General features: G+C 37.9%; 1 protein-coding gene across 1 annotated transcript; it reads right to left on the bottom strand.

The window, feature by feature from the left end:
• Window positions 1-16,551: 16,551 nt before the first annotated feature.
• Window positions 16,552-32,641, bottom strand: LOC107776976 (AP-4 complex subunit epsilon). Its single transcript, XM_016596934.2, has 11 exons — window positions 31,765-32,641; window positions 30,850-31,035; window positions 28,887-29,102; window positions 28,681-28,791; window positions 25,100-25,297; window positions 24,885-25,016; window positions 23,893-23,949; window positions 23,656-23,772; window positions 22,155-22,232; window positions 18,896-19,039; window positions 16,552-18,190 (listed from the first exon to the last, which is right to left on the bottom strand). The coding sequence occupies exons 1-11, from the start codon at window positions 32,329-32,331 to the stop codon at window positions 17,099-17,101; spliced, it is 2,898 nt and encodes a 965-aa protein (XP_016452420.2). The 5' UTR covers window positions 32,332-32,641; the 3' UTR covers window positions 16,552-17,098.
• Window positions 32,642-72,089: the final 39,448 nt, after the last annotated feature.

Genomic DNA, 72,089 nt, shown 5'->3' on the forward strand with positions numbered 1-72,089 from the left:
AATACCTAATTCCAAATCAATTAACTCCCTGTGGAAATCGATCCCGACCTTGTTAAGTAAAAATGCATTGACCATCTTCGCTACTCAATAGTGGTGTAGGTTTGGCACCGATCATTAACAAACTTATATATGGATGAATCTAAGACCATGGGTTTGGTTGTGGATCTTATACAACATCAAATCCCGGTGAGGATAGGATTCACTTTTGCGCTAGACAATAATGTATGTTAATTAGGCTGACTTGGCAGCTGCGTGATATTATCAGAGAATCTTGGAAGATTTGTATGGCTTGAGTTTAGGCCAAGATTTAAGGAAGTACTTACAGAAACAAATTTTACTTCTATGGGAGATTAAAAAAACAAAAGTTACTTCCTTTATTTGCTAGGGTTAGGAGATTTAGTTCTACTTGGTTAATACTCTTTTATAACCTTTGTTGTCTACTATTTGTGTGTGTGTATATATCTAAAGTAGGAATTTTTTCTTGTAGAGGATGCACACCTAAACACAAAACCGAGAGATCCTTTATGTGAGCAGCAATTTTGCAATAATAAGAGAAAGACAAATTGAAGAACCAAGTTCCATCAATTGATTTAAGTCCAGCTTAGTTTGTCTTGATATTGTAATAGGTGATTGAGTTGTAATCTTACACATTTTGTTCTAATTTCTGTAAGAACTGTTGAGTGGCAATCCTTTTGTCCTAGACTAGATTTAGTCTTTTAAGTTATAAAAGAGTTTTGTAATCTAAAACTGCTCACTATTTTTAGTAAAATTTGTAAGGAAACATTCCAGAGTTAAGTCATAGTTTTTACTCCGTTTTTACTCCCTTGAGCAAGGAAGTTTTTCATGTAAATCTTGTCTTCTTTATTTTTTACATTTATTAGTTACAGGAATTTTAAGAACCAGTTTAAGAACCTGGTTTTGGGGAAAAAGTAAAACTTCTGGTAGAAAATTTTAATTGATGGATACATTGTTTACCTCCCTCTAGTGTATAATTGGTGTATTAAAACTTATAATTTGTAGCACCCTAAGAAAATATCACATTAATACAGAAGAGATGTTGGGTATACATAGAGAAGCAAACCTTTGACTATAGTGGTGCGTTTTAGATGTGCACACCTAGGCCCAAAACATAAATCACCCCTAGTATGTTGGGTTGTCACAATAATTATCTGTCACGACCCAAAATCCATCCTTGAGGATTGTGATGGCACCTAGTCCCTAAGACCAGGTAAGCCTAACACATGCCGCGTTATTAACAGATTTAAATCATTTAACTATCAAATATATATAACTAGTAAATGACATAACATCACTGAAATGAGTATTTAATCATACAATTCCAAAACTGGAAGTACGGAGTCATAAGCTCTTCTAAGAGTAACTAAGAATATCAAATACATCACTGTTTGAAATGGAAGTAAAAGGTAACAAAGTAAAGCTCCAGAAGGTGACTCTGAGGCTTGCGAACGCAATGGCAGGTATACCTTGAAGTCTACGCCGTAACTCACAATCAACTAACTAATGACCGGCATGCTCCAACATACCTAGATCGGCACAAAAATGTGCAAAAGCGTAGCATGAGTGTACCACAACGGTACCCAATAAGTATCAATACTAACCTCGGTGGAGTAGTGACATGGTTTAAGTCGAGACACCTACTAGACATAATAAACTGTGCAAATATTAATATAAATCCAACATAGGTACTAATATTAATGTAAAGCTGAACATGGAAAGAATAACAATATAACAATCGCAATGGAAAGTAGAAGCAACAAATAGCAACAGTTAGTAAACAGGTGATAACGCAGCAAGTAATCAGAATATGGTTAAAGTATCAGTGAATCCAATGAGGAAAACATATGACAACCAAATAATCAACCGTTCTATCACAAGGTTTTTACAAGAATCACCTCGAGATAGCACACCTCATAATCACAAATCACGAGTCTTGAATCATGAAATCATAATCATATGGAATCTCGTGCCAACATTATCAATTACAATCACACGGACAACTCACATGATGCATGGACAACTCACGTGACAATACCGTTAATACCTCAGATCTGCACGGACAACTCACGTGCCAATAATAATAATATTCCAAAACCGTACGGACAACTCACGCGCCAGCAGTCCATTCCACACACGAAAAGTAGGTATACTATAATACATGTACATGATCAATAACATCAAGATTCATACACCTGGACTGATACATGTGACATGTTACGATGTATGCTTGTGCAAGTGTACTTCATAGCTTAAGTCAACAGGTAATATCAGAGACACTGAGTAGCACATTGGAAACAACACAACAAAACCCGTAGTATGCATGACACACACAAAATAGTTACCCGACCACACAATATCATCAATAACAATACCCCCCAGGCCATCAAAAATCATCCCCGACATAACCTGCCTTGTCTCGCCGCGTGCGCAACAATAAAGGAAATGCCTGCCTTGTCTCGCCACACGCGTCAATAGTTATCCCACCTTGTCTCGCCACATACGCAAACCCAACATATATAACCTACCTTGTCTCGCCGCATGTGCAAATATCAATAATGATAGCACGGACAACTCACGTGCAAATACCTCCGATAATCCTCTCAACCATTCCACGTGTGCCAAAACAAAATAACATAACATAACAACTCGCACCACACATGCCCATATGCCACAACATTGCCATAACAACAATAACAATACCACAACAATACATAGCCCATGGCTCAACAATACTGAGTGCAACAACAACAATATCACGAGGGTACGGTAAGTAGATCAACACAAAAATTACAACAACGCAATAAAACAGAAGAATAAACTCAACAATGAAAGAGATAACATGTAATAACGACTTCAAATAAGAATAAATCAACAATAAAAGGGGTAACATGTAATGAAGCTTCAGATAAGAATAACTCAACAATAAAAAAGATAGCATGAAAATAAAAGAGGTAAAAACGTCATTTAAAGTATATAAGAGTAAGTTTGATAATAAAAGATAGAGCATGTACTAGCGGCTTCCAATATAGCATGTAAGAGTAAACTTATCAATGGAAGATATAACATGATATGACAAATTCAATTAAATACATGAAAGAAGCCTTAGAGTCTAAACCAGTCAATTTTCACATATAAGGACGTGTACACACTTGTCACCTCGAGTACATGTCTTTCATATAATTCAAATAGTGCAATTAAGCAAATCTCTATGGGGTAGTTTCCTCCACACAAAGTTAGGCAAGATACTTACCCCTACTAGGCCAAATCAACACTCGAAAATAGCTTTACTTTTACAATTCACCTCATCTCGGCTCAAATCTAACCAAAATCGACCTAATAACATCGAATAATGCAATAGAAACCAATTCCAATGAATAAAGTTAAGATCTTTACACAATTCCCCACGAATCCATATACGTGTTTTGTTTTCAAATTCGAGTCCAATTCGACTATCAAATCTCAAATTTTTATTTTTCAAAACATAGACAAAAATCCCTAAAATGTCTCTTATAAATTCATAAATTTGATGTTAAATCTCATAAATAATCATGTAATATAATTGAAAATTGATCAAAATCACTTGCCCAATTGTTGTATGTGAAAATCACTCCTCAAAATTACCTCCTACCGAGTCTAGGGTTTAAAATATGAAAGAATGAGCTGAAATCTCGTTTCCAACTCTTAACCCAACTGTAGATGTCGCATTTGCGATCAAAAGTTCGCAATTGCGACCACATGCTCGCAACTGCAACCACATATTCGCAATTGCAACCAAGGTTCGCAAATGCGGAGTTCGCAATTGCTACAAAAAGTTTGCTATTGCAAAGCACCAGCACCAGCAATCCCAAACTTCACCGAAATGATGTGAAACCACTTTGAAACTCATCTTGAAACTCCCGAACACAAACCATATATGCATTTCAATCATAAAATAAGTTACGGACCTGCTCGCGCACTCAAAATACCGAAAATATGTCGTCTTGATCGGATATTGACCATGATCAAACTTCAATTCATTAACTTAACTAGTCTCTCAACTAATAACCCAAAACATACCCAAACCCCTCGGGGCCCCATCTAATCACACCAACAAATATATAAAACTCATAAAAACCCGCTCACGCACTCGAATCATCAAAACAACATATAAAATCACGAATCGAACACCAAAACGCATCCAAATCATAATGAAACTTATGAACTTCCAAAATCACAACAAAGCATCTGATTCCCGTCAAACAAACCCAGAATGAGATCAAACTTTGCACACAAGTTCTAAATGACAAAACGGACCTATTCCAAATCCCGAAACCAAAATCCGATCCTGATAGCCATAAAGTTAAACCATGGTCAAACTTAGGAAATTGCTAAATCTTTAAATTGCCAACTTTCGGCAAAACAAGTCAAATCACCTAGGGACCTCCGAATTCATTTCCGGGCATAGGCCCAAGTCCAACTTCACGATACAAACCTATCACATCCATCAAAATAACGTTCTGGGGTCGTTTTCACAAAAGTCAAACCTCGGTCAACATTTCCAACTTAGGCTTCTAAAATGAAAAACATTCTTCCAAATCCATCTCGGAATACTCGAAAACCAAAACCGACCATAAACACAAGTCATAATACACAATATGAAGCCACCCAAGACCGCGAGCCTTCGAACGGAACACTAAAGCTCAAAACGATCGGTCTGGTCGTTACATACTCAACCTCTTAATCAAACATTCATCCTCGAACGTGCCAAAAGTCATTCCAAAGCCATCAAATCACTGTATAAACTCTCCATACACATACACATAGGTGATCCCACGTCACCCCAAACCATATATGCCCGGCAACATCATCTCAACCGAAAATTATTCCTTACACTTATGCCGATAAGCCTTAGAACCAAAGTTCCACACCCACCAAGGGCCATATTCTCCCATAAAGACATTGTATAATACTCAACTAGCTGCAACAGCTCATGCACACATCCACAAGGTATAACCACATGACATTACATATCGGCCCTATGCCCATAGCAATAACTCTGACCATAGTGACTGCCCATTGCCAAACCTGGTACCGGTATATAGCCTCATAACGACTAAAACCTTGTTCTAAACCTCCCCAACACTGATAATGATGTAAGAACATGTAACCAGCAAGCCACACCACATGCCACCTGAGAACATACATCTCAATCCAAACCTAACAAGCACAACTCAAGTATAACTGAACATGGAAAGAGAAACATATGAGAGAACTATCAAACAAGGCCAATAGGTACAACTCACCATCGGTACCATACTACGGATCCAAGACACGCAACCATCATAACGAATCTTATCTTAACATAACCCCACTGTGGCACCTAGCCCGATATAAACACACGTATCCATAAAGAACACAACATTCCCATCCTCAACTCGGAATCACAAGTAAGATAACCATCTCGACAACTAAAAACCTTCTAATACTCAATACCATAGAACAAAACCACGATAGGCAATCGACTTCCCAAACCTATAGAGTACCCAAATCAAAAGTCGGGACCAAACCATTCAGAAATCACATCAGAGCCTATTGTATTAACTAATAGAAAGTCCACCCAAGCCTCATGACCCTCAATAGAAACCAAACCAGCATGATAGACACGGGCTATCAAAATAGAATCCCCCAACTAACATGAACACATAAACAGAGTACAAGAGTCACAAAACACAACCATATATGAAGCAAGTTAGGATGAATCTTACCAATAAATGGAACCGGGTCGAAATGAAATTGATGTATCTTTGTGGCAAACCGAAACCATACCTGTAATAACATCATCAGGTGCAACAAACTCAGTCCAACCAGGAAACGTATAACAGCGGGCCTGGTCTCCCCCCTCTAGGATGACCTCTACCTTAATGACCTCCACCCCTAGCTGGCGGTGCAGGTGTAGCTGCAATTAGAGCGGAACCCATAGTCTGAATACTCTGCTATGGTACACCCGCCCGAAGTCTGGGACAATCTCTCACCATGTGTCTGGTATCCCCACACTCAAAGCAACCTCTCCGCTGACGTGGTTATGGAAGCTGTCTGAAAGGGGTACTCTGTGACCCATGGATATCTGAAGCACCACGTGAAATCTAAAGTGCAGACTGAACTAGCTGACCTACAAAACCTCTACCATGACGCGCCCTACCTCCAAAATAGGGATCATTAGATCCTCCCAATCCTCGAGGCCTCTTAGTCTCCTTGTCCTCCTTCTCCTGGCCCCGCATACCCTCCATCCTCCGAGCAATCTCTACAACATGATGAAATGGAGTATCCTTATCCAACTCTCGAGCCATGCTAAATCTAAAACCATAACTAAGCACCTCGATAAATCTACAAACTCGCTCTCCAACTGTAGAAACTAAGGCAGGTGCATGTCGGGATAACTGACTGAATCTGATGGCATACTCTAACATTGTCATAGTGCCCTGACGCAGCTACTCGAACTCTGTGCGCCATGCATCCCGGGGGGTTTAGGGAACAAACTCTCTTAAAAACATATATTAAACTTGAGTCCAAGTGAGTGGCGCTGCATCAGCTGGCCTACCCTCCTCATAAGCCTGCCACCTCCTATATGCGCCCCTGACAACTGAAATGTAGTAAAGGCTACTCCATTCACCTCCACAATGCCCATGGTGTGGAGAATATGATGGCACTTGTCCAGAACTCCCTGCGCATCCTTAGTAATTGCACCACTGAAAAAGGATTATACTTCTTGAACCTTTCATGCCTCTTCTGCTCCTCCTATGATGCCTCTGGCCTCACTTCAGGCTGAATCGGAATAATAGGTTGTACCGGCATAACACTTGGAACCTGACCAACATGAGCCTACTGCTCTGGAGTACGGGCGGTAGGAATCTGAGCTCTTCCCCCAGTCTGTGAAGTAGCTGGTGCAACTGCAATCAACCCCGCCTGAGCCAATGTACCAAACATGCTCAAGAATTACTCTAAAGTCTCCTGAAGTCCGGGGGTAGCAACAGGTTCCTCTGGTGCCTGTCCACAACCGGAGCTATTGGTGGCTCCTCAGCTGCTACTCTGGCAGGAGCTCTATTTGTAGCACGTGCTCCTCCTCGGCCCCTAGCAATACCGGCTCTAGGGGAAGCATCATCAATAACTACAGCTCGTGTCCTCACCATTTGTGAGAGAATAGAATGACAAAAGGATCAAACTCCGAAATCAATAAATATTTATGATAGGAATGAAAGAAGTGAAGTTTCCTAGTATTTCCGTAGCCTCTCGAAGATAAGTAAAAAAGTCTCTATACCGATCCGCAAGACTCTACTAAACTTGCTTATGACTCGTAGCACCTATGAACCTATAGCTCTGATACCAACTTGTCACAACCCAAAATCCCTCCTTGAGGATCGTGATGGCACCTAGTCCCTAGGACTAGGTAACCCTAACACATGCTGAGTTATTAACAGATTTAAACCATTTAACTATAAAATATAACTAGTAAATGACATAACATCATTGAAATGAGTAATTAATCATACAATCTCAAAACCAGTAGTACGGAGTCATAAGATCTTCTAAGAGCAACTAAGAATATCAAATACATCACAGTTTGAAATAAAAGTAAATAGTAACAAAGTAAAGCTCCAGAAGGTGACTCTGAGTCCTGCGAACGTAATGACAGGTATAGCTTGAAGTATCTGCCACAACTCACAATCAGCTAACTAATAACCGGCACTCTCCGACATACCTAGATCTACACAAAAATGTGCAGAAGCATAGCATTAGTACACCACAGCGGTACCCAGTAAGTATCAAGACTAACCTCGGTGGATTAGTGATGAGGTTCAAGTCAAGACAGCTACTAGACATAATAACCTGTGCAAATATTAATATAAAGCCAACAAAGGTACTAATATCAATGTAAAGCTGAACATGAAAAGAATAACAATATAACACTAGCAATGGAAAGTAAAAGCAACAAGTAGCAAAAGGGAGTAAACAGGTGATAATGCAGCAAGTAATCAGAACACAGTTAAAGTACCAGTGAATCCAATGAGGAAAACATATGACAACCAAATAATCAATCGTTCTATCACAAGGTTTTCACAAGAATCATCCCGAGGTATCACACCTCATAATCATAAATCACGAGTCCCGAATCACGAAATCATAATCACATGGCATCTCGTGCCCACATTATCAATCACAACCGCATGGACAACTCACGTGCCAATAGTAATAATATCCCATAATCGCAGGGACAACTCATGTGCCACCAGTCCAATCTACACACGAAAAGCATATATACAATAATACATATACATAATCAATAAACATCAAGATTCATACTCCTGGACTAATATAGGTGACATGTTACGGTGTATGCTTGTGCAATTGTACTATCATAGCTTAAGTCAACAGGTAAGATCAGAGACACCGAGTATCACATTGGAAACAACAAAACAAAACTCGTAGTATGCATGACACACACAAGATAGTTACCCGACCACTAAATATCATCAATAAAAATTCCCCCAGGCCATCACAAATCATCCCCGACATAGCCCGCCTTGTCTCGCCGCATGCGCAACAATAAATAAAATGCTCGCCTTATCTCGCCACACACTTCAATATTTATCCCATATTGTCTCGCCACATGTGCGAACCCAACATATACAGCCTGCCTTGTCTCGCCGCATGTGAAAATATCAATAATAACAATAGTATAGACAGCTCACATGCAAATACCCCGACAATCCTCTCAACCATTCCATATGTGCCAAAACAAAATAACATAACATAACAACTCGCACCACACGTGCCCATATGCCACAACATTTCCATAACAACAATAACAATACCACAACAATAAATAGCCCACGACTCAACAATACTGAGTACAACAACAACAACAATAACACGAGGGTATGATAAGTAGATCAACATAAGAATTACAACAACGCAATGAGACGGAAGAATAAACTCAACAATGAAAGAGATAATATGTAATAACGACTTCAAATAAGAATAAATCAACAATAAAAGGGGTAACATGTAATGAAGCTTCAGATAAGAATAACTCAACAATAAAAGAGGTAACATGACAATAAAAGACGTAAAAACTCCAATTAAAGCATATAAGAGTAAGTTTGACAATAAAAGATAGAATATGTACTAGAGACTTCAAATATAGCATGTAAGAGTAAACTTATCAATGAAAGATATAACATGATATGACAACTTCAATTAAATGCATGAAAGAAGCCTAAGAATCTAAACTGGTCAATTTTCACATATAAAGTTGTGTACACACATATTACCCTGAGTACACGTCTTCCACGTAATTCAAATAGTGCAATTAAGCCAATCCCTATGGGGTAGTTTTTCCCACACAAAAATAGGCAAGATACTTACATCTACTAGGCCAAATCAACACTCGAATAAAATAGCTTTTCCTTTAGAATTCACCTCCGCTCGGCTCATATCTAACCAAAATCGACTTAATAACATCAAATAATGTAATAGAAACCAATTCCAATGAATAAAGTTAAGATCTTTACACAATTCTCCAAAATTCAGATAAAGTCAACCCTGGGCTCGCCCGGTCAAAACTCGAGTCCGAAGGTAGATCTCGACTACCCTTAACCCCACGAGTCCATTTTTTTTTTCAAATCCGAGTCCAATTCGACTCTCAAATCTCAAATTTTTATTTTTCAAAATATAGACAAAAATCCCCAAAATTTCTCTTAGAAATTCATAAATTTGATGTTAAATCTCATAAATAATCATGTAATATAATTGATAATTGATCAAAATCACTTACCCAATAGTTGTATGTGAAAATCCCTCCTCAAAATCGTCTCCTACCGAGTCTAGAGTTTCAAAATATGAAAGAATGAGCTGAAATCCCGTTTTCAACTCTTAACCTAGCTGCAGATGTCGCATTTGCGATCAAAAGTTCGCAATTGCGGATGCTCGCAATTACGACCAAGGTTCGCAAATGCGGAGAGATGTTTTCAAATTCGGAGTTCGCAATTGCAACAAAAAATTCACAATTGTGAAGTACCAGTACCAGCAATCCCAAACTTCACCAAAATGATCTGAACCATCCCGAAACTCACATGGAACATTCAAAACACAAACCATATATGCATTTCAATAATAAAACACACTACGAACCTACTCGTGCACTCAAAATACCAAAAAGATGTCGTCTTTACCTGATGTTGACCATTGTCAAACTCCAATTCATTACTTAACTAATCTCTCAACCAAAGACGTAAAACATACCCGAACCCATCGGGGCCCCATCCAATCATACCAACAAGTACATAAACCTCATACAAACTCGCTCGCGCGCTCGAATGATCAAAATAAAATATAAAATCATGAATCGAACACCAAAATACATCAAAATCATAATGAAACTCACGAACTTCCAAAATTACAACCAAGTGTCTGATTCAAACAAACTTCGAATGAGATCAAACTTTGCACACAAGTTATAAATGACAAAACGGACCTGTTCCGAGTCCCGAAACCAAAATTCGAGCCCGATATCCATAAAGTTAAACCATGGTCAAACTTAGGAAAATGCTTAACCTTTAAATTTCCAGCTTTCGACAAAATATGTCAAATAAAACAAGGGACCTCCGAATTCATTTTCTCCAAAATCACGATACGAACCTATCGGAGCCATCAAAATACCGTTCCAGGATCGTTTTCACAAAAGTCAAACCTCAGTCAACATTTCCAACTTAAGCTTCTAATTAAAATGAAAAGCATTCTTCCAAATCAATCTAGGAACACTCGAAAACCGAAACCGACCATACACGCAAGTCATAATACACAATATGAAGCCACCCAAGACCTCGACCTTCGAACGGAACGCTAAAACTCAAAACAATCGATCCGATCGTTACACTATCATAACAATTTATCCGTAATTATCTTATAACGATTCTGATGGTAAGTAATTTTATATCATAAGTGCATAAAACTTAATTAAACTCAATTATCATAATGAAAATAAAAAGACATGAAAATGAAGTGTTCCAGAACGGCTACCTCATCACTTTCCAGGTGTCAAGGTGCAGTCATCATCGGTTTTCCTTGGTACAAACTTCTTTCCTTTTGTCAACGCCTAATATTCAAACATGACTACTACCGCTTAGTATTCTTGTTCTCATCATCATTAATCTTCGGGATTGATGCACTAATCATCTTTTCTTTAATAAACATACATTTTTCTTCTCTGATAGCATTTTTGTCTGCACTGTAGATGTGACTCATGTTGCATGCATGCATGCAGATTACAATATAGACATTGAAATGGAGTCCCTTTTAATCGTGTATTTAGTAATTTATGTCATTTTAGAAGCAAGATTTTGAAGAAAAAGAAAAAGTTTGAGACGTGGCTCGCATTAGATCACTAGTATGAAAATCTCGGCATGATTCATGACAAGAAAAAGATACAAGCGCTGCGTACATGTCATATCTTTCAATTTCTTGGTTTACCAGAAAAGAAAAGAAAATTCTTGGTTCCTTTTTCACAACCATGACAAGAATAAAATAGAATGGTTTTCTCTCCAATACTTGCATAAAACTTTTATAACCTTTTTGTTTTTATGTTGATTGTCGAAAACGATAAGGCTTATAAACTTGACGGGTGGCGACATCATGAGATTCATAGAATTGCAATTACATTTAATGTATATCAGTTGATTTCATTTGTTATTTGTATTATGCCACTTTATAGTTCATTTTAGAATAAGCATCTACTCATAAAGAAATTCCCTGCAGAAAAACGTTTTCCCTTTTAATATAGTACTTTACACATTATGAATTTGTATTAATCGATTTGGTGAATATCAGATATCAAATGGATATATCAAACAAAAAATAATAGCACTTCCCACTTGAATGGATGAATGTAGGGTTGGACTTTGTAGTCGGCTAATCAATCATTGTGAATTCCTAGTTTTTCTCATCTCTATACCTTTTTTCCATTTTTTATTGCCCCAAGCCTCATTAAATTTTGAGGAAATTGAAGAATTTTCTTGGAAAGTTTCACTAATTCAATAAACTTGTTATAGTATTCATCTATAAAATAATGCTAAGAGTTAGTCATCAAGAAGAGACAGTAAATTTAGTAGATAATCACTTAATGCATTAAACTAATATTATATCTTATTAAGAGAAATTTCTTGACACCTTTTACAGGGGGTAATTAAGCAAGAGCTAACACGCGTCCTTCATTGTGTTTTGAAAAATTCTTACAGATTAAGCCTAATTTCTTTGTCTACTTAAAGAAAAATCCCACATGGGTTTCACAATCAAGATTTCTCAAGATCACAATGCAAATGTCAATTACAAAGAAAATAATTAAGTGTTCAAGAATGGCTAGCTGACTTTAGTTTATTCCAGGTGTCTACAGAATAAAGATGCATTATCATCAGTTTTTTCTTATTTCAACGCCAAATATTCAACATCACTACTAGTGTTAAAACACTGGTTCTTTCAGCATCGTTAATCGTCGTGATTAATGCACTAATCTTCATGTTCTTTCATAATCATAATTTTTCATTTGACTAATTCCGACATAGTCTGCATAGGAGATGTGACTCATGTTGAATTGCATGCAACTAAAATTTGTACTTTAGAAAAAGCACCATGTTTATTGTCATTTTAGAAGCATGAATTTGGAAAAAGGCAGAAATGTGGCTGTCGATCATTAGATTGGACGTATGAATTTACCACTAAAAATGTACTCCTCTGTTTCAATTTATGTGAAACTATTTTTTTTTTAGTCCATGTCAAAAATAATGACTTATTTCCTTATTTGAAAATAATTGAACATAATTGTCGGTAATTATTGGAGGGTGGTAATAGAAATTAACAAGGATGGTGCTAGATTATCGTTCTTTTAGGTATTGTTGAGAAGATGAAAAATGAATTTGATGTAAACAGAGGCTTACAGCTAAAGACTTTTTCTTTAGCACTCTTATTCATGTAAGACGATGTTTGTCTTCTTTCTTTTTACAACTAACACAAGAAAATAATTTCAGCAAATAAAACCTTATTATATTCACAATGCATTTCACGATATAATTAAAATAAGAATTTTATATTTTGACACATCTCGATAAAAATTCTGGTTTCACAGTGAGTGTGTGTATGTTTTATATTTTGAGAAAATGTTTCATATTAAAGCTTGGAAAATATAATACGAGTATTCAACGTAATATTAGGTGAATAAGATTAGGGATGAGTCTAACTCTAATATCATGTTAAGAGGACCATGTTAAGAGGACCTTAAGTTTTACTAGACTCTAAAATTTGGCTCATAAGATAAAAAGTTATCCACGACTAATATAAGGTCTTATACATCAATTAACCAATGTAGAACACATTCACAATAGGTTAAAACACCCTTAAACCACATCGGAATATCCCATTAAATTGATAATGGTTTATAATTCAGATGTCAACCCTTATGAATTCGTAAGCGAAAAAAACATTAAAAATTAAAAATAAAAAGTCAACCTTACGTAAACAATTATATGTTATTTTGTCTACATTTAGGTCTAAACCTGTCACCAAACAACCAAAAGAGGGAGCAACTTCTTTCAGTCCAATCTATTGCCAGCCTAACATATATATACACTTGTCTATGCCCCCATGCCTTTTTTTGGTTAAAAGAATCGGTAAACTTTTGTTTTGTTCATAGACAAAGGCAAAGAGAACCAATTTTCAAGCTCTGTTCTCTGTGTATTTCAGTTTCACATAAATAACTTGCATGTGATACCATTAATAATGTGACAGATGGATGAACTAAAAACTAGCATCATTTGGATGGAACAAAGGCTTCTGAATAGCTATCAAAGTTTTGGTAAACTGAAAACTAAGTAGCAATAATGATTCTGGTCCCTTGAGATGCAACTATCTACTCCATCTGTCTTGAGTCTTAAGTTATATCAACAAAACTACCTTTAGGAGTAGTATTTGAAATTCTGTGGGCAGAGCAAGAATTGTTTTATGGAACCCCACCGTCACCACACTCCCCCCCCCCCCCCAACAAAACCCCAAACCTCTTTTTTCCTTTTTTAAATATGTTTACTAAATTATTTCAGTCATCTATAGTGTCTGTTGGATGCAAATGTGTTTTATAATATACCAATGATATGGGTAAAGCCAAATAAACAGTAGTATTTATATCATCTTCCATGAGGTAATTGTATGATTTTTATAAGGTAAAATTAGAACTCTACCAATTAGAAACAAAATAAATAAAAACATCAACAAAAGGGAAATTATTTACAGGTGAAAAAAGTTAAAAGGACTTTTAACTTTCCAAACAAATCCTTGAAAGTTTGAATGTCTTTAACGTCCGAATAAATATTCAACATTACTGCAATAACAACGACCTTCCTAGGATCTTCCTCTAGTTTACACCACCACAGAGATTTCAAAGTATTTGACTTTGAAATAACTGTAGATTTCTCAGTCCTATATATTAAAGCATGATTATGACAATATTATTGACTTGTAGCTTTTTGTTTTCCAACTTCACTATTCTCAGCAACTGTAGATTGATTTTGGTCAATTACATGGTTTTAGAAATTCCAAGTGGGCGTTGTAACGAGGTGGTTTGACAAAGTCATGGATATATTAAAGGCTGTGGACAAGGTAGATAATTTGCAGTTTAAAGCTCTGGATTCTGAAGAAAACCATACCATGTTCAAAAACAACAATAACAACACCTCATGGTTCGAAATAAGTTGGGTATATATAATTCCTCACTCATGTCCCTTCGAGAACATTTCGTAAAAATATAGATGAATTTTCAGAAACCACTATTGTTTAGTGGCTATTATCTTTCTATAGCTACCATATAAATAATTATTTTCTATAGCTACTATTCAGTTGTTACGGTAAGCAAAAAACGCCTAAAATCGGGGCAGTCCAGCTGTACGCGCATGTATTCACATGTATTCGCGTCATGTATTCATGAATACAGCAGCAAAAAGCGCCTAAAATCAGGGCAGTCCAACTGTACGCACATGTATTCACATGTATTCGCGCCATGTATTCATGAATACAATAACGGCAATCCCTTAAAAATAGATATGTCCAGCTGTCTAAGAGAGAGGAAAAACATAAATAACGTATTACATGCATTATTTCATGCCTCAATTGTAGTATATACCATAAAATACTTATTTTGCTATAAATATAAAAGGTAGCTATAAAAAATAATATTAAAATAATTTTGGTTTATAATAAATAGGGTGTATACCTTTGCTATAGGAGGTAAAATTTTCAAATATATATATAATTTCTCACTTATCATGTTTTCCGTCTAAATTTTTATATCTATTTATATTGTAAAAATTAATCGCGTATTGGCTAGTACGTTAGTAATTGCAAGCCTGCTACAACCTTCCTTTGCAATTCATTAGGACCAAGAGAAATTAATTTCAAATATTAGATTACATTCTTATAGGCATTACTCTATGCTAATATTATAAAGAGTTATATATAGAGACTGGTTTAGCTCCAAAGGCAATTAAGTCTTGTTTCTTCTAGTTGACTATATAATTTACAGTCAATATGTTCTTATCCTGAATGCCTTGAAAGCTTTTCTGAATCTTCCTCTCGTGGATTTATTCCTTCATTTCTCTGCCTTCCTACTAATTGGCCTTTCGAAATAGGAAGAAAGAAAACCAGTACATTGCTGAATCCTAGTCAAAATCTCTTTTTTTTCTCCCTCCCTCGAGGTACTTAAACACAGTATGTGTTTTGTTTGTTATTATCTCGCGAGTGAAAGTAAAAACTAGCTTAGACTAAGGAATGCTTTTCCCTTGTTGTATTAAAGAAAATACTTAAAACAGTTTTATCCCTCAACCATTGGAATACAGTTTATCATATCTCTGGCCCCGACTAACAGTCAGAAAACGTGTCCTTACATAAGATTCAGTGATGTAATACAACTTCTATAGCTTCTGTTTAACAAATAAAGGAGAAAACAAATATATCAACTCAAACCCTCTCGAGTCTCGTCTATGCATTATTGGATTTTGGCCCACAATCCTCTCGTTCAATGTTCCGAATGCTAAAGCATCTCCAGGCAAGAAGCTTGATGGACCAAAACTTTCATGTTCTACCGACTTGTGTTGCATAGAAATTCCAATTAGTGTAAAGTGTAAACATTAGTACATCTGGTTCGTCAAAAATATCATTATTTTAGTTTTCTAGCTTTAATAGTGAAATTATGCATAGTTTCACTTGTACAACACTAGTCATGAACGACTAAGGAAAACAAAAGAAAAAACAAATAATAATGCTCCTACTAAACAAGTTCCATTAAGCAACCCCTGTAAGAAAAAAATGATCCTTATACAACCAATCTCATTGGTCTAGGAATTGGATTTCTTATAAGCCAATATATGCAGCGCCTTCAACATAGAACTGAAAAGCTGCAGATTATATTGAGCTTCTTCATGAATCTAGAGACTTAATATAGGCAAACATGCTATCAAGAAATAACAAAGCTTCTGCAAAGCAGCCTTCGAACTGAATCCACATTCAACTGATAAAGCCAGTATTACAACATTTAACCTGAGAAACGCTTATTGCTTTACAACATCATATAAGGGTACAATACCTCTCCAAATGGTACAGTTTGCCTCCAGGAAAAAGCAAAAAGAATAGTTTCAATAAGATAAGAGGAAAAGGAAGATCCACATAAAACACAACTGTGATACGTCTTGAAGCACATGGCAAACCTATGGTCGTGACTGAGCCAAAAACATGCCAGCCATTTTACTCTGGAAACCTCAAAGTCAAAAGCTCAAGTGGCTTCACCTATTCCTTACCAGTCGAAACCATTTTCACATAAACTTTTCCATGTGCAACTGCTACGCGAAATACCAGGCTCATAGGACAATTAGCTCCTCGCAAATTGTATTTTCAATTGTAAAATTTGCCAACAAATATATTTGTAGCTTTCCAGCACCACAGATCTAGTTCAATCAACTAAGACTCTACAAGGCCTAAATAGACTTCCAACACATACCCATGTCCATGTACTTTACCCAAGCAAATCCTTGAATAAGTTGGGATTCTGACTCGTTGGTGTCACACCCATTTGCCTCACAAGTGCATCTTTTTCCAAAGCATCTTTATGATTCGGGCCCTTACTTAATTGTGTTGAATTTGTAACTGTACTACCTGTTCCATGGCCATTTCTGTCGGATGCAAGTGAAAATGCAGCAGTTGAAAGGAGATTTTCCGTTCCCATCATATTCTGCCCACTGAAGGAAGTATTCCCATAAAGAGACATAAAATCAGGCGCTTTAGTAGCACTATCTCCACTAGAACCTGGAGCTGGAGTACCTTCGTTTAAGTCAAGCAAGCCTTCCAATTGCTTAAACGGATCCACAGAAGTTGCACTACTAATACTAGTTGGTTCACCCAAGTCAAGCAAGTCTGGAGGTGGTTGGGGACTTGCTTTAGCAGCACCTCCATCAGAAGGTCCAGTCTTTTCTGCATGAGACTTGTCTGCAGTATGGCTGTTTGGCCTTGATGCCTTGTGCCCAGCACCAGCAGGTCTTTTTTCAGATTTTGATGCGCCCCCAAAGAGGGAAGCAGCAAGTTTTTGCTTTTCCGGATTAATATCCTCTTGTTGCCTTCTGGATTCATAAGATACATCACGTGTTTTTGAGCTTAAGCTGCTTGGTACATCACGCTGTGTCGCTCCATTCTGAGTCTTGTAGGTATCAAAGTCTGAAGTAGATGGTGAGGAAGAAGAATAAGTTTGCTTACCCCACTTTCTTTGAACACCATCAAGTCGTAGCTTGATTTCAGATGAGCCTGTACCAGATGCGGACAACTTTGGTGCAACAGCTTCATGAAACTCTGTGTGATAAGTTGGTTCTGGTACAGGAACAAGTTCGGTTGAGAATACTGGTGGGACTGGAGAAGGTCTTGATGGCACAGAGGGTTTAGGAAGCTCATAGGCTTCAAATCTAAGAGAATGTCCTGAGGATCCATGCTGTTCTCCATGTCTAAAATTGCTGATAGTTAAAGCTCCTGATCGCGCATTCTCAGGAATATAGGGTTGAGCCCCCTTATTCAGTGACTCTTGAACATAACCATTGAGAAAAGATAGTTCTCTATCAACCTGCAGAAAATTTTCATATTAGTTGCACTCAGTTTAAACAAAGACAAAGATAGAAAAAGAAACAGAGAGTAGGCTTCATATCTTTCCAGTAACAAAAATAGGTCAAAACATCAAATCAACGACAAGGGCATATCATCACCTTAACCTTTTTCACTCTCATCACCCGAGAAAATAAGTTGGTAATATGTCAGCACCCTAATATTTTCATTCTCATCCCCAGAAAAGAGGCTAAGGGATAGATATGAAGCACCAAGATGAAGAAGGCAATTTCAAACAATGTCTTACACCGAATAGCAAGAGAGGATGGAACCATCTCCGCAAATTTTCCGAAAAATAAGCATGCCGATTTTTTCCAAAAGTTCCGGAAACATTAATGATATAAGGTCTACTATGAACAGATAGACCCATGGTTTTTCAAAACGGTCAAAATAAGCTTCTTTTCTTTTCTTTTTTCTTTCTTTTTGGGTTTGACAAGACCAGTTATATTCAACTACACTCTCTGCCTACTGATGATGAATCCAAAACAGAATTGATCAGTAACGACACCCTTAAACAAGATGCATGCACGTACTGTAATACTCATCAAATGGACAAGTGGTAAAAACGTGAATATCTGACAACCCAGATAATATGTCTAAGCCTGTTTATAACTTGAACAATAGCTTTGGTTAAGAAACATGAAATAGATTCTGGCAAAGTCCTTACCTCAATGTCTTCACAACTAGCATCCATTGGCATAATATTTTCAACAGCACGAGCATCTAAGCCAACAACTGCTTGAAGTTCATATGCTCGTTGCTGTAAATCTGTTGAGTGTGATGCTAATAACTCTTCAATGAATGATTCACACTGCAGTAAGCAGATACTTCAGCAGTCTGAAATTCTTATTACGAAGAAAATCTAGCATTGTATTTTTTCCTTCCCCTGTTTTTGGAAGATGACATACATGATGATAAATCTCACTAAGTACTGCTACTACTAGAAGCCATAAAACAGAAGGCCAAGTTGCTCAACAATACAAAAGGATCTGGGAAATTAAGATGGAGTTTGGGCTAAATTTTGCATAGTTCATCAAGATGATTTCTATAAAGCCATCAGTCATGTCAAACAATTTTTTTCATCAACTGTCTAATCAAAAAAAGCAAACTACTGTTAGGTTAGTAGGACGCCTCACTTATTTAACATTGAACTAATACTCTTTAGGTGGTGGATGGCTCCAATTTCATGTGTTCTCACTGTAAACCAGATAGGATTCTCTCACTTTCTGGTGAATGGTCTTCCCTATCTGGAGTCATTTTTACTGACATCTGTTAAACAATTTTCACCAATCAAACTCACAGTTTAGACCCAGAGCATTTTACTTCCTTTTTTATGTGACAACAATTACTCTCTTCATTTCGTATTGGATGTATTGGGCATTAATTACACGGCCCAAGAAAGGAATCGATACAGTTCATTGGAAAACTGAGTTTACCTACTTTTGGCATCACTCAAATTTGTGGCTCAACTGATTATAGTAAACCATCAATCATTCCACTATCCAACCAGAGTTATAAATTCAAAATTGATAGACACCATAGAATAAATAGCTTAAAGAAGGCAATATAATTAAGGTAATTAAACTTTCTTTTTCCAAACTATGAACTAAGAAGTGAGGTCAGCTGAACTGGAAAGAGTAGCTTGATCACATATCTTACACAACATGAGATAACATTGCAGCTATGGAAAAAGATGTTGGTATGCTTCACAGATGATTTGTGTCAATTGGACACTATTTGTAGGCTATACTGCACCTAATAATGAAAAATGCATTCCATTTGGATAAGTGAAGTTTTGAGAATATGCTAGAGGCATATTGAAGCTTGTCCTCCTAATAATGAAAAATGTATTCCATTTGGATTAGTGAAGTTTTGATAATAATGCTAGAGGTGTATTGAAACTTGTAGTCGCCTATAAATGGTTTATGAAGTTTGGTTCCCAATGGTTTCAACATTGTGTTGATCCAGAAGAAGTCTCACTGGGCTTAAAGAATTTACCTCCCTGTACTTTCCGGAGCTTGCATATGACCTCTCTATCAAATCAAAATAAGCTAATAGCTATTTTAAGGTACCAAAAATCCTTGAGCCCCAAAGCACACCCCCCCCCCCCGCCCCGGACGACCTCACAACAGGATGACAGAAAAGGTCCCTCAAGTTTTTCGTTCCCTAACTACTTTAGGTTTATTCCAGAGACATCCCCTTTATATCTCACTACAAATTTTTTCTGGATGAAACTTGGATTTCGCCTTCTATTTACTGTATGATGACAAAAGGTTTTTCCACCATCCCAACAAAAGCCTCACATTCTTCGTCGCAGCAGACGAGATGGAAAAAAAGTGAATGAGGACCTTGTCTTAAAAACTTGTAAAATTGGAAAAACTCACCTTATCAAAAAACAAAACGTAAGAAAAATTGGCACATCATTCATTCCCTGTCCATTGATTTACAGATTTTAATGAAGTGATATTAAGATATTTACTCTTGGTCAGATAGTATGGCCAGTTTCTTCAATCTTCCTTTCTGAGAGGGTAAAATTTTAGGTTCCAAAACATGAAGGGGTCGTTTGGTTCGAAAATGAGTTATGCAGGGTTAGTTATGCAGGATTAGCTCTGTTGTTTGTCTCTTCTGCAGTATTTTCTTGATATTGCATATTAATAATATCTTACCTTAGTAAAAAAGGAATTAGTTATGCAGAGTTTAGTTACACGAGAATTAGTTATACGGGGATTAATTATACGAAAATTAGTTATGTCGGATTAGTATTATAGAAATGTAGTTTGAGTATCATTTATTATTTGTCTAGTTTATTCTATAAAAATTGAAAGTATATTTTAAATATGTTCTTTTAAACAAACAAAAAAGTACCAAGTTTGAATAGAGGGTATTCTTGTCATTTTGTGTTTTAACCCGAGTATTAGTAATACATATACTAGTTATTCCATGTTCTACACTGCATTAAATAACACATAGATTCCCTCATGACTTATACATGTATTAGTTATGCGGAAAAGAAAACACGAACCAAACATTGTATTAGCAATGCTATGTTTTATGTGGAAAAGGGAAAAGGCCAACTAAACATTGTATAACTTATGCTAGATTCTATTTAAAGATTATTTTTCCCCATTTTTGTAACCAAATAATGTATAAAGCTATGCTAGTCTTAATACATGGATAACTCTTTTCTAACCGGCAACCAAACGGCCAAGAGGAGTCTTGGCTTACTTAAATATAAATAGGAGGCAGCCTACTTTTCCCCTTTTTCATATTATGGAAGCAATTTCATTTTTAATAAGCAAGCAAGCAATCAATATGCCCCAATCCTGAACTAGTTGGGATTGGTTGTATGAATCCTCCATATCCATTCCACTCTAGTCGAGCTCATTCCATTCCAATACTAATATGGTCTTTTATGGAACATACGTATTAAAGCAATAAGATTCTTTTATTCCTTGCGAGAAATACAAAGATAAAAAGTTCATTCTCATTTTTTTGCCCTCATGAAAGCTCATTTGATTATCATAGAAGTGTTAAGCTCTTCATCAGCAATCGAATGTTATACCAGAGGTTTTACGAAAAGAAATAAAACTGAAGTGTTTGCCTTGTGACTCTAAGAATTTATATTTCATGGTTATCCAAGTTTAACACCACCCATTAAAGTAAATACAATAAGATGGTTATTCTGCATCTGCAAAAATGGGTGTATGGTTTTTTCTCCCTTTCTAAGAACTTTTTATTCTTTGACAGGTAGACATGAGAGTTTATTCAACATGGAGCCAAGAGGTGCAGATCACATCACACACCAAAAGATACGATCGGGGAGTCAGCAAAATAAACGAAAAACTTCAGCCTAACTGTTGGGATAAACAATCTTGTCCAAAGGGAAAAAATATTGACCGACTTGGCTCGAAAGTTAATTTACTTACCTCAGGCAACATGTCCACTTTCCTCCCAGCTGCTATTTCAAATGAATATACTTTCATAAGCGCCGATACTGCATACGCCTATAAAAGAAGAACCGAAAATCCATAAAGAGTTCAACTTTTAAGAGTGTATATTATAGTGTGGGTGCAGTATACTGAAATTAGGATAATGGAAACACCCTGAAGAAACACACGATGCATAAGTACAAGAGTGCCTGTACAACATGCAACCTCAAAGGTACCCATGGTAAAATAGCACCGGAGAGAAAGTTTTATAGACTTTTAAGACTAATACTAGTACATAAAGATCAACAAGCAACATGTCAAATAGTTTGACTATAACAAATAGGTATCCCTAAAACAGGAAGAATCTGATCCATTCAATGATGCTTGCCAAGAATAATTTCACTTATTAACCAATAATGTAAGTTCGTGATGAAGTAACCAATAATGTAAGTTGTAGAAGTTCATCAAAACTCTATCCTTCTTGGCATATCTCCAGTGTTAGGGAAAATTTAAGAATTTCCAAGTTCCATGAAAGTAAAGATGTAACTTCTTAGCACCAGTTTTACACATGCGTTGTCTGCTACAAGGCTTTTCTTCGCAATAGCCCCAAGGTCTTTGGTCTAATAGTAAGAGCGCAAAGTGTAATGTGCGGGTTTGGCACACGTTACAGGTTCCAACCCTGCCGAAGAAAAAAGTCTGGTATATTAGTGGAGAAGAGTATAGGGCGGGCCCATTACCTCGGGATTTCTCGGTTATAAAAAGAAGTCTTTTCTTCACAGTAGAACCAGTATATAGCTCAAAAGAATTCTTGTTTGCTTACCCTCCATACCAACAAAATAACCTAATCTCTTGCAACTATAGAAATGAATAGTTACCACTATTTCTGCTTCAAAGAAATTCAGCATGTTGTCAAAACGAGGAAAAACAGAGAAGGTTTGATCCACCTTCAGAGGAACACAGAGTACTAGACAAAAAAAGAAAGCCATCAAAACCCTTACAGTATTCAGTATATGCAATAAATCACCTAAAATTTTAGCCTGTTGTTATTGAACCAACTTCGCAGCATTAATAAGTATTTACAAGGCTCTTTCGAAAAGTCAACTAGCCGCAATGAGATATTAAATCAAATTGTCATCAAAATGAATATGATACAAAAGGCATAAGACAGTAGGAGATATCTAAATACATAATTCTAGGACCTCATGTCCTGGACAATAATACCACGACATAGAACAGACTTGGGGGCTATCCTTCCACATTGCTCATATCACATACTCTAAAGTAGGGATGTCGAGTTAAACGAGAACAAAGGGCAAAGAGGGTAAAACGATTCTGAAAGCCAGAAAATTGAGGAAGCTTATCAAAATAGAACAAATGCCATTAGGTGATTTTTCATCACTGTTTACTAGCTTTTAAGATCCAAAGCGTATCATAATACAGAAACAACTCATACTAGAAGATTGCAGCTGATAGAGAACAGCAATTGGATCTCGCATACCTTGACCATGTCATCAGTTGAATGAGCCTCAGCAATATCACATATTTTCCCTGTGATATAGGAGGCAGAATACTTCCCATCAGCAGTTCCATACTCCCCCAAGACCCAGCAAATAACCTGTAACTCACAAGGTTATGAGTTAAGCACCAGAAGAGGTGAACTGAGAACATTACATGTATGTGTGCATGGCAACATTTTATTACTGTAAGTAGGTAGGGGACTGGTTTGGAAACCTACTTGGAGAAATGCAGAGGGAAGTTTTGGCTCTCCCATGATGCGCAAATATGACTCCACCTGCAGCCAATCAAAAGTGTAATCTGTTAGAGACACAAAAACAGAATATACAAAAACAATATCTTCTGTGCAATTATACACAACATGAGCAAGATAAAGAGAAAAAAAGGCTGTAAAAGACGTAGATAATGCTGGACCCTTTAATAAAGTGCAGAATAATAACACTTTTTTTATGGGTAACTGCAGAATAATAACACTTAACATAAGATTATCCAGAATCTTCAACAAGAGTATTTCAAACTTTCAGCTTGGCATGATAGAGAAAGAAGGAATAATCACACAATTTAAGTTACTTAAAAATTAACACAACAGAACATCATTAGCTTACTCTCCAGCCACCAGAACAGAGAACAAAAGTTTAACAAAGTATTAAATAATTCCTTCTAATGCATGTATTCAACTGATAGAATAAGAACCCCAGAGGAGTTCCTTTAAAATGATCTAGATGTTAATTTACCTCAGGTCCCTCAACTACCAAACCACCTTTCAGTAAGAAATAAACTATAGCCTAGAATACTACTTAAATGAAAATAAGAAGACAAGCCACCAATTTCTAGCGTAATAGTTATCTAAACATTTCTTTTTTTCTTTTTTCTTTTTTCTTGATTAGTTAATAGCTACCTAAACATATCTTTTTATCAAGCTTGTTACTTCATTTTGACCAGATTATATCCAAGTTATGCTAGCTCTTAGCCTTTTAAAATTTTCCATCTGATAGAAAACAAACTATATTCAAAAGAATAAACAGGCTCAGGGCAGTAATGTGTTTTCTATATAAAGTACAGTAATTATTATTGCATGAGAAAAATCATATATACAAGAAGTATTCCAAAACGTAGGCTCAGGATTGCAATGTTTTTCACCAATGATGAATATCCATTAAAGCTGGAAAAGAAATTTAGCACCAAGCGAAGCAAAAAGTTAAAAACACGTACAGCTGATGATCTCAGCTGGGTATCTGCAGTATCATCATCTTCTCCAAATCCCTCGGCAATTAGCCGCATCAAGTTGTGGGCAACCTTTAAATTCACTAGATCTCCTGCGTGCTCAAACACTTTATTCATGGTCTGTAAGCACGTCAAAAAACATGGTAGTTGTTACTAGAATACAGCAAATGCTATGAAAAAATCATTTGCTACACTAAATTGACCTGGATAAACCATTGATTGCTCGGTGCAAACTGCTCAGCCAGTTCGACACATCTGGAGGCTATCTCAGTTTTGTAATGGTTATCATTTATACTCATCATGTAATCAATCATACGGTCGACAATAACTTCTACATTCGATGGCTTTGTCATTTTATACAGCAGCTCAAAAGTCTTCCGCTTCAGTGTGTCATCTGGGTCCTGTATTACAATGGTTGGCGTCATAAAGGGAACAGCCTAGAAAGCATCTCCATCTTCTAAACATATTGATTAATAGCATCTCTGAAGGAAAGGGAGGAAACTGTTCCTTTTTGGAAAATGAATTAATGGAGCAAGTTTCCATTTTTCTAACAGCATATAGATGAGTTAAGTTATACCCTGACGAAAAGATACACCATAAAACAAACTCCATAGTTAATTAACCATCTTGTAAAGAAAAATCCTGAACTATGGTAGGCAAAAGATATTTAGAAGTTAGGCAAAAGAAAAGCTCATAACCCACGGGTTACATGTCTCAAAATATGGCCTTTAAAGATATGTAATATACCCGTGATCACTAAGTTGAATAATTATTTTATTTAAAATCCAAAGTTCCAGTAGTTGTCACTTAGAGTTTCTAATTCTAGCCTTGCAAGAAAGGAAAAAAAAGAAAATTATTTTTAAAGTTAAATTAAAAATGCCAAGGCTTGCTCAAGGAAATCATTAATTTCACCCAAAAGAAGTTCTAATGAAATGTGGGCAGAGAGTGGTTCGGGTGGTAAACAGATAGTCCAAATTTTAGACCTTTCAAAAGAAAATTTGGTTTCAAATGCATAAGAAAGGAAAGAAACAAAGTCTACATAGTTATATGTCTACGGCCTTTGATTCAACTTGGGAAGTAAGACAATAAATGTAATTGGGTACTCCATAAAAATGATCAAAAGTTGTCCAAAATTTTCATCAATGAAGGTAATAAGAAGCATTTGATTATATATTTTTTTTGTAATAAGAAGCATTTGGGGGTGGGGGGTGGGGGGCAAGAGGCTCCATTCTATTTGGAGGAATTCACCTACCTGGTTCATTGACTCTTCTGGTGGCATCAACTTGATCTTCTTTGAATTAACCAATATGTCCAAAAAGGAAGAGAAGAAGGGAAAGAGGCTAATTTTTTATTGTTAAAAAACAAAATCAGTCTCTTTTCTTTTCATTTTTTCTTCTTGGAAATAGTGCTAATACCAACCCATTGTTGATTGAGAACAACCGAAATGCTTACAACTTTTATTATGTTTGATATGGCATGGTTCAGAAGACTAGGGCAAATCAATTTCTATTGGTGTTGTGCGAAATCCAACACCACCACAAGGATCCCCAATCCCCGGCGACCAAACCCCAACAAAAATCTCCGGCAGCTGACAGCTCACGCGCCATTCGGAGGTCAGATTTTCCGGCGAAATCTACTCCACGCGCCGGCGCGTGGAGCCTTTTTCGGCCACTTTTTGAAAAAAACTATTTGCAATAGTGTGATCGCCCATCAATTCCGAGCTTACCCATACTATTTTCTTTTTATTTCGATCACTTTGAAAATTGTCCGGCAACTACAGTCCTTTTTTCCGGCAGGAACTATGTTCTGGAATTTTCTGGGTTTTTTTCCTTGACTAATTGAAGCTGGTTATGGATTTGGTTGATTAGAACTCACTTCAATCCAATAATGTCTCTCAATTTGGATGCTTTTGGCTCCAAAAACAGTGGAGTTGGAAATTCAGCCTTTATGATTACTTCTGAACCCCTACTTGGGAGTTCAAATTATTTATCTTGGGCTTCGTCTATCGAGTTGTGGTATAAAGGTCAAGGTGTTCAAGATCACTTAACCAAAAAGGCTAATGAGGGAGATGAAAAGGCCAAAGCACAGTGGGAGAAGATCGATGCTCGGTTATAGAGTACCTTATGGCAATCTATTGATTCCAAGTTGATGCATTTGTTTCGTCCATTCCAGGCATTCCATGCATGTCATTTAGTTTGGGAAAAGGCTCGTACTTTATACATCAATGACAAATCTCGTTTCTATGATGTAATATCGCAGATGACAAATTTGAAAAAACAAGAATTGGATATGTCTGCTTACTTGGGACAAGTACAGGCAATCATGGAAGAATTTGAGAAGTTAATGCCAATTTCTGCTAGTGTTTAAAAGCAACAAGAGCAACGACAAAAGATGTTTCTAGTTCTTACGCTCGATGAACTTCGTAATGACCTTGATTCAGTACGTGACCAGATCTTGGCCAGTCCGACTGTCCCAACAGTTGATGAACTATTCTCTCGATTACTTTGGCTTGCTGCAGCACCCAGTCACATAGTGTCTCAGACATCTGACTCCTCTATTCTCGCCTCCCAGACAGTGGAAAATCGGGCATCTCAGACTATGGAGAATAGACGAGGAGGAGGTCGTTTTGGAAGGTCTCGACCCAAGTGTTCTTATTGTAATAGGCTTGGACATACCCGTGAGGTGTGTTACTCTTTGCATGGTCGACCACCTAAAAATGCTCATGTTGCTCAAACATAAACTGCAGGTAACCAGAGGTTTTCTTTATTCTGAATGGGAATATAATGAGTTCATTCAGTATCGAGCAAGTAAGCAGACACCTCCACAAGTAGCCTTTGTTGCTCACAAGTAGCCTTTGTTGCTCAGATTGATATTTTTGTTGCTGGTAAATCATTTGCTTGTGTTTCCCAGTCTACTCGTGGGTCATGGACTCAAGCGCCTCTAATCATATTTCTGGTAATAAGTCACTTTTGTCAAAATATTGTTTATTCACAGTCTCTTCCCAATGTTACTTTAGCCAATGGAGTCCAAACAAAAACAAAAGAAGTTGGACAAGCTAATACCTTATCCTCTGTCACTTTAGATTTTGTCCTTTATCTCCGTGGTTGTCCTTTTAATCTTGCATCTGTTAGTCGGTTGAGCTTGCAGATATTTTCACCAAGTCCCTCACTGGTTCTCGTATTAGTTACATATATAACAAGCTCGGTATATATGATTTGTATGCACTGGCTTGAGAGGGAGTGTTAGATAGTTATATGTAAATAGTCCTAATCCCATATGTAGTAGGAGTATAATATGTATAATATATAGGCCTCATTATATCATTGTTAATAGGTCAAAAAGATAATTTTCCCCGTGTATTATTTCTCACATGTCCAAAAAGAAAAAAACGAAGAGAAAGGGGCTGATTTTTTATTGTTAAAAAATACTCTTCTTTCATCTTTTCTTTTTGCACATATTGCCAATACCAACCATTTGTTGATTGAAAACCACCAAAATGCTTACAACTTTTTTGATATGGTACGGTTCAGAAGACTAGGGTCACACAATTCAATCAAATTATATTGGAATTCTCCTGATCTTGTAGTCCACAATAAATTCAAAGCAATAACCAGCTACAGTTTGAAAAAAAAAAAACGCCCAAAATGCAAATAAAGGTGCCACATTGCTGAAATAAAATAGCTGAATATTCTAGCTATGTATTGCCGACATAAACAGAAAGGAAAGCCAACATTGTGATGGCTATCCTTTGTTTAGAAGAAACCTGAGAAGTAACATTTCTAACCTCTAAACAATCAATCACTGCTAGTTGGTGCTGCTCAGCAATTTCTGCGCTTATCTTTATCAATCTACCAAGCGCATCAATGCCCAAGTACTTTAGATTATGGCTATCATTCTGTGCACCAGGTAACATTGAAAGAAATTAGCTTCTAACATAGAACAAGAGGCACGGCAACAAAAAGGTACACGCAGGAGATAAAGAAGACAAACCTTCAAAAATTTGGCAACTGCTTCTGCCGCAGATTCTAATACCTTGGGGTTAGGATGTATTGAGGAAACACAACATATGCACTCATATAGAATAGCATTTCCTATATTACTTGTTGAATCACTTTTTCTCATAATGTCACCAACAATAGTATACATTTGTTCACTGGCTTTTTTGTCACTGCTTCCCAGTAATGCCAGAATTTTCAACAATTTGATCTGCACGTAAAGAACAGCACTGAGCTTACAAGTAGAGATCCATTTCTTGTCGAAGTAGAACGAAATAGAGAACAGAACAGTTTGAAAATCTCTACAAGCAGATAGGTAAGAGGATTAATGGAAAGACTTATCAAATCAATAGTTACATTCCCCATCAGATTGCTTGCACTACTTTATTCAATAAGCTACTGGTTTCTTCTATACAAGATTTACACTGTGTTAAGCCAAAAAGGTTGACAACTTTGCATGTGAATATCACTGCCTTTTACTTTTCCTCCCTATTGTTCTTTGTATTAAACTAGTAGCATCACATTTGTTTAAGGAAGTCAGCAAAACTTTTTTTTCCCTCTCAATCCATGCAAAAATGAAGAGACTAACATTAGGTTTGGTTCAAAAACGAGTACAGGGAAGCAAAAGTAAGTGATTCACTAGTGATAAGACAGAGAAAGAGATATTATTCCACGTTATCTTCCTGTTCCAGAGGGGTGGGAAGCTGTGAAAGCTGACCCAGAGGCTCCTAACACTCCTATTTTATCTTTCCCTCTTTAACTTACTTTCCAGAGGAGGGAATAACTTAAACCCTCCCCTTCTCCATTTCGTCAATGTCAAACATTTCCATTTCCACCCAAACAAAACATAGTGTATTGCATCTTATAGTGACATAACTTTTGCTACGAGTTATATTGACCCTAAAGTTAATGTAAAGCCAGCGAATTGACATGGGTTTACTTGTTGATAGGCAGAAGTAGTTAGTTCTTCATCACCTTTATATGGGATCATTTTCTATTTGCAAAAGATTAGATACTCTGCAAAGCTAGAAAATCTTAACTGCGCAAACTCGTTTTTGCTAGAGACATTCATAAAATCAAGTTACCATACGTTTGGTCAATCTAACAATCATCTACGCCTCGAGTACAAAATTCGCTGGGGTCAGCTTTTACATAAGTTTGGGGTCAGCTATATTCTTAGATTTGGTAATCTTAGAAAGTTGATATTAGCCAATTTTCTATTCTCAAAAATCAAGTTTAAACAGTATTTCAGCGACATACCAAGAATAATTAGAAAACAGCTTTGATATTTTGAGATTTTATCTCATTGAATAGTATAACTATTTTCACAACATAGTAGAAGCTTGTAGAAAAGTGGATTAGTTAAAAGGCAATACCAACGGCAAAGCCAAGAAAGACAATCACTGATAATAATGTTAAAAAAATTAAGATTGACAAGGGAGTAGGGACAAACTAGAGCGCTGATTGATCTTAGGTGACTCATCAAAATTGAAATACAAAAATAAAACTGTATGTATAGTTGTATACATATGCATAGACGTATAAAGGCTTTTAGCATTTAAATGGAAGAGATAAATATAATGGTTCCACATAAAACTATACCTCAAATGTAATTGAATAATCGACTTCTTGAAGCTCTTAATTCTTCTAGGTTAACTACCTTCCTCTTCTATGGATCTACTAATTTTATCTCAATGACATTGTTAAAGAAGCAATCTATATTTTGCACAGAAATTATATTTTTGGGGATGGAAGGATTCAAACCTCAGCCAAATCAGAGGTCCAGCCCTCAGATGTGAGATGGTAGCATGGACTTGAATGGCCACTCCAGAATTTGAGAGAACGTTTGCATCAAGACAAGGCACATAAAAATACAATCTTTCCAGCTTTTAGCCTTTTACAAAGAAAATTCAAGTGCATCTCATGCAAGAGATCAACTAGAACTTTGATTAAAATACCTGAATGAATGGAGCTGGCATCTGATGATAATCATAACTCTTGGGCAACCTCCGTTCCGCTACTTGTTTTAGAATGCTTACAAAGCTGACAACCAAATCCTTGTAAGAATTAACATCTGCAGCAATAAGATCATAAAGAGGACAAAGTGTAGCACCCATTACGCCAGGATCATTGTCACATAGCCTCTGCAAACCAAAATGATCATTAAAAATAAAATAGAATCAGTTAAAACCATAAAATATCATTTTCTCTTCAAATGCAGATAAAAATATCATCCACGTCCCTTTCAATGTGCACAAGCTTTAGTTCATTATCTATCATGACATCACTTATATCCTTACATTCTTCTCATAATTTTACCCATCACCTCAATCCTATCCCTTTTGGTATAACACCATACTAAGGTCACTAACATCCTCTGGACCTTCATAAAATCATTAGAAATAAAAGTTCAATAAAAATCAACAGATACTATTTTTCTCCACTGTACAGCTTAGCAGAAAGTGTTAGAAAAGCAAACTTCTTCCTATCTGCCTAAGCCTTGACGGACGGAGTTACAAGGTACCTATGTTGGTGGGAAGTAGTAGCCGAGGTGTGCACAAACTGGATGGGACACCACCATTCTCAAAAACAGAGTGTTAAAAATTCAAACTAACACTATTTTGGAAATAAATTTTCACTAGGCCATGCCCTGTTACATCCTCCAAATCTTGAAGGACATTCTATCCCACATTAAATAATACAACATTAATTTCTGCATAACTTATGTTGGAATGCATCCAATTACCTCAATAATACATTTACTCCACATCCTTGCCACAAAAGGATGCAACACAGGCACAACATGACAATGTAGTCTCGAAAACCAATTCAACTATTACTAATAAACACAATACATATGCAAAAGAATGCACCTTTCTGAAATTGGAGACAAGATGGCTAACGGACGATGGCGATTTCTGAAAAAAACGATGAAGTGCCATAACAGCCTTTTTCCTAACAGCTTCTTTAGAATGCCCTAACAACTCTACCACCTGTGGCAACACTGCTGGAATAGTCTCCTCATTAATCAACTTACAAACGGCATTCAACGCGGCGCAAACCACCAAATAATTATCCGATTTCAAGTCCTTCTGAATAGTATTCACAATCAGGATAATCAAGTCATGATCCTCATTCAAAAAAAGCGTCACAGCTAAATAACCAGTACGTTTAAGATGCAAATTATCATCATGTGTCATTTTCACAGCATGTATGTACCCAAACGATGCATCGTGGCCTAACATCTCGACATACACTAATCGTATTATGTACTCTTTCATCTTTCTTTTAGGTATATCAGGCTCGATGATTCGTTTTTTAAGGGTTTCGATCTCGTTAATCACGATTCGATCTTCTTCAGCTTTGGATCGGGCTTCGCCGATGGATTTGATTAGGTCGAGAAACTCTTTGGACTGTCCAAATCCGCCTTGGGAGCCCATTGCGAGCTCCCTACCAATTGTCTTCAACTGCTCCAGCTTGGATCGAGGATGAAATTCTGGTGGCTTGGATTTGAATCAGACAGTGTCGTTTTGGGGGTTTAGGGTTTGAATTTTGGTGGATCTATCTATAGGGAGATTAGTAGAAGGGGAATAGATAGTGAGTTGCAGGTGAAAATGAAATTGATTTTATGGGAGTGTATCCGAATGAATATGCAAATTAGAAAAAGGACACTGTTTTTGGGACCGAGGCAGTGGAACTGTGGAAGAAGACGACGAGAATGTTCAGGGAGGTAAAAAGAGATGCTAGCATATGGTTGATGGAATAGCTAGCACGTGTTAAGCATGTGTTCTTTCACTGCATAGGTAATTTCACTCATTTGGATTTTTATGCTAATTGGACATATTTGTAGTTGCTTAGCTGGTATGTGCATTATTGTCATTTGATGATCACTCAACTTTTAATTTATCATACTAAATTGGTTTCGTAATTAAGAAGTCACTCAACTTTTACTCTATTTGTCATCAATAGACACTAAGTTTTATTTGTTTGTCTTAATCTTATTCATCTAAATCTCAGACATATGTTTATTTTTTAAGTTTGAATTTTAATCATTTAAATTTTAATTACTACGTACTTTTTTTTAGTTTCACAACTACTTAATGGGTTTGAATGTATCTGAATTATTCAGATCTATAACAAAGACTTAATTTCATTAAGATATGTATTTACATTCAAACGTCTTAATCTTAATGCACATCTTACTATGCATATGTGTACTCAAATTCGGACATCTTAGTCTTTATTTTAAAAAAAATGAATTCGTAAGTATCACCAAGAAACTATATATATTCATTATTGGAATTCAAATAAAATAATAAAGGAAAGTGGAATTTTGTGTAACATGGTCGGATCTTTGTTTTTCTTTTTTTCATTCTGTGATCATTTGGTGAAGCATTTCATGAGCTTTCTGCTTAAATTTACTGCCCTGTAGTCATGCTCAATTCTTTCCTTTTCGTCATTCAAACATGTTTCTTATACGAATCCAATAAAAGAACAAGGATATAGAATAACAAGGAAATAAAGTAGAAGATAGCCACAATATTTGATAAAGAACTAGCGACAATTAGAGACTAATGTCGCGGAACCGTTTTTCTGAGGGTTCGGCGAGGGCAGCAAAGTAAGCCTGACAGCTACTTAGCTTCAGCCCTTAGACAATAAATAACACAATCGTGCTAAAGCGATGGCAATCACACGAAACAAGCAAGAAAACTTTGAAATAAAGAGACTCGAATTTGGGAGGCAAGTGCCAATTTTCTGTTGTGTTATTCAATATCTGATGCCTTACAAAGAATGAAAACAAAGCCTATTTATAGAACTAAAATGGCTATACAAAAGGGGTGATTTGCTGGGCTGGTGCATTCCAGCCTGGAAAGCTGCCTGGATTCCTGCATGAAAAGCTGTCTGGATTTCAGTATGGAAAGCTGCCTGGATTCCTGCATGGGAAGCTGCCTGGATTCCTGCAAGAAAAGCTGGAAAGGCAGACTTTGTGGGATATGATGTCAACCATGGCCCACTGATGGCAATCCGAAAGTTAGGCTCGGACAAGGCTCGCTATCGCTGGTTTTGCTGAAAATTAATAGGTGCGATGGCGGGGTGGTGCACGCTCCCCCACCTGAAATGGCGACGACCCCGGCGCCACACAACTGAAGATAATTGTGGACTTGTTCCCTAAACTGCCACAAATCTTCAAACTTCTCCCATGATGCCTCCTCTAGCGAAGTTCCTTTCCAATGAACAAGGAACTGTGCGCTTGAATTGCCCCATCCTTTTCCACGGACCAACTGATGGTCTATGATGGCTTCCAATTGCTTGTCTGTTGCTGGCGGAGTAGCAAAAATTTGGCTTCGGCTGGACTGCGCCCGATCCTTGTCTTCCATGTCTTCGAAGTATGGTTTCAGTTGGCTAGCATGGAAGACTGGATAGATTTTCAGATGACGCGGCATGTCCAGTCGATATGATATTATCCCCACTTTGGCAACAATTTCGAATGGGCCCTCATATCGGCGAATCAGACTATGATGTACGCCTCGCAGTGATTTGAACTGTCGTGGATTTAATTTCACCATGACCCTGTCTCCAATCCTATAGTTGACTGGACGACGCTTCCTATCCGCAAATTTCTTCATTTTGCGGGCTGCCTTGTCAAGATATGACCTGGCTAGATCGGCTTGTTCCTCCCAAAACTTGGCCATGTGAAAAGCCCCTGGATTCTTCAATCCGACGTTGGCGGGCAATGATTGAGGAGTGTTGGGCTGTTGCCCAGTTGCAAGCTCAAAGGGACTCTTCCCAGTCGCCTCGCTGCGTTGCAAATTGTAAGAGAATTGAGCTATGTCCAGTAGCTTAGCCCAGTCTCTTTGATTGGCGCTGACATAATGCCTCAGATAGCATTCAAGCAAGGCATTAATCTTTTCCGTTTGCCCATCCGTTTGCGGATGGAAACTTATTGAGAAGTGCAGTTGAGTTCCCAACAAGCTGAACAATTCTCTCCAGAATGCGCCGGTAAAACGAGGGTCTCGATCGCTTATGATGTGCTTAGGCACGCCCCAATATTTTACGATGTCCCTCAAAAATATACGTGCTGCCTCTTTAGCTTTGCAACCGGCAGTGGTGGCCGAAAATGTTGCATACTTGGTGAATCTATCGACAACCACCATAATGGTGTCGAATCCCTCCAAATTTGGCAACACGTGATGAAGTCTATGGTTATGCTGTCCCATGGCTTCGCCGCAACTGGCAGCGGCTCAAGTAAACCCCCAGGAAGCTTGGATTCCACCTTGTCTTGTTGACAAACTAGACAAGTGCGTACATATACCTCGATGTCGTCCCGCATCCGAGGCCAATAATAAGAAGACTCGATCAGGGCCATTGTGCATTTTTGCCCTGGATGACCTGCCCAGGCAGAGTCATGACCTTCTTTCAGTAGAGTACGCCGGAGATTTGCCCATTTGGGCACGTAAACTCTTTTGCCAGTGGTGTACAAGAGACCATCTTCTTCCCAAAATCGCTGAGTTTTGCCTTGACTGGCCAAGGCAATAAGCTGTTTTACCACGGGATCATGTTGCATACCTTCTTTGATGGTCTTGATGATGCCACTGCTTGCTGAGCTAACCATGTTTGACAATATTGTCTTGCGACTCAAAGCATCGGCAACTACGTTAGCTTTCCCCGGTTTATATTCCAGGGTGTAGTCGAATTCGGCCAAGAAATCTTGCCAACGAGCCTGCTTGGCAGATAGCTTCTTCTGTGTTTGGAAGTAGCTTGTTGCAACGTTGTCAGTCTTGACAACAAAATGTGCTCCTAACAAGTAATGACGCCAAGTCCTTAGGTAGTGGACTACAGCAGTCATTTCTTTCTCTTGGACTGTGTAACGCCTTTCAGCGTCATTCAGCTTTCAACTCTCAAAGGCTATAGGGTGGCCTTCTTGCATCAGTACGCCTCCTATAGCAAAGTCAGACGCATCAGTCTGGACTTCAAATACTTTCGAGAAATCAGGCAGGGCCAATACGGGTTCCTTGGTGATTGCTGCCTTGAGTTTCTCGAATGCCTTCTGGCATATGTCGCTCCATTCCCACTCTCTGTCTTTCTTCAGCAAATCAGTGAGAGGAGATGCAATAGCCGAGTAACCGAAGATGAATCTCCGATAATAGTTGGCTAAGCCGATAAAGGACCGAAGTTCCGGTACCTTTGTTGGAGCTTCCCAGTCCTGGATAGCTTCCACCTTGTCCCTATCCATCCGAATTTCCCCATGGCTGATTGTATGCCCGAGGAACTGTACTATGGGCTGTGCGAAGCTGCATTTCTCACGTTTGACGCACAGATCATTTTCCCTTAGTACCTTGAATACCTTGCGAAGGTGTTCTGCATGGTCCTCCATATTGTTGCTGTAAACCACAATATCATTTAGATAGATGACAACGAACTGATCCAAGAAGGGATGGAATAGTTTGTTCATCAAAGTGCAGAAGGTTGCAGGAGCATTTGTCAAACCGAATGGCATTACTAACCATTCAAAAGCCCCATACCGTGTAACACAAGTTGTCTTGGGCTCGTCTCCGTCGGCAATCTGCACTTGGTAGTAACCTTTCCTCAGATCCATCTTGGTGAACACCTTGGCCTGCCCCAAGCGATCAAATAAATCAGCAATGAGAGGGATAGGGTACTTGTTCTTCACTGTGACCTTGTTAAGGGCCCTATAATCAATACATAACCGCATGGTACCCTCCTTCTTCTTCTGAAATAAGACAGGAGCTCCGTAAGGTGCCTTGGATGGTCGTATGTGGCCAGCCTCTAGCAACTCCTTGAGTTGCTTCCTCAATTCCTCCAATTCCGGGGGCGCCATGCGATAAGGCGACATGGCAGGTGGCTTTGCCCCTGGAACTAGCTCGATCTGATGATCAACTTCCCTTCGTGGTGGCAAATGTTTGGGAAGTTCTTCCGGCATCACGTCCTTATTATCCTCAAGGACTTGCTCAATGCGGGGAGGCAATGCTACTGCCTCAGGGGAATGCTCAACGATTCCCGTCAAGGTTGCAAGGAAGGTTGGTTCTCCTTTCTTGAAACCTTTCACAAGCTGCATCGCTGACAGATGCACTCCAGTTTGTGGTACCCGAACAAGGGGCACAATACACGAACCTCCAGGATCGCTTATGTGAAGCTGGTTGATACGTGGTGCAATAAGTGCGTTGACCTCGTACCAAAAGTCTAATCCCAGAATAATGTCAAAGACATACATGGGAGCAACGGTGAAGTCCGTCGATCCCTGCCAGCCTCCTAAAGCAATTTGTACGTTAGGAGCAAAGCCATGAACGGTAGTGGGAAAGGGCATTGACAGTCTTCATTATCGTGTCGCTGGATATAAAGACAAGTCCAAGCTCCCTAGATCGTTCCCGTGTCACAAAATTATGAGTCGCACCTGTATCCACCATGATGCGTACGTCTTTACCATTTAACTTGGCATCGACGAATAAAGATTCACGGGGCCTCACACGAGCGGTTGGGCAGCAATAGCGGCAATGGTCATATGGTTTATCAAGGCCATATGATTGAACAAGCCTACGGCCTTGTTCTTCCCTTGTCCTGCACCATCAGCTGGTGCTCTTCGTTCCTCCGGTTGCCTGTCAGTAGGCGCAGCAGTTTGTCCTTGTTGCTGGTGTGCTGCGACAATTGCTCCTAATTTGTTCAGAGTAGGACAATCTCGAGCAGCATGAGAATGGTTTCCGCAAAGATAGCAAACATCTCGCTGAGCAGCCTTCGGTGCTCCTCCTTTCCTCTTCTCATCATAATCCTTGCGATAATTAGAAGAGTGGTTGCGGTTACCTCGATTATCATTGTTTTGATTGGGAATGAATCTGCCTTTTCCTCGGTGGGTGTCCGTCTTTGGAGCAGCAACAGCTTGGCTCTGATTGTTATTTCCCTTAGACGCTCCGGTCCGAAAATCTGCCAATGATTCGGCTACTACAATAGCCTCATCGACGTTGTCGATCTGTCGCCTTTGCAACTCTTGTTTGGCCCAATACTGCAAGCCATCCAAGAAATGGAACAATAGATCCTCACTGGTTAAGTTGGGGATCTGAAGGGTGAGTTTTGTAAAATCTTTTACGTACGGATGGAGGAAGTTTGCCTAAGCTCCCTCAACTGTCGGCGAGCTTCGTGCACAACGTTTTGAGGATAAAACTGCCGTTTTAGCTCCTCTTTGAACTGCTTCCAAGTGTCAATGGAGCACGTTCCTTTCTCCATATCTGCCTTCTTCATGTGCCACCAAAGTATGGCGGTTTCAGATAAATACATGGCTGCCGTTCGGATTTTGGCAGCATCGTTGGTAATGCTTACATGTTCGAAATAAGCATCCAGTTGCCACAAGAAGTTTTCCACGTCTTGAGCGCTTCTTTCACCCCGAAATTCTTTGGGTTTAGGAGCTTCAATACGTGTTTCCCGGGCAGTGATGGGACCTCGCCCAGTGGTTCCTGTTGTCTCCTCTAGACGTTGTTTTAAAGCTTCAACTTCTGCCTGTAAGGAAGACAAAGCCTCAGTGAGCTTGAGTTCAAGGTCGTTTAGCCCGTCATCTTGCTCCTGAACGTTCCCTTTGACTTCTTGAAGTCCATCAAGGGCAACTGACTCAAGTGAACAAATATTGATTTCTGCAGCGAAAATATGACGATGTGCGACCTCTAGACCCTTTTCTATCATACAAACTCTCTCATCTAGAGATATAGCTTGAGAAGTTTCGGGTGCAGTATAGGGCAGCAACTCGCTTTCAGGTGGAGATGCGTCCCTGGCCCTACTTTTGTCTCGCTTTCGACCCATGCCTCTTTGTGGTTCTGGGTTCTCTTCAATGTGGGTTTCTTCAATGTTACGCTGTGAGTTCTTAGCCATGCAAGAACCTAGGCTCTGGTACCAATTGTCGCGGAACCGTTTTTCTGAGGGTTCGGCGAGGGCAGCAAAGTAAGCCTGACTGCTACTTAGCTTCAGCCCTTAGACAATAAATAGCACAATCGTGCTAAAGCGATGGCAATCACACGAAACAAGCAAGAAAGCTTTGAAATAAAGAGACTCGAATTTGGGAGGCAAGTGCCAATTTTCTGTTGTGTTATTCAATATCTGATGCCTTACAAAGAATGAAAACAAAGCCTATTTATAGAACTAAAATGGCTATACAAAAGGGGTGGTTTGTTGGGCTGGTACATTCCAGCCTGGAAAGCTGCCTGGATTCCTGCATGAAAAGCTACCTGGATTTCAGTATGGAAAGCTGCCTGGATTCCTGCTTGGGAAGCTGCATGGATTCCTGCAAGAAAAGCTGGAAAGGCAGACTTTGTGGGATATGATGTCAACCATGGCCCACTGATGGCAATCCGAAAGTTGGGCTCGGACAAGGCTCGCTATCGCTGGTTTTGCTGAAAATTAATAGGTGCGATGGCGGGGCGGTGCACTAAGACCTCATTTATTTTTATTAAGATTAAGATGTCTGAATCTGAATACACATTTGAATATTAATATGTGTATTAAGATTAAAACGTCTGAATCTGAATATACATTTGAATATTAAAATGTTGTAATAATTAAGACTGTTTGTTTTCTCTACTTCTGAATGTGTAAAATTTGTCTTTATTTAAAAACAAATAGTACTAATTAATCTAATACTATATTAAAAAATATTTTTTAAAAATTATATAGTGGTTGGTGGTGATAATGGCTAACAACGGTGGTTGTGGGTGCTAACTGAGTAGTGACGGTGATAATGTTGGTTGACTGTGGTGATTATGGGTAGTAGATGGTGGATGACAGTAGTAGTTAATGGTGGTGGTTGATGGTGGTAGTGACCGATAACAATAATGGGTGATATATAATGGTGATTGATGATTGTTGTAGTGATAGTGGTTGGTGGCGATGGTTGTAAATGATGGCTAGCAGTAGTGATAACTGACATTCGTGCGTGGCAGTAGTGGTGGTTTGTGGCTGAGGATGGTGGTAATGGGTGATGGGTGGTGGTAGGCTATAATGGTAGGGGATAACGATAGCGGTGGTAATGGTAATTAGTAGTGAAAGTGTAGGAGTAATAGTGAAATATTATTTATATAAACTCTTGAATGTATAACATCTTAATGATATTAAGACTATGTTCTTGATCTTAACCATTAAGATCAATAAAGATTCATTATAAAATAAAAAAACAAACATACTTAATGGTTAAGATCTGGATGATTAAGATTCAGATATAAAAAAACAAACATACTTAATGACTGAAATCTGAATAATTAAGATTCAGACCTCCATTAAGTGTAAACAAATAAGGCCTAAGAACCTTAATTTACCCCAAAACAATCAAATAAAGTACCTAAACCATTAGGCTCCTCAAGAGATTGATTCTCCTACAAAATCTAGGGCAAGTCACAAAGCAATCAAGAGATTCACCATGGAATTCATTCGCTAATATTAGTATAATCACTAGGAATTAAAATTACAGTTCTCAAAGTAAATACTCAAATGTAAATAATCAAATATAAATGCTTAAAAGAAACTACATCATAAAGGAGAGATTTCAAATATTTGTTCATGAGCTAGTTAACCCTTCCCAAAAAGGAAACAAGAGTATTTATATGGGGCTAAAAATAGTAGTAAGTATTATCTAGGGGTGGCAAATAGGCAGTTTGGACAGAGTTTGAGCGGGTCAAAATGGGCTAACTCAATAAATGAGTCATTGCCCAACCCAACCCAAATATTACTTGGGCTAAGATGGGTTGGGTCAAGATGGGTTAAACTATGGGTCATAACCCAACCCGCCCAATCTGATCCAACTTTCTCTTCTTATTTTTTAAGATATCTCTCATAAACATTCTCAACCAAATTTCTCCAAATAAGTCTTCCATTGTAATATATATATATATATATATACACACACACACGAGCTGTGTATTTTTTTGTATCAATGGAGTATCATCAAATATTAAACTTTATAATAACTCTAATTTCTTTATGCCATTTTTTTTTCCAAAATTTTGCTTCAGCTTTTTTAATGTATCAATTTTACATGGTAGGTCAAGTTCTAAAATGTATTTATATATCATCAAGATGTTTCCACTCGTTAATATCTGTAGTCAATATACATTGAAGTGAAAGAAAAGAGCATGACGAGAATACCCTAATGGAAGAAATATTATAAAGAAGCAAAGAACAAATCAAGCTTATTCACCTGTTTGATAACAAAAATTTTTAAAAATGGAAAGAAAAGTAAAAACAATAAAAGGATATTATGGAAAAAGAAAGACATGAAAAAAAACAAAATAGGAAACCCAACTTTGGGAGTTCAGAGAAGCAGATTTGACGGAGTTGGAAAGGAACTTCTTCGTCTTAGTGGGTTCATAGGAGTGTTAGACGGGTTAGGTTTGGGCCACTTCACGGATTACAATTGGGTTATTTTATTCCATGGGTTAAAATGGGTTCAGTCCAAATTAGTCCATCAGCAAAATCTTACAAGCCCAACCCGTTAAAAGTTGGGCGGGTTACATAGATTTGGGCTTGTTTTGCCATTATCTAAAATATCCCTAAAATAGGCCCGTAAATGCACTTAGGCCCAAATTAGCAAAAAAGTGACAGCTTCACCCTAATCGTGGAGCCAATTGGAATTCGGCTCCATGTTTGTCCCAATTACTCTTTTGCCCTCCATTCTGTCCAGCTCCACGAACTCGATCGGCTCCACGATTGAAGTCCACGAACTTGGGCTGCTTTTTCCTACTTCTTCTTCTTTGGTTACAAGATCTCTATCATGATCTTCCTTCCACTAAAACATGGTGTAATATGTTATAGTCTTCTCTGAAAGATCCATTGAAGCTTCCCACTTTATCATAAGTAATCCACAAGTTTGTAGCTCATTCGCTTGGCTACAAGTAAAAAGCTTTGAAGGTGAAGGTACGGGCTCAGATGTATCATCTTCCCCTATTGAGAAAACTTAATCCTCAAATTTGCATCAACATTACTGTCACGCCCCAAACTCGAGAAGGGCGACCGGCGCTCAACCGAGTAAACCCGGCCGAGCAAGCCTGTTAGATTTCATTCTACCCAAACTTATTCATGAAATAAGAGGAGATGTACTCCATTAATCAAACACTAAGAAGATTTCATTAACAACCCCAATTTTCCAATTCCATTATTCAAAAGAGATTCATTTACGATTTTCAAAATATTACAAGTTCATAATTATAATGAAAAATATGTTTGCCAAATACCAACATTTCTAGTTCAATTTCCCACATCAAAAACCACCCACAACCTGTCTACGGAGCCTCTAAGTACAACGGAAGAGAAATATGAAAAAGCCGGTAACAAGGCCTCGACTATACCTCAACCACAAAGTACATGAGAAACAAAAGATACATGACCCCAAAATGGAGTGGGGCTCACCAAGCCAGCTGAAGAGAGTGTACCGCTATCACTGATCAATGCCGCCTGTTGTAGAACCACCTGCATCCATTAAAGATGTAGCGCCCCCGGCAAAAGGGACGTTAGTACCGTCGAATAACACTAGTATGTATAGCTAAAAGTCCTATTTCAAAATAGAATACCCATATAAGAAAAGGCAACACATATAAACAACAAGTCATAATCAACAATATCCAAATGTCCAGTTAAAACATAATAATTTTCAAAATACGAACTTCATATACAATTTTTGGTTGGGAGATCATTAGCACCAATGTTCACAATACCGATGTTCACAATACCGATGTTCACAATACTAATGCCACCGTACTTTTAGCACGGAGTCCGATCACGATCCGATCGGCTAGGCTATCTCATTAGAGAATCAACCACAATTACTATCAATACCAATACCACCGTAATTTTAGCACGGAGTTCTATCACGACCCGATCGGCTAGGCTATCTCATTAGAGAATCAACCACAATTATTATCAATACCAATACCACCGCAATTTTAGCACGGAATCCGATCACAACCCGATCGGCTAGGCTATCTCATTAGAGAATCAACCACAATTATTATCAATATCAATACCACCGTAATTTTAGCACGGAGTCCGATCACGACCCAATCGGCTAGGCTGTCTTATTTGGAAACATCAATCAAAATCTCAATTTCAATTACAATTTTCAGCACAATCACCACCATGTGTGCGATATGGTGTCCGATCACGACTCAATCGGCTAGGCTGTCTTATTTGAGACATAAACCCTTTTATATCAATCAATCTTATCCCAATTAAGAGAAATAATTTTATCATATCAATCTCATCCCAAATAAGGGGAATAATTCACAAAAATAACATATGTGCAAATGTATTTACCTCACCATCTTCCACATTGTATAAATCTCCACTAGTATTTTCAACCAATAATAACATCAATATTTTCTTGGCTCTTTTGGCCATTCACAAGATTCTTTATTCAAGGCACGGTGGCCATATTTGTTATTCCACACTTTTATTTCTTCCCTCTCATGTATCATCATCATAAATATCAACATACATATAATATTCCGGAAATCACAACTTTAAGTTCATTAGAAATGAACAATTTAAGCACAATAGATTTCTTTCCGAGAAATGGAGTAATATAATTGGCAATTGATGCGCAAGTTAAAATCATCAACAAGTAACACACCATTTATCCTTGAAATACTTTTCCCCAAAAAGGATAATACACAATTTTCACTCACGAATATGTAAGAACGCAAAATACATTGGAAATACTCACAAATCATAACGCCTGTTAAAACAGCCACATATGAGCATGACTTGAGTTTATAGGATTTTAGGCAATTCTATTTTCGAAGTCAATTCGGAGTAGTTGAATCAATGCTCATTTCATAACCTTTCTCACATCATTTCATTTCATTGGCTCCATTGGCCACAAATATAACTTTCACTTATATCAATCATCGCATTTCATACTTCTTTCACATTTTTATAGGTTATCAACAATAAGACATTTCCAATCAAGGCTTTAGGTACACATATGAGCAATTAAGAGTCTTAAGCATATTGAGTTTTCTCACATAATTTGGAATCATAACCTTCATTTGAAATACAACTGAAAGATATAGCATTTTAATACACGTATCATTCTTGAACATATTTCCAAAGGATAACATAATGTGTTAGGAATATTCGGAACATGTTTTGAATACTTAATTCTCGACACTTTGCTTATTCTGAATAATTAAATTTATTGGGAACAACTAGAAACATAGAATAAGGAACTTGAGACAACCATACTTGAAACTTATGAGAACATCATTGAATTGAATTCTAAGAAAGTAGTTTAGCCAACATACCTTGATGGAGCTCTTTAGCGCTACTAAAACCACCTACTGCTCTTACAACTTCAATCTACATCAACACAATTCAGTTGGACCAATATTAGTAATAAATTCCATAATTTAGGTCATTTATGCATTTTATCAAACACCTAGTAGATATGAATCTTTACATCTCTTACCCATAGAATTAGTTTATCCAACTACTACCATTTACCAAGAATTTATCCCACCATTATTCTTAAACAATTCATAACTTCCAACATCACATACATGACCATCTATCCACACCCAATCAATAAAATTCTATCAAATAATTACCTTTCAATCTCTACAATGGATATGTATTTAAATTGGGAACTTATGGCTTCCAATCAGCATACCATAAGTTCCAATACTTAATTCATACTCATATTTCCATAATATATCCATACATGTAAGTCTAAGGGTGTAAGATTACCTTTTGGAAGAAATCTTGCAAAACCCTCCTTTGAGTTCTTGAAGAACTTTCTTGAAGATCTATGTATTTTATGGAGGATTGAGTTAGTTTTAGGGTATAATTGATGGAATGAAACATAAAATTAGTAGGGATTACTCACCCTGAAGATGGGGGGAGTTGGAGGTCTTGAAAGAGTGGAGAAACCCCCCAAAGTTCGGCTAAGAAAAATGGGGTAAAATGAACCACAAAATGAGTATATAGCGTTTCGGGCGCCACAGGTGGTGCCGGGGGCTGCCTGTGGCGCTGGTTCCAGTAGTTAAAAGAAATCCCAGCGCCAGGGACAGCGCCTCGCGCTACCCTGGGCGCTGGCGACGGAAAATGATTTTTTCTGATACGGGAATGGGCATAACTCTCTCATACGATGTCCGAATTCGACGATTCTTTTTTCTATGGCTCCGCAATTTCAATACGGATCTAATGCTTTAATCAAAACCGAATTTGGAGCTTATTTGATTAATGTGATACTACTTATACTCGAAAAAGCGACGTTGTTGAAATACTTTTGATGTCCAAATAATGTGGCTCCACCCCATAGATCTCCTTTGATACTCGAATACGTTATTCCCGAATACCGTTGTCGCACTTTAAAATATTAAATCATTAAAAAATTTTAACGGGGCCTTACAATTACCTACAACACAAGGAGACAAATCCCTAGCAGTTAAAACATCATGCACAAGTAGATCACAAGGGAGATCTATCTTCTAAGCGTTGTCACTGATTCGCTCAAGGACTTGATAAGGACCTTCTCCCCTTGTTCTTTCTCTTTTGAGGAAATCTTTCCTTTATCAAATGAATCCAAACCCAATCTTAGGGTTCAAATACCATTTTCCCCCTTCTCTTTTGGCTTTTGTAGCTGCCATCTTGCTTATTTTCTCAAGTTGCAATCTAGCCTTCTCATGGATATTTTTCATGGCTTAGGCTCTCTTCTTGGAATCTAAACTCACAACAATATTTTAGAGGAAAAATTTGGCTTGCTTGAGGTAAGTATCTTATCTAAGCCATAAGCAGGCTCAAAAGAGTCATGCCAATAGAAGAATGATAAGAGCAATTATAAGCAAACTCAACTAAAGGCAAATGCTCTTTCCAAGAACTAAGATTACGCTTAACCATGATCCTAATCATGTTACCTAGGTCCTATTGGCCACTTCGGTTTGACCACCGACTTTAGTGTGACAAGAAGTAGAGAAAGTCAATTTAGTATGAAGCTTGTTCCATAACACTTTCCAAAAATAACTAAGGAACTTGGGATCCCTATTACTCTGAATAGTTCTATGAATCTCACGCAATTTAAGCACATGATTCACAAATAATTCAAGAACTTGAGTAGCATTATCACTTTTGTGGCATGGAATGAAATAAGCCATCTTTGAAAATTTATCAACTACCATAAATATTCTATCTTTGCCCTTTTTAGTTCTAGGCAAACTAATCACAAAATGCATAAAAATGCCAATCCAAAGTGCATGAGTGATAGGGAGTGGGGTGTACAAATTATAAGGATTAGACATAGACTTTGCATGCTCGCATTCAACACGATATCACATTTCATCTTAGGTTAATAAAAGTATTCCTCAAGAATTACTAAAGTCTTAATAATCCCAAAATGTCTCATCAAATCGACACGATATGCCTCCCTAACAAGCAACTCTCCAAGAATAACGGAACACACAAAGCTTGCCATCTCTAAGCAAAGATTCTTCAACCTTGAAAAAGCTCTCATTTTCACTAAGTTGAGCTTCCTCCTTTCTCTTTTACTTAAGCTCTTCCTTGTCAAGATATTCATCATCTAGCCTAAAGACTTGCTTACCAGCCTTGGAAGTCCCACACTTGGCATAAATCTCTCCAAAGTCAATATCACTAGCACATAACTCCTTTTAAATACTCTAGTCCTAACATATTGCAAGACAAAGTATTCACCAAGGCATACCTCCTAGAAAGTGCATCCATTATAAAATTCTCGTTATCATTATATTGATGGTATTGCATTATTTTGGCTAGATTCGAGCCGTCCGGAGAATGATACGCGCAGGAAGGGTTTGTTAGAGGAAAAATTTGGCTTGCTTGAGGTAAGTATCTTATCTAAGCCATAAGCAGGCTCAAAAGAGTCATGCCAATAGAAGAATGATAAGAGCAATTATAAGCAAACTCAACTAAAGGCAAATGCTCTTTCCAAGAACTAAGATTATGCTTAACCATGATCCTAATCATGTTACCTAGGTCCTATTGGCCACTTCGGTTTGACCACCGACTTTAGGTTGACAAGAAGTAGAGAAAGTCAATTTAGTATGAAGCTTGTTCCATAACACTTTCCAAAAATAACTAAGGAACTTGGGATCCCTATTACTCTGAATAGTTCTACGAATCTCACGCAATTTAAGCACATGATTCACAAATAATTCAAGAACTTGAGTAGCATTATCACTTTTGTGGCATGGAATGAAATAAGCCATCTTTGAAAATTTATCAACTACCATAAATATGCTATCTTTGCCCTTTTTAGTTCTAGGCAAACTAATCACAAAATGCATAAAAATGCCAATCCAAAGTGCATGAGTGATAGGGAGTGGGGTGTACAAATTATAAGGATTAGACATAGACTTTGCATGCTCGCATTCAACACGATATCACATTTCATCTTAGGTTAATAAAAGTATTCCTCAAGAATTACTAAAGTCTTAATAATCCCAAAATATCTCATCAAATCGACACGATATGCCTCCCTAACAAGCAACTCTCCAAGAATAACGGAACATACAAAGCCTGCCATCTCTAAGCAAAGATTCTTCAACCTTGAAAAAGCTCTCATTTTCACTAAGTTGAGCTTCCTCCTTTCTCTTTTACTTAAGCTCTTCCTTGTCAAGATATTCATCATCTAGCCTAAAGACTTGCTTACCAGCCTTTGAAGTCCCACACTTGGCATAAATCTCTCCAAAGTCAATATCACTAGCACATAACTCTTTTAAATACTCTAGTCCTAACATATTGCAAGACAAAGTATTCACCAAGGCATACCTCCTAGAAAGTGCATCCATTATAAAATTCTCGTTATCATTATATTGATGGTATTGCATTATTTTGGCTAGATTCGAGCCGTCCGGAGAATGATACGCGCAGGAAGGGTTTGTTAGAGGAAAAATTTGGCTTGCTTGAGGTAAGTATCTTATCTAAGCCATAAGCAGGCTCAAAAGAGTCATGCCAATAGAAGAATGATAAGAGCAATTATAAGCAAACTCAACTAAAGGCAAATGCTCTTTCCAAGAACTAAGATTACGCTTAACCATGATCCTAATCATGTTACCTAGGTCCTATTGGCCACTTCGGTTTGACCACCGACTTTAGTGTGACAAGAAGTAGAGAAAGTCAATTTAGTATGAAGCTTGTTCCATAACACTTTCCAAAAATAACTAAGGAACTTGGGATCCCTATTACTCTGAATAGTTCTACGAATCTCACGCAATTTAAGCACATGATTCACAAATAATTCAAGAACTTGAGTAGCATTATCACTTTTGTGGCATGGAATGAAATAAGCCATCTTTGAAAATTTATCAACTACCATAAATATGCTATCTTTGCCCTTTTTAGTTCTAGGCAAACTAATCACAAAATGCATAAAAATGCCAATCCAAAGTGCATGAGTGATAGGGAGTGGGGTGTACAAATTATAAGGATTAGACATAGACTTTGCATGCTCGCATTCAACACGATATCACATTTCATCTTAGGTTAATAAAAGTATTCCTCAAGAATTACTAAAGTCTTAATAATCCCAAAATGTCTCATCAAATCGACACGATATGCCTCCCTAACAAGCAACTCTCCAAGAATAACAGAACACACAAAGCTTGCCATCTCTAAGCAAAGCTTTTTCAACCTTGAAAAAGCTCTCATTTTCACTAAGTTGAGCTTCCTCCTTTCTCTTTTACTTAAGCTCTTCCTTGTCAAGATATTCATCATCTAGCCTAAAGACTTGCTTACCAGCCTTGGAAGTCCCACACTTGGCATAAATCTCTCCAAAGTCAATATCACTAGCACATAACTCTTTTAAATACTCTAGTCCTAACATATTGCAAGACAAAGTATTCACCAAGGCATACCTCCTAGAAAGTGCATCCATTATAAAATTCTCGTTATCATTATATTGATGGTATTGCATTATTTTGGCTAGATTCGAGCCGTCCGGAGAATGATACGCGCAGGAAGGGTTTGTTAGAGGAAAAATTTGGCTTGCTTGAGGTAAGTATCTTATCTAAGCCATAAGCAGGCTCAAAAGAGTCATGCCAATAGAAGAATGATAAGAGCAATTATAAGCAAACTCAACTAAAGGCAAATGCTCTTTCCAAGAACTAAGATTATGCTTAACCATGATCCTAATCATGTTACCTAGGTCCTATTGGCCACTTCGGTTTGACCACCGACTTTAGGGTGAAAAGAAGTAGAGAAAGTCAATTTAGTATGAAGCTTGTTCCATAACACTTTTCAAAAATAACTAAGGAACTTGGGATCCCTATTACTCTGAATAGTTCTACGAATCTCACGCAATTTAAGCACATGATTCACAAATAATTCAAGAACTTGAGTAGCATTATCACTTTTGTGGCATGGAATGAAATAAGCCATCTTTGAAAATTTATCAACTACCATAAATATGCTATCTTTGCCCTTTTTAGTTCTAGGCAAACTAATCACAAAATGCATAAAAATGCCAATCCAAAGTGCATGAGTGATAGGGAGTGGGGTGTACAAATTATAAGGATTAGACATAGACTTTGCATGCTCGCATTCAACACGATATCACATTTCATCTTAGGTTAATAAAAGTATTCCTCAAGAATTACTAAAGTCTTAATAATCCCAAAATATCTCATCAAATCGACACGATATGCCTCCCTAACAAGCAACTCTCCAAGAATAACGGAACACACAAAGCTTGCCATCTCTAAGCAAAGATTCTTCAACCTTGAAAAAGCTCTCATTTTCACTAAGTTGAGCTTCCTCCTTTCTCTTTTACTTAAGCTCTTCCTTGTCAAGATATTCATCATCTAGCCTAAAGACTTGCTTACCAGCCTTGGAAGTCCCACACTTGGCATAAATCTCTCCAAAGTCAATATCACTAGCACATAACTCTTTTAAATACTCTAGTCCTAACATATTGCAAGACAAAGTATTCACCAAGGCATACCTCCTAGAAAGTGCATCCATTATAAAATTCTCGTTATCATTATATTGATGGTATTGCATTATTTTGGCTAGATTCGAGCCGTCCGGAGAATGATACGCGCAGGAAGGGTTTGTTAGAGGAAAAATTTGGCTTGCTTGAGGTAAGTATCTTATCTAAACTTGGTTGAGGCACTAGTTGCCTGAATTATTTGTGATAACTATGTGCTAAGGGTGGGCACATGTGTGGGGTGTGAGCCCATGTGCTAACACCAGGGTATTTATTCATGTTCGGGTAGTGCTTAGGCTATGTATGCCTAGAGTTGACTGTTAAGCTTTAAGCTATAATATTTCTCATATTTGTAACCTTGTTGTGAATTATCCGAGCTATGTTTGAGGCTACATAGAGGATAAATCCCTGAATGAACTTGATAAATGCTATTTTTTGTGATGAAATTGCCGATTTGAGCTATGAGAAAACACTTTGAACATGCCTATATTTTAGCATGTCATTTATACCCGTCCAGGAGCATGAGATCTGCTATTCATCCATCATATACATATGCTCTTGTTTATTTGCTCTTGTGTGATATGGTTGGACTAGATGTTTGTGACCATGTTGGGCGGATTGTGTTGTAATGCCTGAGACCACGCCGGGCAAATTGTGTTATTGCTTGTGACCATGCCGGGAAAATTATTTTATTGTGCATGTGACCACGCCGGGCGGATTATACTATTATGCCTGTGACCACGCCGGGCGAATTATGATATTGAGCCTGTGACCACGTCGGGCTGGTAACACGTTGAATTGGCTATACTTGCGTGTGGATATGGATACATTCCCCTAGGATCACCCTCTCATGTTACTCTCTTGATGGTGTACACGCAGATATTGAGGAAAATGGATCAGTGGATTGGTACGGATATGGAAAGGTTGAGGAAAGTCTTTCCAGTGTTTTGTCTGGATTTGCATTTCATCTTTACATTCAATTTACATGGATAATTACCTGATTTACTTGCATATCATCTTTATATGCTGTATCATTTGCTGAATAGAAAACTTGAGTTATTGCACACACACATACAGAGGGTTCTTTCTGTGCTTTATGACCTGATTACATCATTGTTATGTACTTGTTAAATTGATGAAACTATACAGGTTATAGTAGGTATCATTTATAATTCTTGCTTCTTTTACCTCACCGAGGTTAGTCACGATATTTATTGAGTCATTGGCTCGGTTGTACTCATACTAAACTCTGCACTTAATTATACAGATCCAGGCATCGATACCAGTTACAAGTAGCAGTGTTGCTTGTTGAGCTGAGTATCAAGAGACGAGGTAGAGTTGCATTTTTTCGCTCGCAGTCTTGGCTTGTCTTTTCTTATGTACTGTTATTTTTTAGTTCAGACAATATTGTTATATAGTTTTCGGACTTGTATTCCATTGTAGAGCTTATGGCTCCTTATTTACTAGTTTCAGGGGAACTTATCTTGTATTAGCGATATTTTGTTGACTTATGCTATTTCTATATATTTTCGTTATTTTATTTCTTTATTGTTATGTTCGGCTTGCCTAGCAAGTGTGTTAGGCGCCATCACGATGGGTTGTGATTTTGGGTCGTGACACCTTTCAACTTTCAAAGCCATCAAATAAGCATCTTCTAGTCTCTCAAAAGTGCAACTCTAAAGCTTCACCAATTCTTTTTGAAGGCCCGTCACGCGGTCATCATCTTCAACATTCACATCTCAACCTTATAGTCTTTATTTCATCATAGTATCCCTCAATAATCCTACTCCCTTGGTATAAAATATGAAGCTTTTTGTCCCTCAACACTCCTATTCCTTTGGTATAAAGTATGAAGCTCCCCCCCAACACTCCTACTCCCTTGGTATAAAGTATAAAGTTCTTTGAGCAACTCTTGTTGGTAGTAATTGGGTACATATCTTTTCTTAAGACATTCTTCAAATCTCTCTAAGTGTTCAATGGTGATTCAATAATCGTGCTTACATAGATACTTTTTGTCACGACCAAAAATTTGACCAAAGGTCGTAATGGTACCTAACTCGCTTACTAGGAAAGCCAACACTCAACAACAATAGTAAACTCTAATTATTAAGTCATTAAGAGAGTTATGATATAGATATGAAAGCTAAATAAGTCTCAAAATAGCATCATGATATACATAAGTCTCAGACAGGGTCTAAACGCGACCATAACTGTCTCACAAAATCCCAAACCTGGTGTCACAATATCACAAGCATCTAACAAGAGTAAATAGTCTCAACTAACAATAACATCTGTCTGAAAAGGAAATAAATAGACAGATATGACTAAGTGGGGAAGGGGGACTCTATGCGTTGTGGATCAGATCAAGTAAGATAGCTCACCACGAAGTCTCCAACAAGATAGTCCTACTCAACTGGATGGGTACCACTAGTACTTATCTCAAAACCTGCACAAAAATATGCAGAAACATAGTATGGGTACAAAATCATGGTACTCAATAAGTATCAAGTCTAGCCTCGAAGAAGTAGTGGAGAGAAGTCAATATTGACAATTACTAATAGTCCAATAATCATGTAAAAGCCTAGATAAGATACAAAGTAAACCACGGTATCATCAAACAGGTACAAAAGCAAATGATACATTACATATGGAATTTAGGCATGATTTGCCGATAAAATAGATTGAATTAGATATCAAATACCTCAATCCTCATGTAAAACCGTGATATGTATCAACCAATATTTATATAAAATCCACTGCATGAGTCTAAGATATATAAATAGGCTTGCTCAGGATCCCTTCTCAAACCTCACAACACAAATCTATGTGCCTGACACATGCCATGTGTCCAAATCAAGTACCAAATCCGAGTGCCTATGCTCACATGGCCCAATATAACATGGGTAATCACCTAACTCCGGATGGACGGATCCATCTCCAAGCTTTGATCATTTCATAATCAATAATCAATTACCAATAATTGACATCTGCTTATAGTGTCCGTAGTGCCAAATTCCTCAACTTTCCACAATATCCAAATCTCCCAACTCATGCATATATATATAAAGTAATATAATTAAGAAATATAAGACATAATAACAGAAATACAAATAAAAGCTCACATGGCTAAAAGATGACTATGGCTAATCATGTAGTTCAATTTATCACAACAGTTCAACAAGCTATTTCAACATTCAAAATATAGTCATAACATTTAATATGAGTAAATTAAGCCATTTAACCACCAAATCATGATTTAAATAATACCATGTTGTCACGACCTAATTCCCACTATAGGTCGTGATGGTGCCTAACGCTGCCGTTAGACAAGCCAACGGAAAACCACCACCGCAATCATCCATTTATAACCCTTTTTAAATAAAAAATCTCATTTATAAAGCGGAATTTAATTTAGAAACCATGGTAAGATACTTTCATTAGTACTAAGTCACGAAGAGTGAACAAAACATAAAGCATAATGAAATATGTATCAAGTACAACCATAAACATCTACTAATAATTCCCAAAACCCGACGTCACAAGTGCATGAGCATCTAGTAGAATTTACAAAACCACTATAACTATTGTCTGGAATAAAAATAGACAAAATAAAATAAACATAGGGTGAAGGATACTCTGGGTGCTACGGGTCGAAGCATAGAAAGCATCTCACCACAAGGTCTCCAGCAAATGCGACTACGCGCCCTAGTGACCACATGAAGTACATGTCTCAGTACCTGCACAATTAGTGCAAAAGTGTAGTATGGGTACGTAAATCAATGCGTACCCGATAAGTATCTAGTCTAACCTCTAAGAAGTAGTGACGAGGGATCGATATCAACACTTACTAGTGGTCCAATAACAATGTACATGAAGTAGACAGGTAGGAAACACAACAAGCAGTAACGAGACAGTAAATATAAATAATATGATTCGCAAGTAAGAATAATTACGAAATCATTGAATACCATAAATTGCCTCGAAGGAACAAGGTCAACTAATATCAAATACAGAATCAAGTCTCAAGTCAGGAATACTCATATGTACGCTGACTCCCTGTCAAGTATTACACACGAGTCTGCCGAGGCGAACGACTCGATCTCAAGTAACTCACACTACTGACGAGGCAAGCTGCCCGATCCCATAAGAATAATTTACAATACTACCGAGGCAAACGGTCTGATCCCATAAGAAAGTTTAAAATACTGCCAAGGAGAACAACCCGATCCCATAAGAATAGAGAAACTCTCTCACCCACGAAGATACATACGAGTCGAGAAGACACGGAACTACCGTTCATCCAATATCCCACAAAATCCAAAGTAAGAGGCTTGGTCAATACATAAATTCCAGTATCAATATCAGTTACTACTTCAAGTAATCAAACAAACAAGTTTAATTCAAATAGTATAATTAAGGCATAATGTAGGTCTAAGGCAACCCAGACATAAACATAAATTTATCTACGCACGAAATCTTGTCACCACGTACGTACGTAGCACTCATAGCAAGTAACACACAACAATTAAAATGCCTATGAGGATAATTCCCTCTTACAAGATTAGGCAAAGACTTACCTCGCTTCCAAGTCCACTACTCGACTCTCAAACCTCACTAGTCGCCTCAAATCGATGTCGAGCAACCCAAAACTATTCAAAGGTCATACAACCCAATCAATATATTCTCAAAGCTCATAATTTAACTATTAGAGTAAATTCACAACCCAACTCAGAAAGTCAACAAAAGTCAACATTGGCCCCAGGCGCCCGGATTCCTGAAATTTTAGAAGATAAATGTCACCCATGGTGTTACAAACTGAAATATATAATTTATACTCAATTCCATAATCAATTTCGTTGTCAAATCCTAATTTTATCAAATTCTAGATATTTTTACCAAAATCCAAAAATTCAACTAATTTCTATATTAAAATCCTCACCTAGTCCATGTATTTAACTCATAATTGGTAGAAATCACTTACCTTATGATGCTTGATGAAAATCCCCCTCCAAAGAGCTCCCAAATTGCCCAAGCCAAGAGAAAAATGAGGGAAATAAGCATAAGTCCCGAATTAAAAATACTTTCTGCCGAGGGATTTCTTCATTGCAATCGCGAAAAATGCCCCGCGATCGCTAAGGCCAAACTGCCCCTTGCCTGAGATCCTTCATCACGTTCACAACCCCCATTCCGCATTTGGATGCCTTTCCCCCAGCCCTTCACGTTCGCGGTCACCCAGCCGTATTCGCGAGGGCCTCACGCCTGCCTGCTCGTCAACCCTATTCCTTCTCCACGTTCGCGATGGGGCCTCCGTATTCGTGAAGAGGAGCCAGGTCCTCCCTCACATTCGCATAGCCCTCTTCGCGTTTGCGAAGAGAAATCCATTGCCCCCTCTAAAATTTGGTAAAAATGGGATTCGACTAGTGAAACTCACCATGATGGGAATGAATTAAATCAAAGTCGGGTGAAAAGAAATGCTTGAATTGAGAGGAGTCCTACTCCGGACGATTTGGATGATGAGCCTGTATCTAATACCGCGAAGGTTTTGAGAGTGCAACAAAAGGGAAATTATGAACCATATCCTAAGAGAAGATCAGATAATGACTGAACTTCAATAAGCAATATCGGCGGCTTCAAGTAATTAGAATGGTTGAGTTTGAGCCCTCCTGGTGTACCCACAGTGCAAACAATTCCAGAAACCGGTAACTTAGCTTTCAAAGGGGGATGTAGATCGAATAATGATCGGGCAAGCGTTACATGCAACGAATCCGAAAATGAAAACTCAATAGATGATCCTTTAAGGGTTGAATTCATGAGGTGTATAAGAGAAATAAATACACGGATGGATCAAAATGCTAAAGATTTTCATGCTCGAATGGATCAAATACCGTGGGCCCCACCGGTCCTTAAGGGTCCGGACTCAAAGAAATATACACAGTTGCCATTTAAATTGAGTGCAGCTCCTCAATTGATCCCAAAGAGATTTAAGATACCAGATATTCCCAAATATGATGGAACGTCGGGTCTACAAGAGCACATTACAACATACACTAATGATATAAAGGGAAAAGATTTGGATCCAAACGAGATTGAAGCGGTCTTGCTAAAGAAATTCAGAGAAACCTTAAAGAAGAGGGATTTAACATAGTATTCACTTTTGCCTGAGCACTCAATTGATTCTTTTGAAATGCTTGCAGATTCTTTTAATAAAGCTCATGTCGGAGCAAGGAAAGTTCAACCGCAAAGCAGATATCTTCAGAATTACTCAAGGAGATTCATAATTACTCTAGGAGTTCATGATTAGGTTCTAGAAGAAAGAATGTTGCTACCTGCGGTGCCAGATGAATGGGCAGCGGAAGCGTTTACCAAGGGTCTTAATCCCTTAAGGTCATACGCCTCAAGAAAAGGAGAGCTTGTTGGAGTTCTAGGCAACTACATGGGCTGATGTTCCCAATCATTATGATCAAAAATTTGGATAGAAAATGATCAATTGAATTCTACGGTATCCTTCAAAGTTTTCAATCGCGATCGGAACCTGGAAAAGTCAAAATTCAACTCCGCCCGGAGTTCCTCTAGGATTCGGTTTCAACCATATATGTCAAACAAAAGGTTAGACTTTTAGACTGGACAATGATGTGGAAGTAGGGGGAATCAATTGTTAGTGAGACCTGGACCGAGCAGGAGAACTGATTGTGGTCGAAGTAGCAGAAATCTACAAGATAAAGAGCCATCCAAGTTCAAAGACACTAGTTATCCCAATTTATCCGAATACAGTTTCAACATTAGCCTCGTGGAGCTGGTTGCTGCCATGAGAAACATAAAGGAAGCAAAGTTCTCGAAACCAATTCGGCGGGACACTAATCAAAGAGATGCAAGTTTTTGGTGTGAATTTCATGCTACACATGGTCATAAAACTGGGGAATGCAGCCATCTTCGTGAAGAGGTGGCAGTTTTGCTTAAGAATGGACATCTTAGGGAATTCTTGAGTGACTGAACTAAGAATAACTACAACAAAGAAGTGAGGGGGCAGAACCGAAAAAATCGACAAGGTCTCCTCATCTCATGATAAACATGATTTTCGGAGGGGTTGAGGTGAATTGTGTGACATTTTCGGCTGCAAGGAAGACAAAAATATATGTCACTCATGGAAAGAGGGTTCGCGAGGCATCAGATGACGATGAAATGTCTTTCAACGAGGAAGATGTGGACGACCTTACACTACCTCACAATGCTGCACTGATAATATCTTTAAATGTTTTAGATTTTAAAATTAAACGTGTGTTGGTTGATCCAGGTATCTTAGCAAATATCATCCAATTAAGAGTCTTAGAGCAAGAAAAGCCGACCGATAACATTATTCCGGCTACAAAACTTTTGGATGGATTTAGTTTAACAAGCATGATGATTCGAGGAGAGATTGTGTTGCCTACATATGCTGAAGGAGTGATGAAACCAACTTTATTTGAAGTTGTAGATAGAGATATGAGATACAACTCGATCCTCGGAAGGTCTTGGATCTATGATATGAAGGTTATTCCGTCAACTTACCACTAGTTATTAGAATTCCTAACACCGGACGGAGTTAGCAGATTAGAGGAGATCAGTCCGCTGCTAAGAAAATGAATGTAGTTATTTTAACTAGTAGTAAAAGGTTGGAGTAAATAAATAATAATTACTGAGTTTGGTGCCTACACTTGAGTCAGTTCCGGTAGGATCGAGTGAGGAAATATCGAGGAAGGGCTACCAAATAGTTACCAAGTGCCCAAATCTGTCCAGGTACCAGATGATATAGATACAACAAAATCAACTATAGAGGAACTCAAACAGGTTATTTTGCTCACTGGGATCTGGGAAAAGAAGGTATATCTGGGTACAGAGTTGAGCCCCGAACTCAGAAGTAAAATTATTAATTTTTTTAAAGCTAATATAGATTGTTTTGTGTGGTCCCATTTAGATATGATAGGTATCCCACTTGAAGTGGCAGTTCATAAGTTAATCTTGTATCCCAATTTCCCTCCGATAAAGCAAAAGAAGCAACCAATAGCTGAGGTCAGAAACAAATTTGTCAAGGAGGAGGTACAAGGTTGCTAAATATTGCTTCAATTCGAGAAGTTAAATACCCTGATTGGTAAGCTAATGTATTTGTGGTACCGAAAAAATGAATAAATTTAGAATTTGTATTGATTTTAAAGATTTGATTTAGAATTGCCCAAAGGATTCATTTTCGTTGCCGAATATTGATCAAATGATTGATGCACGATTGGGCATGAATTGATGCTTTTCCTTCATGCGTATTAAAGATACAACCCAATAAGTGCATCCAGATGATAAGTAAAAAATATCATTTATCACTAATTTTGGTACTTATTGTATAACGTGATGCCTTTTGGGCTTAAAAACGCTGGAGCCACTTACTAGAGGCTCGTAAACAAGATGTTTGAACATCAAATAGGGAGATCTATGGAATTTTATATTGATGACATATTGGTTAGGTCTTTTAACGCAAGAAATCATTTGAGTCATTTGCAAGAGACGTTTGCCATCTTAAGGAAATTTAACATGAAGCTTAATTCGAAAAAATGAATGTTTGAAGTTGGATCCGGATAATTCCTCATCTTTCTGGTGTCACAAAGAGGGATCAAGGTAAATATGGACAAGTTTAAAGCCATAGAAGATATTCCTGACCAACTAAGCAACTTAATGAAGTACAAAGACTGACCATGAGACTAGTAGCCCTTAGCAGGTTCATATCCAGATCTTCCGAGAAATTCCACCGGTTCTTTTTGTTGTTAAAAAAGAAAAATAACTTCGATTGGACACGGGAATACCAACAAGCATTGCGGAATTTAAAGAAGTACTTGTCCAGTCCATCCTTGATGTCCAAACCAAATGATGGTGAGCAACATTTAGTATATCTGGCGGTGTCAGAAGTTGCGGTAAGTGCAGTTCTAGTCCAGGAAGAAGAAGGTAAACAATATCCTGTTTATTATGTTAGTAAGTGACTGTGAGGTGTGGACACTCGATATCCACACCTGGAGAAGTTGTCTATGGCGCTCGGGATTGCCTCTCGAAAGCTCGGATCATACTTTCAGTGTCACCCAATAGCCGTATGATATTGGTTATAACATGTGTATTCTTAGTTCATTGCTTACCTTACATTTTGGTGTTTAATATTAATATGTGCGTCGTTTGAGATTAATAAGTTATTTTTATGTGTAGGATCATTAAAATATGAAGATGAGTGAAGGTTGCACACAAGGATGTCAAAAATACAAGAAAAGAGCACGAAAAGGCAAAAATCGGAAGAAGCAAAGAACTAGGTGCAGACCAGGCAATGCATGGCTCCTGGCAACCAATATCTCACGCCCAGCCTCGAGAGGTGAGGTTCCCTAGCGTTCCACATACTTGGCCTCGCGAGCTCAGATGCCTAGTACTCTCCCCAGTCCGCGAATTAAATGTTTCCTACCGGTTTTGGACTTAGAGACTCCGACTCTAGACTATAAATACTTCCTAAACGTGATTAGTGAGGGGTTGTAGGCTTAGGAAGACAACGGAACACAGATTTCACTAATTCTTCCATCCTCTATCTCGTATTCATAGTTTTTATATTTAAAAATAATAGTTTGATTGTTGTTACGAACATGAGTGGATAGAAACCCCTTTGTTCTGGGGTTATGGGTTGTTATTGAATATTGTTGTTTGACGATATTGCTTGATTTTATCATATTAATTTGTTTATTCAATCTTGCGCTCAATTATTTTACTGTGTAACTAACAGTAGAATACTATCCATGAATTTGCAGTTGAACTCAAAAATGTGAACTATAGATTGCATATAAGATTGAATAGAGTAAGTTACTGAATTCGGGCATCAGATAATTGTTGCGCAATTAGGATAGACAACGTCAAGTTGCTTTACTTGGTTATTCTTGCAGGAGATATACATGAATTCTTGTTAACTCTGATTCTATAGACGTATAGTATTAGGTTGCCTTGAAAAGGCGAGCGAAGCATCGAAAGAACTTCGCGAGCATAATAAACTCTGCTAATAAAAAAAATAGATAGATCAAGTAATTGAATCAACTGAAAAAACGTAATATGAGAGACATTAATCTAAAATAACTCCAGAATATTCCCATCTCATTAAATTTTCTCCTAAGCATTTATTTGTTCTACTTTCATTCTTGTTTGTTTGATTGTTTCTTAGTTTTGTAGTAATTTTAGATAATAAAAATCACAACCATCTTCTCCAAACACCGCTTGAACAATTAACTCATAAGTAGTTTAGTTTAGACAATAGTCAATCATAAATCCTCATGGGATGATACTTTCTCATCACTTTATTACTTCTCGACCACGTATACTTGTGTGTACGTTTGATCTTAACACCGTAGTAATGACTTTTCCCTTGCAGAACGTTTTACATAAGCCTGAGTTGTCTGGGCGATTGGCTAAATGGCAGTAGAAATGAGTAATTTTGATATTGAGTATAAACCACGGACTGCTATCAAATGGCAAGTTTTGACCAACTTCGTGGCTGATTTTAGTCCGGGAATGATGCCCCAAGCAGAAAAAGAAGTAGTTTTGGCTTCAGGGACTGTGTCCAGTGTCTGGACCCTATTTATGGATGGTGTTGACGGCCAATTTTGACCCTCCCTTTTTAAATTAATTTATTTATATTTAATAATTTATAATAAATATTTTTAAGAATATTTTTCTAGTAATAAATATCTATTTTTACAAATTAATTAAGTATTAGTTTTGAAATTAATCACGTAGTATTACTATTATGTAATTACAAACATATTTACTATTTTAAGATTATTAAAATAACTCTGATGTATATACATAAGTTCTATAATTAATTTAATGAATTACTCTTTAATTTCTAGTAAATTAGGTTACTATGTTAGTATTTCGAAATTAGTGTTACAATTTAGAAAACAAAGTATTTTTATAAATAATTAATTAAAATAGCTAGTAGTTATAATTTTTATCACATTTCACATTTTATTGAAAATTGTTAAGTTTATTTAAATAATTTCAAAAAGGGATTAAAAGATAAAAGGGCTACAATTGCAATTCTCAATCAAATGTAAAATGTCCATCTCTTAAATTTACTTTTAGTCCAATTACCAAGCCCAAACGGAAATACCCAGTCCAAACACCCCATCTCCATTCCAATGTGGCAATCCAGGCCACTCTCTTTGCACCAATCACTGCGCGCCACATCACACTCCTCACCACTCACAGAACAAACACACTCGCATCTGAGCCGTTGGTCCATCTGATCAATGTTTCACATTTAATCTATGACTTTCTCTTAATTTTAAACACCCGCCCTAGAGATCTCATCCCCACTGTCCAAAATCTCCTAATCCAACGGCCACCGAAATTCCGCCCTAAAAATCTTTAATGACCAAATTATCAGGACCGTTGATCTCAAGATCAACGGTCGAGGTTCTATTTCTCATCTTGAACCTAGAGACCAACCCCTATTCCCCCTAAACCCTAATCATTTCTCACCTCACTCAGCCGCCCTCATTTCCCTTTCTTCTCTTTTTTCTATCATCTCCATCAGCCATCAATCTCAGAAAACTTGCACAAATTTGTGCAAGGTCACTCGAAAACACTCAGAATCATCCCTTCTATCTCTCTATCCGCGAATCCAGTCGGCTATTTCCTATTTCATCACTCAAAATTCAAAACCCAATTCTGAAACCCTAAGCTCAAAACACCACTGAAGAATCGTCTCTGGGCTATGAAGCAAGTGGTTTTCTTTCCATTTCACAGATGGAACTTCAAAATCCCCAAATTCGAAACCCTAGGCCAAACGATGCAAGGTCAAATCCTCAAAAATCCCTTATGTTCTGTTAAATTAGTGGCATGCATGGCCATTCCACAATGTTATCATACTTATTCTTGGTCTAGAGGTCAAGCAAAGCCCTCTGGATAATGAGTTATTACCTAGCGGATTTTGCCTTCAACATTCAACTTTCCCCTTTCTCAGTTAAAATCTATATTGATTTCCCTCTGTTTCTTTCTGATTTCACTCAATCTTGCTATCATCATCAATCTTTCGTCACTTTCTACTCATGATTTTGAATCCAATTGAAACCTTAGAGCCTTAATGGCACTATAAATAGAGCCTTTAATGTTCTCATCTACGACGACCTAACATCATCTACAACAATCTAGAATCACCAACTAGATGAAAGAACAATCATCTAAGAGCAATTATGAGATTCCAAAGCCTAGGGTTTCTTATTGATTTCCCTTTTTCTCGTTTCTGAGTACTTTCACTGCTTCGAGCTTGAAGCTTTGGGTTCTTACGCAACTAAGAGAAATCGTTGTTTGGTCTGCTGCCCTCGAAAAGGTCAGTATACCTCTAACTCTTCTCTTTTGATCATCTTATTAGAATATTTTGAATGTGCTCGTTGCCTTATGTGAACTATAGCAGTTTATGATGCTTGTAATTAGTATAAAAATATTTATTTTTGTTTATGATAAGATGTTGTCTGCTTATGATCACTTGTCATGCCTCTAAATCTTTAATAATGTTGATCAAGCTATTATATGACTTCTGATGTCTTTCATTCCTAAGTCTAAATAGTCTGCATGATTAAGCTATAATGTGCCCTGAATGACTGCTCATGTTTACCTAAACTTCACAGTCTTTCACTGATGATTCTGTTGTGATCTTCAGCTCTACATATTGTTTCCATGCATTCTGTTTGTCTTGTGGTCGAGTTTATTATTTGATAGTCCTAATTGAGATGGACCTGAAAGTGTATAAGTTCATATCATCCACTATTTAATTTAAAAATGAAAAAAATCTAAGGGTTTAGATGCTTTCCTTCTCAATACATGTATCTGCTAACTCTGAGGGAAACTTCTGGGCTATCACTATGACACTCTTATAATTTTATCTAATTATTGGTTGATGTTACGACCCAAAACTCAACCTATCGTGATGGCGGCTATCATGATATTAGGCAAGCCGACTACTCAGCCGTTTCATCACTTTCAATTTAAAATATACTAAAACAAGTTTAAATAAGTAAAAATCTCATAAAAACTGACAAAAACCGTCACAACTCGATATAGATGTTTCCCAAAACCAAGGTGTCACTGAGTACATGATCATCTATACCAATACAAAGTCTGATACACTGTCTAAGAAAATAGAAACTGAATAAGTAAAACTGAGGGATAGGGGAGGAGAGTCAAGGTCTGCGGATGCCAAGGCAGCTACCTCGATAATCTCCGAATGACTGAAAACTCTGAGATCAGTAACCACCATGTTCAGAAACACTTGGATCTGCACATGAAGTGCAGGGTGTAGCGTGAGTACAACCAACTCAGTAAGTAACAAATCTAACTATTGGGATGAAAGCAGTGACGAGCTTCACCAGTACAATGCAATTACAGAAATACAGTACAGAAATGTAGGCATGCTTTCAAGTTTAACAGTTAAAGCTCAAACAAGTAAGATATGTTGAGTACAACTAAAATAAGAATGATACGTCTCGGTATCTACATGTCAGATATATATGCCAACTGAAGTACAGAACAATGATGAAATCATATGCATACTCTCAGAATATCAATCACTCAATCCTCCCATTCACTCCATCCTTACAGTCACTCATTCCTCACAGTCACTCCATCCTCACCATCACTCAATCCTCCCAATCGCTCGACACTCGCTCTCGGCACTCGCACTTAGTAGGTACCTGTGCTCACTGTGGGTGTGCAGACTCCGGAGGGGCAAATCCGGCCCAAGCTCTATAATAAGCTAATCATGGCATGAATCAATTAAATATGCTGTGGAGTGCAGCCCGATCCCATATATATCCTCACAATCAGGCCCTCGGCCTCACTCAGTCATCAATCTCTCCAGTCTCTCGGGCTCACAAGAATCATGATAATTAACCCAAACAATGATGATATAATGTATCAATAAATGGCAACAGAGACTGAGATATGATATGCAAATAATAGTTGTGATTGAGTACATAATTGCAAATCAAGCAAATAATTCAACATGCAACACAATCTCTGTGGGTCCCAACAGTACCAACATGTAGCCTAAGCATGATTTCTAATATGACTTGCAGCTCAATTTCTCTAACACATGGAGAATATAAGGATAACGACAAGATTATTCAACTATACAGTACCATGGAATTGACTAAGTAACAATTCCTACACTGCACGCCCGTCACCTAACATGTGCGTCACCCCAACACCAACAACATAACATGTAATTCAAGGTTTCATACCATCAGAACCAAGTTTAGAAGTGTTACTTACCTCAAACCGTGCAAATCCCTACTCCAATAAGCCCCTGCCTCGCGAATAGGCCTCCGAATGCCTCGAATCTAGCCATAAACAATTCGATACAATCAACACAAGCTAAAGGAATCAATTCACTATGAAAATGCTAAGTTCTATATCAAAAGTCAAAAAGTCAACTCAAAAGTCAACCCACGGGCCCACGTCTCGGAATCTGATGAAAGTTACAAAATTCGAACACCCATTCGACCACGAGTCCAACCATACCAAAATTACTCAAATCCGATACCAAAATCTCGCTCAAATTCCCAAAATTCGGTCTAAGATGTTTTCTCCATTTCCCCCCAATTTTTCACCCCAAATCATTAATTAAATGATGAAATAAAAGATATAATCATAGAATTTTACCAAAACTAAGTAAGAATCACTTACCCCAGTCATTCCCTTGAAAATCTCTCCAAGAATCGCCTCCAACCGAGCTCCCAAAATCAAATTTATGAAATGAACTCAAACCCTCGTTTTTGAAATATTTAAATCTACCCAGATGTCCCTTAATCGTGATTGCGAAAATGTTTCGCGATCGTGAAGCACAAAGTCAGCTGCCCAGAAAATTAACCTTACGCGAACGCGAGAATATCCATGCGAACGAGAAGCACTGTTGATTATTGGGGATTTTGACTGCTTATTAACGCCTTTTAGCTTTTATTTCAGTCATAAAGCATTGAATTATGTTCCCAAAACTAATGAAATTGTGCAAAATTATAGGAATGCTGGAAGTTGGGCTCCCGAGAAGAATCCGACTAAAAAAGGAGTTGTCCAAGCACAAGGCAATAAAGGCCGCAGAAGCAATTGCGGACCACAAAATTCCATCTGCAGCTGCAAACAAAGAAGGAAAATGTAGCAGACATTTGCGCAGATTTCGGACCGCACACGAATTGTGTGGCCGCAAAACTGGGCTAAGGGTCGAAATCCGAGAGTATGCAAGAAGACCAAGTCCAAAGCCTCAGTGAATTGCAGACTGCACAAGATTTTTGCGGCCGCAAAAGATTGCCTTGCGGCCGCAATCCTAATATTGCGGACCACAGAAGAGTGCCTTGCTGCCGCAGTTCTAAATCTATGGACCGCAGAAAAGTTGCTTTGCGGCTGCAATTCAGAAATGTGCGGTCGCAGAACTCTAGCTCCTGCCAGATGAAGAAAGCTGCGGACCGCACATGGAAATGTGTGGCCGCAGAATCTCCCGAGTGGTATTTTTGTCCGAGATTTTCAGCCTTGTATAAATAACGAGTTTCACAAAATTAAGTCAAGTTTGAACCTCTGAAGTTGCTGTAGCCGTTTTTATTTTTTACTATTTTAGGAAGTTTTACTTTGCTTTGATATATTTACAATAGATTTAATCATTTGTAGCTTTCATTATGAGTTTAATTAGTTTCTCTTCCTTATTTTCTTCAAAACCCATTATGAGTAGCTAGACTTTTACTAGGGTTGTGACCCAACCCTAGTGTGTAAATCTTATGGGTATCTAATTTAGTGTTTGTTTATGATTGAGTGTTTATTATTTGGCTTAGTTCATGCTTTAATTGTAGAATTAATGATTAAAAACATTAGTTCATGCCTATTTGACTTAGTCTCTACTTGAGAAAGAGAGACCTAGTCTAGGATAACTTAGCTAACAAGGAATTGGGTTAATTGAGAGATTGATTAACCTAATTAAAGGGTTCAAACTAGAGATAGCAAGAACCCGACTTGAGCTCTTATCAACTTTTTTGGTTGATGCAAAATCACTCTCTAACCGAGAGGCAAATTGGGCAAAATCACTCTCTGACCGAGAGATATTGAGTGGGTAAATTAGAGTTGATAGCTATAATACACCCCAACCAACGAAACAAGCATTAAAGTATTTATCCCATTAGGCAAACACCTAGGTCATGGTCACAACGCTAGGCTTTTTATCCATTTGGAAAAACCTTTAAAACAATTTTCTCTAGTCGTCTTCCTTTATTTTGCAATCATTGGAGTAAAATTAGAAATAGAAAACATTTATTTGTGTGGAAGTGCAATCTAGAAAATCTAATTGGTCAACTCGAAATATATACCCCTAACTCCCATCTTAGCTCCCTGTGAATTCGACCTCGACTTTAGTTGAGTTTCTATTATTGCATACGACCGTTTCATACCTCTTTTGATGTGTGCTTTGGACATGATCAATTTTTGACGCCGTTGTCGGAGAGATAACAATGGCGTTATCTATATATTTGGGTGTGTTTTTGGAATATCTTCTTTTCCTTCCGTGTTACTAACTTATTTGAGAAATCGTAGATACAACCATGGCAAACAATGAGGTCAGAAATATTGCTTTGGGGGATGTAGATGTCGAGGATGACCAAGTGGGTGAGGTTCCTCTTGAACCTCAAGATAATAGAAGAGGCCGAGTGCCTCATGACAATGTCCCCTTTCTACCCCCACCTCCACCACGAGCGGTTCCACACCGGGTGTTACCTAATAAAGGGTATGCTAGTGCAATAGTCCCTCCCCGTATTAGGGTAGGCAACTTTTAAATCACCAATGTGATGCTCACTTTGCTAGAGCAACGAGGTTTCTTCACCGGTGCTCCAAGTTAAAATGCATACAAACATTTGAAGGGGTTTGTGTACACTTGTAGGGGGAGCAAACAAACAAATGTCTCCGAGGATGCATTGAGGCTAAGGCTTTTTTCCCTTCTCTTCATGGGGGAAAGCTTTAGATTGGTTGGAACATTTGCCGAACCATTCCATTCACACTTGGGATGAGTTGGCGGAAACGTTTATTTCTAAGTTCTTCTCTCCGGGGCACATGGCTACACTTCGGGATGAGATTTTGGCGTTCAAGCAAGATCCAAATGAACCACTACACGAGATATGGGAATGCTATAGAACAATGATTAGGGAATGTCCCAACAACGATATGAAAGAGAATATGATTCAACAAACTTTCTATCGTGGGATCAACACAACCAACCAATGTGTAATGAATCAACTTGCCGGTGGGAACTTCATGACTACGCCTTATGCAGAGGCGTGTGAGATTTTAGATGAAATGGCGGAAACATCATCGGCATGGCAATCCTGGGCTAATGTCCCACAAGGTGATCCCAACGTGATCCACCTTCACAAAGAATTGCATGACCATGGGCAAGCCATTGTCGAATTGACTACCACTATGAATCAATTAGCAAAGGCTCAATTTGAACAAGTGCAAAATCCTAAGCAAGTCAATGCCATGGAGGGAGTGAACATGATCGTGAACAAAAGAAGGACCAAGGGTCCACAAGTGTAATATCAAGTGGAGAATTATGTGCAAGAGGATAGTGGTTTTGATCAAGACGATTGTTACAATGAAAAAGAAGAGGAGGTGCAATATGTGAACAACTTTCAAGGACAACGAAACAACTTCCAAGGCCCAAACCAACAACAATGGCGACCTCAAAACAATAAAGGCAATTGGAATTCTAATAACCAAGGAAACTAGAATGGTGGAAACAATCAAGGGAATTGGCATAACAATAACAATCAAGGAAATTGAAGTGGTAATAATCAAGGAAATTGGGGGGGGGGGGAGGGGGTAACAATCAAGGCGGATGGAACAATAATCAAGGCAACCGGGGGTCGGGTTTTCAAAGGTCTCCGATATATCAACAATCGAGCAACCCGCCTATTTATCCTTCCCATGGCCCTAGTTCTTCCAACAGTGAGATGGGGCGTATTGAGAACATGTTCGAGCAAATGATGGAGAAGAATTCCAATTCGGATGTCCAACTTGCCTCACACAACACATCGATTCGCAACTTAGAAGTTCAAATGGGTCAAATCTCTCAAGCTCTAAATTCTCGTCCTAAGGGGGTACTACCAAGTGATACAGCGATAAACCCAAAGGGTGGAAACAACACAGGGCATGCCATAACCATTACTACAAGAAGTGAAAGAGGTGGGAATGCACCCACCTCAAGTCAAAAGCAACTTGTGGAGGATGAGAAAGTGGTACAAGAAGAAGAGGTCCTGAATAATGTGGTGCAATCAAATGATGAAGTTTGGATTGATATTGATGATAGTGTGGAAGAGACTCAAGAGGATGTAAACCCCTCTAGGGATCACATTATTGACATACCGAAACCGGTTATGCAAAAGGCTATGGCACTATTGCCTAAGCCTCCACCTCCATATTCTCAAAGACTTTCCAAATAAAATGGCGAGAATCAATTCAAGAAGTTCATTCAAATGACAAAGAGTCTCTCAATCAATGTGCCATTAGTTGAAGCTTTGGAACAAATGCCCGATTATGCAAAGTTTATGAAGGATGTTGTGACAAAGAAGTGGTCAATGAATTTTGAAAGTATCAAAGTCACTCATCAAGTGGGTGCAATTGTGCATTCAATGGCTCCTAAGTTGGAAGATCCCGGTGCTTTCACGATTCCTTGTACAATTGGAAGTGCCAAGCTTGCTAAAACTCTTTATAATCTTGGGGCAAGTATCAATTTGATGCCCTATTCGGTTTTCAAGACCTTGGGAATTGGCAACCAAGACCTACGTCTATGAGATTGCAAATGGCCGATCAGATCATGAAGAGACCATTAGTAGTGATTGAAGATGTCTTGGTTCATGTTGATAAATTTATTCTTCCGGCGAATTTCATCATTCTAGATTGTGAAGTTGATTATGTGGTGCCGATTATTCTTGGAAGACGTTTCCTTGCTACAAGGAAGGCTCTTTGTGATGTTGAAGCCGGAGAACTCACTTTCCGGGCAGGTGATGAAAAAGTGGTATTCCATGTGTGTAAGTCCATGCGGCAACCAAATAGCAACAAGGTGTGTTCTTTTGTGGACTTGGTGACCGATGTTATTGTTGATGATACAAGTGTCACGATCAATGTTGGTGACATTTTGGAGGCCGTCTTGATCAACTTTGATGATGACGAGATGGATGTCTTCATGAAATGTGTGAACTCTCTGCAAGGAATGTGGTCGTACAATTATGCACCCTAGAAACTATATTTGGATCTTGAAAATAGGACAACTCCTCCTACAAAGCCTTCTATTGAAGAGCCTCCTGTATTGGAGTTGAAGCCATTGCCTCCACATCTTCAGTATGAATTTCTTGGCCCTTGTTCTACTTTACCGGTTATTCTTTCCTCTTGTTTGACTAACGTGCAGGTAGATTTTACATTGGCGGTGCTACATAAGAGGAATAAGGCTATTGGGTGGACATTAGTGAATATTCGGGGGATAAGCCCTACATTTTGCATGCATAAGATCAACTTGGAGGAAGGCGCCAAACCATCTATTGAACATCAAAGGATAATCAATGAGGCTATGCAAGACGTTATCAAAAAGGAGATTATCAAGTGGTTGGGTACCGGGGTTGTATACCCCATTTATGATAGTTCATGGACTTCTCCGGTTCAATGTGGCTAGAAGAAGGGGGGGCATGACGGTGGTCATCAATGACAAGAATTAGTTGATTCCTACAAGAACGGTGATCGGTCGGAGAGTGTGTATGGACTATCACAAGCTCAACAAAGTCACAAGGAAGGATCATTTCCCATTTCCTTTCTTAGATCAAATGCTTGATAGATTAGCCGTCCGTGATTTCTAATGCTTTCTTGATGGGTATTCGGGATACAACCAAATCCTTATTGCTCCGGAGGACCAAGAGAAAACAACCTTTATATGTCCCTATGGTACTTTCGCCTTCAAGCGGATGCCATTTGGTTTGTGCAATGCACTGACGATTTTTCAAAGGTGTATGATGGTTATCTTCCCGGACATGGTGGAGGATTACCTTGAAGTTTTCATGGATGACTTCACGGTGGTTGGAGATTCTTTTGACGATTGTCTTGCAAATTTAGATAAAGTGTTAGTAAGATGTGAAAAAATAAATTTGGTGCTCAATTGGGAGAAGTGTCATTTCATAGTCGAGGAAGGCATTGTCCTTGGCCACAAAATATCAAAGAATGGAATTGAAATTTATACGACAAAGATTGAGGTGATTTCTAAACTTCCACCTCCAACTTCGGTGAAGGGTGTGCGGAGTTTCTTAAGCCACGCGGGGTTCTACCGGCGTTTTATCAAAGATTTCTCTAAGGTGGTGAACCCGTTATGCAGGCTTCTTGAGAAAGATGCTAAGTTTAACTTCAATGATGATTGCTTGACAGCCTTTGAATTGTTAAACTTCAAGTTGACTACTACTCCCATCATCACCGCTCCAAATTGGGGTGTCCCATTTGAACTCGTGTGTGATGCAATTGACGTAGCGGTTGGGGATATTTTGGGGTAACACATTAACAGGATTTTTTATCCGGTCTACTATGCTAGTAAGACCATGAATGGTGCCCAAATCAACTACACCGTTACTGATGTTTGGCTATAATTCCATATTTTTAGTGCATTACTTACCTTACATTTTGGGGCTTTAATGCTAAATTATACTATATTTGTGCTTAATTGAGTTTATTTTATGTGTAGGTTCGTTGAATACGAAATTGGGAGCAAAGTAGAGATTTTATGTGTATTTTATGCACTACAAGAATGGCTCGTGATTATTTGATGATGGGAAATATTATGATGTCATGATTTGATGATTGAAGACATAATGATAGGGTGATAATTAAAATAAAAAAGGAGAACTAAGAGTTGAAAATCAAAGAAAATAAATGAGAAAGTTAGGCAAAAGTTTGGCATCAAAATTGAAAACGAAACAACAGCCGGCGACGCGAGAGAAATTCCGCGCGTTTAAGCTCGCGAGGCGTGGTCAGACGCGAGGTGCATCATGCATTTTAGGTGGCGACCTGAAGTTATTTTGCCTCCTTTTTTGTTTAGAATTTGGTTATTTCATCTAGGTCTTTTCCCTACACATATAAATAGTCATTAAATACCATTTTTAAAGGGGGATATTGAGACTTTAGACGAAGGGAGAGCACAGAGCCGTCATGGAGGCTGGAATTTATTAGATTCCATCTTTCTTCCATCAAACTTAGTAATCTTTACTTTTTCATGATGATTTATTTTTTTGCTACCATCTCTATGTGGAGCTAAACTTCACGTTCTAGGGTTGTGGTTTTCATGAATATTGAAGTTTATTAATTATATTACCGTTAACTCGAGTTATCATCTTTGGTTGTTTCTCTAATTCTGTGCATAATTGCTTAATTGTTTGTCCACCAGTTGAGTTCTATTTACTATCTATGCTGTGCTTGGGAAAGCCGTGTTTAGATTAGAGTAGAATTAGAGAGAGGGCTTGTTTCTGAACCCGTGGCTCGGGGAAAGATTTCGCGGTTAGGATAGGAATATACCTAACTGTCTTGCTTAGTTGAATACCGTATTATATTCGTTCATGATAGATTCAAGACCATAGGAATATAGGGTTGATATATTATGGATAGACGGATAGTATTGTGGGAACATGCTATTTATAAAAATAATCCGATCAACTAGTAATCATAGATAATTTGGTTTAACAAGTGTAATTACAAACTCAATAGGATTGATAAACCGACCACAACCCTGAAATCTATATCTCCCTTGGTTACGTGTTTAAATTTCGCAATAGTAGTTCTAATACAAAAGTTAAACTTTTGATCATCTTGGACAGTAAGTTGATTTTAGTTTGCTTAGTTAACGGTTAATCTAAGTCTCCGTGGGTTCGACATCCGACTTTCGAGTCACTTTATTACTTGACGGCTACGTATACTTGCGTGTACTTGGGTAACCAACAAGTTTTTGGCGCCGTTGCCGGGGACTTAGTTATTGATTGTTTATCTAAGTTAAGCTTTTAATTGATTTCTGTTTAAGTTTTTAATTTTCCTATTTAGTTATTTTTCTAGATTAGACTTTTACTTTTATCTTTATAGGTTTTGTTTATTTGTTTTCTTTTTGTAAATATTTTTATTTTCATAAAAATTTAATTTTTCTTAGTGTGTTCATAGCTCTCTCAATAT

The sequence above is a fragment of the Nicotiana tabacum genome, chromosome 23 (assembly GCF_000715075.1).
Source record: "Nicotiana tabacum cultivar K326 chromosome 23, ASM71507v2, whole genome shotgun sequence".
Lineage (NCBI taxonomy): Eukaryota > Viridiplantae > Streptophyta > Magnoliopsida > Solanales > Solanaceae > Nicotiana > Nicotiana tabacum.

Excerpts from the sequence above, each read along its gene's own strand:
- LOC107776976 (XM_016596934.2), bottom strand. The coding sequence starts at position 32,331 with ATGGGCTCCCAAGGCGGATTTGGACAGTCCAAAGAGTTTCTCGACCTA. Across the intron at positions 31,036-31,764 it reads TTGTCTCCAATTTCAGAAAG|AGGCTATGTGACAATGATCC; the intron begins GTGCATTCTTTT and ends TTTGGTTTGCAG. Across the intron at positions 18,191-18,895 it reads CTAGTTGTGAAGACATTGAG|GTTGATAGAGAACTATCTTT; the intron begins GTAAGGACTTTG and ends AATTTTCTGCAG.